The following is a 69,287-nucleotide window of genomic DNA, read 5'->3' as shown; positions in this document are numbered from 1 at the left end:
ACCGCATTGCAGGGACACGTCTCGCTTCTTGACTTCGTGCTTAGCGCACTCCGAATTCGCCGCTAGCTCCACGGCCCTTCTCAGCTGCAAGTAGCAGCGCTCGCAGTACATAGAGCTTCGCAAGGACCGAAGACCCGGAGGGAAGTATCGCACACGAAAATGTGCCAGGACAGAGACGTGTTCTACATTGTCCCTTCTCGACATCCAGTTTGTGCCTCTGCTGCTTCTGCTGTTAGGAATCGCTCCTTGAAAGACGAGCGAGAGCGTCTTTCTGGGTGCATTGCACTGAGTCGAGTGCTCGCTCGGGACTTTGCACTCGGAGGCAAGGCAAGAGGGCGTGCTTGCCCGCAGAACTGAGAACACGCTGTTGGGCAGAGCTGAAACGGACCGCTGGAGTTCAGCTCTCTCCGAACGGCAGAAGGCGAAGAACGAAGCCGCTTGCGAGCGGCGCAGTGCAGGCAAGAGCACACGAGCAGCCAAAGACCTCCTTCACAATCGCTTTCACTTCTCAGTGCTCTTGCTGCTTGGAAAAGCAGCACACAGCCGTTGCACGCCAGGGCAAAAGCTGGGGCAGTGCCCGTCCTCACTCCTTCGCTGTGCTGTACTCCATGCAGCTAGAGCGAAGCGAGAAGGACGCGAGGAAGAAAAAAGCGTTCTTAAAGTAGCCCCCTGGCAGCAGCCCTGAAAGGGCGCATAACACACGGCGTCTCGCTGCCCTCCGTTCTACATACTCGCGGCTCCCTTTGCCGACTTGCAAAAGTTGCTACCAGAGCAGAGGCGGCCAGATTGAAGAGGCAGTGCCTAGGTTCACCTTCTCCTTACTGCACGTAAGCCACGTCCAGCTCCTCGCTGCACTCTGGATTTCCCTTCTCCGAGGCACTTACCGTGGTGCTGTGTGCAACTCGGCGCCTAGAAGCGACCGCCAATGCTTGCACAGCGGGCTGCAAGGGAACCAAGGAGCAGCACAAGCAGCAGTGCTTCAGCTTGCTCCTTCCGACTGCTAAGGGCACTTGGGAAGGCAAGCGAGAGTCAACCACCTTCCTCTCCTAGTAGCCTGTAACGTGGTGCACACAAGCACGGGACTAGTGCCGCTTCGTTCACCGCCCTCGACCAAGCGTGGAGCCGCTTTCACTTGCCGGCGGCCACAAGCCGCTGCAAGAGCGCCACACAACCACAAGTGCGCCGGCAGCCAAGAGCAAGAGAACGCTGCTTCTGCCCAAGCCCGCCTAGGGCGTGCACCTTTGTTCTCACAGCTCCGTGCAACAGTCTGCCTCTCTCGCAGTTCGAATGGAAAACGAAAGCTTTTCGCCTACGCCCTTCACAGAGATCCGTTGCCAGGACGAGAATGTCTTGTGGCCGGAGCTCGCCCCCGCCGCGAGGAAGCTGCTATTAGCACCGCATTGCAGGGACACGTCTCGCTTCTTGACTTCGTGCTTAGCGCACTCCGAATTCGCCGCTAGCTCCAGGGCCCTTCTCAGCTGCAAGTAACAGCGCTCGCAGTACATAGAGCTTCGCAAGGACCGAAGACCCGGAGGGAAGTATCGCACACGAAAATGTGCCAGGACAGAGACGTGTTCTACATTGTCCCTTCTCGTCATCCAGTTTGTGCCTCTGCTGCTTCTGCTGGTAGGAATCGCTCCTTGAAAGACGAGCGAGAGCGTCTTTCTGGGTGCATTGCACTGAGTCGAGTGCTCGCTCGGGACTTTGCACTCGGAGGCAAGGCAAGAGGGCGCGCTTGCCCGCCGAACTGAGAACACGCTGTTGGGCAGAGCTGAAACGGACCGCTGGAGTTCAGCTCTCTCCGGACGGCAGAAGGCGAAGAACGAAGCCGCTTGCGAGCGGCGCAGTGCAGCGAAGAGCTCTCCGAATTCGCCGCTAGCTCCACGGTCCTTCTCAGCTGCAAGTAACAGCGCTCGCAGTACATAGAGCTTCGCAAGGACCGAAGAGCCGGAGGGAAGTATCGCACACGAAAATGTGCCAGGACAGAGACGTGTTCTACATTGTCCCTTCTCGTCATCCAGTTTGTGCCTCTGCTGCTTCTGCTGTTAGGAATCGCTCCTTGAAAGACGAGCGAGAGCGTCTTTCTGGGTGCATTGCACTGAGTCGAGTGCTCGCTCGGGACTTTGCACTCGGAGGCAAGGCAAGAGGGCGTGCTTGCCCGCAGAACTGAGAACACGCTGTTGGGCAGAGCTGAAACGGACCGCTGGAGTTCAGCTCTCTCCGGACGGCAGAAGGCGAAGAACGAAGCCGCTTGCGAGCGGCGCAGTGCAGGCAAGAGCACACGAGCAGCCAAAGACCTCCTTCACAATCGCTTTCACTTCTCAGTGCTCTTGCTGCTTGGAAAAGCAGCACACAGCCGTTGCACGCCAGGGCAAAAGCTGGGGCAGTGCCCGTCCTCACTCCTTCGCTGTGCTGTACTCCATGCAGCTAGAGCGAAGCGAGAAGGACGCGAGGAAGAAAAAAGCGTTCTTAAAGTAGCCCCCTGGCAGCAGCCCTGAAAGGGCGCATAACACACGGCGTCTCGCTGCCCTCCGTTCTACATACTCGCGGCTCCCTTTGCCGACTTGCAAAAGTTGCTACCAGAGCAGAGGCGGCCAGATTGAAGAGGCAGTGCCTAGGTTCACCTTCTCCTTACTGCACGTAAGCCACGTCCAGCTCCTCGCTGCACTCTGGATTTCCCTTCTCCGAGGCACTTACCGTGGTGCTGTGTGCAACTCGGCGCCTAGAAGCGACCGCCAATGCTTGCACAGCGGGCTGCAAGGGAACCAAGGAGCAGCACAAGCAGCAGTGCTTCAGCTTGCTCCTTCCGACTGCTAAGGGCACTTGGGAAGGCAAGCGAGAGTCAACCACCTTCCTCTCCTAGTAGCCTGTAACGTGGTGCACACAAGCACGGGACTAGTGCCGCTTCGTTCACCGCCCTCGCCCAAGCGTGGAGCCGCTTTCACTTGCCGGCGGCCACAAGCCGCTGCAAGAGCGCCACACAACCACAAGTGCGCCGGCAGCCAAGAGCAAGAGAACGCTGCTTCTGCCCAAGCCCGCCTAGGGCGTGCACCTTTGTTCTCACAGCTCCGTGCAACAGTCTGCCTCTCTCGCAGTTCGAATGGAAAACGAAAGCTTTTCGCCTACGCCCTTCACAGAGATCCGTTGCCAGGACGAGAATGTCTTGTGGCCGGAGCTCGCCCCCGCCGCGAGGAAGCTGCTATTAGCACCGCATTGCAGGGACACGTCTCGCTTCTTGACTTCGTGCTTAGCGCACTCCGAATTCGCCGCTAGCTCCACGGCCCTTCTCAGCTGCAAGTAGCAGCGCTCGCAGTACATAGAGCTTCGCAAGGACCGAAGACCCGGAGGGAAGTATCGCACACGAAAATGTGCCAGGACAGAGACGTGTTCTACATTGTCCCTTCTCGTCATCCAGTTTGTGCCTCTGCTGCTTCTGCTGTTAGGAATCGCTCCTTGAAAGACGAGCGAGAGCGTCTTTCTGGGTGCATTGCACTGAGTCGAGTGCTCGCTCGGGACTTTGCACTCGGAGGCAAGGCAAGAGGGCGTGCTTGCCCGCCGAACTGAGAACACGCTGTTGGGCAGAGCTGAAACGGACCGCTGGAGTTCAGCTCTCTCCGGACGGCAGAAGGCGAAGAACGAAGCCGCTTGCGAGCGGCGCAGTGCAGCGAAGAGCTCTCCGAATTCGCCGCTAGCTCCACGGTCCTTCTCAGCTGCAAGTAACAGCGCTCGCAGTACATAGAGCTTCGCAAGGACCGAAGAGCCGGAGGGAAGTATCGCACACGAAAATGTGCCAGGACAGAGACGTGTTCTACATTGTCCCTTCTCGTCATCCAGTTTGTGCCTCTGCTGCTTCTGCTGTTAGGAATCGCTCCTTGAAAGACGAGCGAGAGCGTCTTTCTGGGTGCATTGCACTGAGTCGAGTGCTCGCTCGGGACTTTGCACTCGGAGGCAAGGCAAGAGGGCGTGCTTGCCCGCAGAACTGAGAACACGCTGTTGGGCAGAGCTGAAACGGACCGCTGGAGTTCAGCTCTCTCCGGACGGCAGAAGGCGAAGAACGAAGCCGCTTGCGAGCGGCGCAGTGCAGGCAAGAGCACACGAGCAGCCAAAGACCTCCTTCACAATCGCTTTCACTTCTCAGTGCTCTTGCTGCTTGGAAAAGCAGCACACAGCCGTTGCACGCCAGGGCAAAAGCTGGGGCAGTGCCCGTCCTCACTCCTTCGCTGTGCTGTACTCCATGCAGCTAGAGCGAAGCGAGAAGGACGCGAGGAAGAAAAAAGCGTTCTTAAAGTAGCCCCCTGGCAGCAGCCCTGAAAGGGCGCATAACACACGGCGTCTCGCTGCCCTCCGTTCTACATACTCGCGGCTCCCTTTGCCGACTTGCAAAAGTTGCTACCAGAGCAGAGGCGGCCAGATTGAAGAGGCAGTGCCTAGGTTCACCTTCTCCTTACTGCACGTAAGCCACGTCCAGCTCCTCGCTGCACTCTGGATTTCCCTTCTCCGAGGCACTTACCGTGGTGCTGTGTGCAACTCGGCGCCTAGAAGCGACCGCCAATGCTTGCACAGCGGGCTGCAAGGGAACCAAGGAGCAGCACAAGCAGCAGTGCTTCAGCTTGCTCCTTCCGACTGCTAAGGGCACTTGGGAAGGCAAGCGAGAGTCAACCACCTTCCTCTCCTAGTAGCCTGTAACGTGGTGCACACAAGCACGGGACTAGTGCCGCTTCGTTCACCGCCCTCGCCCAAGCGTGGAGCCGCTTTCACTTGCCGGCGGCCACAAGCCGCTGCAAGAGCGCCACACAACCACAAGTGCGCCGGCAGCCAAGAGCAAGAGAACGCTGCTTCTGCCCAAGCCCGCCTAGGGCGTGCACCTTTGTTCTCACAGCTCCGTGCAACAGTCTGCCTCTCTCGCAGTTCGAATGGAAAACGAAAGCTTTTCGCCTACGCCCTTCACAGAGATCCGTTGCCAGGACGAGAATGTCTTGTGGCCGGAGCTCGCCCCCGCCGCGAGGAAGCTGCTATTAGCACCGCATTGCAGGGACACGTCTCGCTTCTTGACTTCGTGCTTAGCGCACTCCGAATTCGCCGCTAGCTCCAGGGCCCTTCTCAGCTGCAAGTAGCAGCGCTCGCAGTACATAGAGCTTCGCAAGGACCGAAGACCCGGAGGGAAGTATCGCACACGAAAATGTGCCAGGACAGAGACGTGTTCTACATTGTCCCTTCTCGACATCCAGTTTGTGCCTCTGCTGCTTCTGCTGTTAGGAATCGCTCCTTGAAAGACGAGCGAGAGCGTCTTTCTGGGTGCATTGCACTGAGTCGAGTGCTCGCTCGGGACTTTGCACTCGGAGGCAAGGCAAGAGGGTGTGCTTGCCCGCAGAACTGAGAACACGCTGTTGGGCAGAGCTGAAACGGACCGCTGGAGTTCAGCTCTCTCCGGACGGCAGAAGGCGAAGAACGAAGCCGCTTGTGAGCGGCGCAGTGCAGCGAAGAGCTCTCCGAATTCGCCGCTAGCTCCACGGTGCTTCACAGCTGCAAGTAACAGCGCTCGCAGTACATAAAGCTTCGCAAGGACCGAAGACCTGGAGGGAAGTATCGCACACGAAAATGTGCCAGGACAGAGACGTGTTCTACATTGTCCCTTCTCGACATCCAGTTTGTGCCTCTGCTGCTTCTGCTGTTAGGAATCGCTCCTTGAAAGACGAGCGAGAGCGTCTTTCTGGGTGCATTGCACTGAGTCGAGTGCTCGCTCGGGACTTTGCACTCGGAGGCAAGGCAAGAGGGCGCGCTTGCCCGCCGAACTGAGAACACGCTGTTGGGCAGAGCTGAAACGGACCGCTGGAGTTCAGCTCTCTCCGGACGGCAGAAGGCGAAGAACGAAGCCGCTTGCGAGCGGCGCAGTGCAGCGAAGAGCTCTCCGAATTCGCCGCTAGCTCCACGGTCCTTCTCAGCTGCAAGTAACAGCGCTCGCAGTACATAGAGCTTCGCAAGGACCAAAGACCCGGAGAGAAGTATCTCACACGAAAATGTGCCAGGACAGAGACGTGTTCTACATTGTCCCTTCTCGTCATCCAGTTTGTGCCTCTGCTGCTTCTGCTGTTAGGAATCGCTCCTTGAAAGATGAGCGAGAGCGTCTTTCTGGGTGCATTGCACTGAGTCGAGTGCTCGCTCGGGACTTTGCACTCGGAGGCAAGGCAAGAGGGCGTGCTTGCCCGCAGAACTGAGAACACGCTGTTGGGCAGAGCTGAAACGGACCGCTGGAGTTCAGCTCTCTCCGGACGGCAGAAGGCGAAGAACGAAGCCGCTTGCGAGCGGCGCAGTGCAGGCAAGAGCACACGAGCAGCCAAAGACCTCCTTCACAATCGCTTTCACTTCTCAGTGCTCTTGCTGCTTGGAAAAGCAGCACACAGCCGTTGCACGCCAGGGCAAAAGCTGGGGCAGTGCCCGTCCTCACTCCTTCGCTGTGCTGTACTCCATGCAGCTAGAGCGAAGCGAGAAGGACGCGAGGAAGAAAAAAGCGTTCTTAAAGTAGCCCCCTGGCAGCAGCCCTGAAAGGGCGCATAACACACGGCGTCTCGCTGCCCTCCGTTCTACATACTCGCGGCTCCCTTTGCCGACTTGCAAAAGTTGCTACCAGAGCAGAGGCGGCCAGATTGAAGAGGCAGTGCCTAGGTTCACCTTCTCCTTACTGCACGTAAGCCACGTCCAGCTCCTCGCTGCACTCTGGATTTCCCTTCTCCGAGGCACTTACCGTGGTGCTGTGTGCAACTCGGCGCCTAGAAGCGACCGCCAATGCTTGCACAGCGGGCTGCAAGGGAACCAAGGAGCAGCACAAGCAGCAGTGCTTCAGCTTGCTCCTTCCGACTGCTAAGGGCACTTGGGAAGGCAAGCGAGAGTCAACCACCTTCCTCTCCTAGTAGCCTGTAACGTGGTGCACACAAGCACGGGACTAGTGCCGCTTCGTTCACCGCCCTCGCCCAAGCGTGGAGCCGCTTTCACTTGCCGGCGGCCACAAGCCGCTGCAAGAGCGCCACACAACCACAAGTGCGCCGGCAGCCAAGAGCAAGAGAACGCTGCTTCTGCCCAAGCCCGCCTAGGGCGTGCACCTTTGTTCTCACAGCTCCGTGCAACAGTCTGCCTCTCTCGCAGTTCGAATGGAAAACGAAAGCTTTTCGCCTACGCCCTTCACAGAGATCCGTTGCCAGGACGAGAATGTCTTGTGGCCGGAGCTCGCCCCCGCCGCGAGGAAGCTGCTATTAGCACCGCATTGCAGGGACACGTCTCGCTTCTTGACTTCGTGCTTAGCGCACTCCGAATTCGCCGCTAGCTCCAGGGCCCTTCTCAGCTGCAAGTAGCAGCGCTCGCAGTACATAGAGCTTCGCAAGGACCGAAGACCCGGAGGGAAGTATCGCACACGAAAATGTGCCAGGACAGAGACGTGTTCTACATTGTCCCTTCTCGACATCCAGTTTGTGCCTCTGCTGCTTCTGCTGTTAGGAATCGCTCCTTGAAAGACGAGCGAGAGCGTCTTTCTGGGTGCATTGCACTGAGTCGAGTGCTCGCTCGGGACTTTGCACTCGGAGGCAAGGCAAGAGGGCGTGCTTGCCCGCCGAACTGAGAACACGCTGTTGGGCAGAGCTGAAACGGACCGCTGGAGTTCAGCTCTCTCCGGACGGCAGAAGGCGAAGAACGAAGCCGCTTGCGAGCGGCGCAGTGCAGCGAAGAGCTCTCCGAATTCGCCGCTAGCTCCACGGTCCTTCTCAGCTGCAAGTAACAGCGCTCGCAGTACATAGAGCTTCGCAAGGACCGAAGACCCGGAGGGAAGTATCGCACACGAAAATGTGCCAGGACAGAGACGTGTTCTACATTGTCCCTTCTCGTCATCCAGTTTGTGCCTCTGCTGCTTCTGCTGTTAGGAATCGCTCCTTGAAAGACGAGCGAGAGCGTCTTTCTGGGTGCATTGCACTGAGTCGAGTGCTCGCTCGGGACTTTGCACTCGGAGGCAAGGCAAGAGGGCGTGCTTGCCCGCAGAACTGAGAACACGCTGTTGGGCAGAGCTGAAACGGACCGCTGGAGTTCAGCTCTCTCCGGACGGCAGAAGGCGAAGAACGAAGCCGCTTGCGAGCGGCGCAGTGCAGGCAAGAGCACACGAGCAGCCAAAGACCTCCTTCACAATCGCTTTCACTTCTCAGTGCTCTTGCTGCTTGGAAAAGCAGCACACAGCCGTTGCACGCCAGGGCAAAAGCTGGGGCAGTGCCCGTCCTCACTCCTTCGCTGTGCTGTACTCCATGCAGCTAGAGCGAAGCGAGAAGGACGCGAGGAAGAAAAAAGCGTTCTTAAAGTAGCCCCCTGGCAGCAGCCCTGAAAGGGCGCATAACACACGGCGTCTCGCTGCCCTCCGTTCTACATACTCGCGGCTCCCTTTGCCGACTTGCAAAAGTTGCTACCAGAGCAGAGGCGGCCAGATTGAAGAGGCAGTGCCTAGGTTCACCTTCTCCTTACTGCACGTAAGCCACGTCCAGCTCCTCGCTGCACTCTGGATTTCCCTTCTCCGAGGCACTTACCGTGGTGCTGTGTGCAACTCGGCGCCTAGAAGCGACCGCCAATGCTTGCACAGCGGGCTGCAAGGGAACCAAGGAGCAGCACAAGCAGCAGTGCTTCAGCTTGCTCCTTCCGACTGCTAAGGGCACTTGGGAAGGCAAGCGAGAGTCAACCACCTTCCTCTCCTAGTAGCCTGTAACGTGGTGCACACAAGCACGGGACTAGTGCCGCTTCGTTCACCGCCCTCGCCCAAGCGTGGAGCCGCTTTCACTTGCCGGCGGCCACAAGCCGCTGCAAGAGCGCCACACAACCACAAGTGCGCCGGCAGCCAAGAGCAAGAGAACGCTGCTTCTGCCCAAGCCCGCCTAGGGCGTGCACCTTTGTTCTCACAGCTCCGTGCAACAGTCTGCCTCTCTCGCAGTTCGAATGGAAAACGAAAGCTTTTCGCCTACGCCCTTCACAGAGATCCGTTGCCAGGACGAGAATGTCTTGTGGCCGGAGCTCGCCCCCGCCGCGAGGAAGCTGCTATTAGCACCGCATTGCAGGGACACGTCTCGCTTCTTGACTTCGTGCTTAGCGCACTCCGAATTCGCCGCTAGCTCCAGGGCCCTTCTCAGCTGCAAGTAGCAGCGCTCGCAGTACATAGAGCTTCGCAAGGACCGAAGACCCGGAGGGAAGTATCGCACACGAAAATGTGCCAGGACAGAGACGTGTTCTACATTGTCCCTTCTCGACATCCAGTTTGTGCCTCTGCTGCTTCTGCTGTTAGGAATCGCTCCTTGAAAGACGAGCGAGAGCGTCTTTCTGGGTGCATTGCACTGAGTCGAGTGCTCGCTCGGGACTTTGCACTCGGAGGCAAGGCAAGAGGGTGTGCTTGCCCGCAGAACTGAGAACACGCTGTTGGGCAGAGCTGAAACGGACCGCTGGAGTTCAGCTCTCTCCGGACGGCAGAAGGCGAAGAACGAAGCCGCTTGTGAGCGGCGCAGTGCAGCGAAGAGCTCTCCGAATTCGCCGCTAGCTCCACGGTGCTTCACAGCTGCAAGTAACAGCGCTCGCAGTACATAAAGCTTCGCAAGGACCGAAGACCTGGAGGGAAGTATCGCACACGAAAATGTGCCAGGACAGAGACGTGTTCTACATTGTCCCTTCTCGACATCCAGTTTGTGCCTCTGCTGCTTCTGCTGTTAGGAATCGCTCCTTGAAAGACGAGCGAGAGCGTCTTTCTGGGTGCATTGCACTGAGTCGAGTGCTCGCTCGGGACTTTGCACTCGGAGGCAAGGCAAGAGGGCGCGCTTGCCCGCCGAACTGAGAACACGCTGTTGGGCAGAGCTGAAACGGACCGCTGGAGTTCAGCTCTCTCCGGACGGCAGAAGGCGAAGAACGAAGCCGCTTGCGAGCGGCGCAGTGCAGCGAAGAGCTCTCCGAATTCGCCGCTAGCTCCACGGTCCTTCTCAGCTGCAAGTAACAGCGCTCGCAGTACATAGAGCTTCGCAAGGACCAAAGACCCGGAGAGAAGTATCTCACACGAAAATGTGCCAGGACAGAGACGTGTTCTACATTGTCCCTTCTCGTCATCCAGTTTGTGCCTCTGCTGCTTCTGCTGTTAGGAATCGCTCCTTGAAAGATGAGCGAGAGCGTCTTTCTGGGTGCATTGCACTGAGTCGAGTGCTCGCTCGGGACTTTGCACTCGGAGGCAAGGCAAGAGGGCGTGCTTGCCCGCAGAACTGAGAACACGCTGTTGGGCAGAGCTGAAACGGACCGCTGGAGTTCAGCTCTCTCCGGACGGCAGAAGGCGAAGAACGAAGCCGCTTGCGAGCGGCGCAGTGCAGGCAAGAGCACACGAGCAGCCAAAGACCTCCTTCACAATCGCTTTCACTTCTCAGTGCTCTTGCTGCTTGGAAAAGCAGCACACAGCCGTTGCACGCCAGGGCAAAAGCTGGGGCAGTGCCCGTCCTCACTCCTTCGCTGTGCTGTACTCCATGCAGCTAGAGCGAAGCGAGAAGGACGCGAGGAAGAAAAAAGCGTTCTTAAAGTAGCCCCCTGGCAGCAGCCCTGAAAGGGCGCATAACACACGGCGTCTCGCTGCCCTCCGTTCTACATACTCGCGGCTCCCTTTGCCGACTTGCAAAAGTTGCTACCAGAGCAGAGGCGGCCAGATTGAAGAGGCAGTGCCTAGGTTCACCTTCTCCTTACTGCACGTAAGCCACGTCCAGCTCCTCGCTGCACTCTGGATTTCCCTTCTCCGAGGCACTTACCGTGGTGCTGTGTGCAACTCGGCGCCTAGAAGCGACCGCCAATGCTTGCACAGCGGGCTGCAAGGGAACCAAGGAGCAGCACAAGCAGCAGTGCTTCAGCTTGCTCCTTCCGACTGCTAAGGGCACTTGGGAAGGCAAGCGAGAGTCAACCACCTTCCTCTCCTAGTAGCCTGTAACGTGGTGCACACAAGCACGGGACTAGTGCCGCTTCGTTCACCGCCCTCGCCCAAGCGTGGAGCCGCTTTCACTTGCCGGCGGCCACAAGCCGCTGCAAGAGCGCCACACAACCACAAGTGCGCCGGCAGCCAAGAGCAAGAGAACGCTGCTTCTGCCCAAGCCCGCCTAGGGCGTGCACCTTTGTTCTCACAGCTCCGTGCAACAGTCTGCCTCTCTCGCAGTTCGAATGGAAAACGAAAGCTTTTCGCCTACGCCCTTCACAGAGATCCGTTGCCAGGACGAGAATGTCTTGTGGCCGGAGCTCGCCCCCGCCGCGAGGAAGCTGCTATTAGCACCGCATTGCAGGGACACGTCTCGCTTCTTGACTTCGTGCTTAGCGCACTCCGAATTCGCCGCTAGCTCCAGGGCCCTTCTCAGCTGCAAGTAGCAGCGCTCGCAGTACATAGAGCTTCGCAAGGACCGAAGACCCGGAGGGAAGTATCGCACACGAAAATGTGCCAGGACAGAGACGTGTTCTACATTGTCCCTTCTCGACATCCAGTTTGTGCCTCTGCTGCTTCTGCTGTTAGGAATCGCTCCTTGAAAGACGAGCGAGAGCGTCTTTCTGGGTGCATTGCACTGAGTCGAGTGCTCGCTCGGGACTTTGCACTCGGAGGCAAGGCAAGAGGGCGTGCTTGCCCGCAGAACTGAGAACACGCTGTTGGGCAGAGCTGAAACGGACCGCTGGAGTTCAGCTCTCTCCGGACGGCAGAAGGCGAAGAACGAAGCCGCTTGCGAGCGGCGCAGTGCAGGCAAGAGCACACGAGCAGCCAAAGACCTCCTTCACAATCGCTTTCACTTCTCAGTGCTCTTGCTGCTTGGAAAAGCAGCACACAGCCGTTGCACGCCAGGGCAAAAGCTGGGGCAGTGCCCGTCCTCACTCCTTCGCTGTGCTGTACTCCATGCAGCTAGAGCGAAGCGAGAAGGACGCGAGGAAGAAAAAAGCGTTCTTAAAGTAGCCCCCTGGCAGCAGCCCTGAAAGGGCGCATAACACACGGCGTCTCGCTGCCCTCCGTTCTACATACTCGCGGCTCCCTTTGCCGACTTGCAAAAGTTGCTACCAGAGCAGAGGCGGCCAGATTGAAGAGGCAGTGCCTAGGTTCACCTTCTCCTTACTGCACGTAAGCCACGTCCAGCTCCTCGCTGCACTCTGGATTTCCCTTCTCCGAGGCACTTACCGTGGTGCTGTGTGCAACTCGGCGCCTAGAAGCGACCGCCAATGCTTGCACAGCGGGCTGCAAGGGAACCAAGGAGCAGCACAAGCAGCAGTGCTTCAGCTTGCTCCTTCCGACTGCTAAGGGCACTTGGGAAGGCAAGCGAGAGTCAACCACCTTCCTCTCCTAGTAGCCTGTAACGTGGTGCACACAAGCACGGGACTAGTGCCGCTTCGTTCACCGCCCTCGCCCAAGCGTGGAGCCGCTTTCACTTGCCGGCGGCCACAAGCCGCTGCAAGAGCGCCACACAACCACAAGTGCGCCGGCAGCCAAGAGCAAGAGAACGCTGCTTCTGCCCAAGCCCGCCTAGGGCGTGCACCTTTGTTCTCACAGCTCCGTGCAACAGTCTGCCTCTCTCGCAGTTCGAATGGAAAACGAAAGCTTTTCGCCTACGCCCTTCACAGAGATCCGTTGCCAGGACGAGAATGTCTTGTGGCCGGAGCTCGCCCCCGCCGCGAGGAAGCTGCTATTAGCACCGCATTGCAGGGACACGTCTCGCTTCTTGACTTCGTGCTTAGCGCACTCCGAATTCGCCGCTAGCTCCACGGCCCTTCTCAGCTGCAAGTAGCAGCGCTCGCAGTACATAGAGCTTCGCAAGGACCGAAGACCCGGAGGGAAGTATCGCACACGAAAATGTGCCAGGACAGAGACGTGTTCTACATTGTCCCTTCTCGACATCCAGTTTGTGCCTCTGCTGCTTCTGCTGTTAGGAATCGCTCCTTGAAAGACGAGCGAGAGCGTCTTTCTGGGTGCATTGCACTGAGTCGAGTGCTCGCTCGGGACTTTGCACTCGGAGGCAAGGCAAGAGGGTGTGCTTGCCCGCAGAACTGAGAACACGCTGTTGGGCAGAGCTGAAACGGACCGCTGGAGTTCAGCTCTCTCCGGACGGCAGAAGGCGAAGAACGAAGCCGCTTGTGAGCGGCGCAGTGCAGCGAAGAGCTCTCCGAATTCGCCGCTAGCTCCACGGTGCTTCACAGCTGCAAGTAACAGCGCTCGCAGTACATAAAGCTTCGCAAGGACCGAAGACCTGGAGGGAAGTATCGCACACGAAAATGTGCCAGGACAGAGACGTGTTCTACATTGTCCCTTCTCGACATCCAGTTTGTGCCTCTGCTGCTTCTGCTGTTAGGAATCGCTCCTTGAAAGACGAGCGAGAGCGTCTTTCTGGGTGCATTGCACTGAGTCGAGTGCTCGCTCGGGACTTTGCACTCGGAGGCAAGGCAAGAGGGCGCGCTTGCCCGCCGAACTGAGAACACGCTGTTGGGCAGAGCTGAAACGGACCGCTGGAGTTCAGCTCTCTCCGGACGGCAGAAGGCGAAGAACGAAGCCGCTTGCGAGCGGCGCAGTGCAGCGAAGAGCTCTCCGAATTCGCCGCTAGCTCCACGGTCCTTCTCAGCTGCAAGTAACAGCGCTCGCAGTACATAGAGCTTCGCAAGGACCAAAGACCCGGAGAGAAGTATCTCACACGAAAATGTGCCAGGACAGAGACGTGTTCTACATTGTCCCTTCTCGTCATCCAGTTTGTGCCTCTGCTGCTTCTGCTGTTAGGAATCGCTCCTTGAAAGATGAGCGAGAGCGTCTTTCTGGGTGCATTGCACTGAGTCGAGTGCTCGCTCGGGACTTTGCACTCGGAGGCAAGGCAAGAGGGCGTGCTTGCCCGCAGAACTGAGAACACGCTGTTGGGCAGAGCTGAAACGGACCGCTGGAGTTCAGCTCTCTCCGGACGGCAGAAGGCGAAGAACGAAGCCGCTTGCGAGCGGCGCAGTGCAGGCAAGAGCACACGAGCAGCCAAAGACCTCCTTCACAATCGCTTTCACTTCTCAGTGCTCTTGCTGCTTGGAAAAGCAGCACACAGCCGTTGCACGCCAGGGCAAAAGCTGGGGCAGTGCCCGTCCTCACTCCTTCGCTGTGCTGTACTCCATGCAGCTAGAGCGAAGCGAGAAGGACGCGAGGAAGAAAAAAGCGTTCTTAAAGTAGCCCCCTGGCAGCAGCCCTGAAAGGGCGCATAACACACGGCGTCTCGCTGCCCTCCGTTCTACATACTCGCGGCTCCCTTTGCCGACTTGCAAAAGTTGCTACCAGAGCAGAGGCGGCCAGATTGAAGAGGCAGTGCCTAGGTTCACCTTCTCCTTACTGCACGTAAGCCACGTCCAGCTCCTCGCTGCACTCTGGATTTCCCTTCTCCGAGGCACTTACCGTGGTGCTGTGTGCAACTCGGCGCCTAGAAGCGACCGCCAATGCTTGCACAGCGGACTGCAAGGGAACCAAGGAGCAGCACAAGCAGCAGTGCTTCAGCTTGCTCCTTCCGACTGCTAAGGGCACTTGGGAAGGCAAGCGAGAGTCAACCACCTTCCTCTCCTAGTAGCCTGTAACGTGGTGCACACAAGCACGGGACTAGTGCCGCTTCGTTCACCGCCCTCGCCCAAGCGTGGAGCCGCTTTCACTTGCCGGCGGCCACAAGCCGCTGCAAGAGCGCCACACAACCACAAGTGCGCCGGCAGCCAAGAGCAAGAGAACGCTGCTTCTGCCCAAGCCCGCCTAGGGCGTGCACCTTTGTTCTCACAGCTCCGTGCAACAGTCTGCCTCTCTCGCAGTTCGAATGGAAAACGAAAGCTTTTCGCCTACGCCCTTCACAGAGATCCGTTGCCAGGACGAGAATGTCTTGTGGCCGGAGCTCGCCCCCGCCGCGAGGAAGCTGCTATTAGCACCGCATTGCAGGGACACGTCTCGCTTCTTGACTTCGTGCTTAGCGCACTCCGAATTCGCCGCTAGCTCCAGGGCCCTTCTCAGCTGCAAGTAGCAGCGCTCGCAGTACATAGAGCTTCGCAAGGACCGAAGACCCGGAGGGAAGTATCGCACACGAAAATGTGCCAGGACAGAGACGTGTTCTACATTGTCCCTTCTCGACATCCAGTTTGTGCCTCTGCTGCTTCTGCTGTTAGGAATCGCTCCTTGAAAGACGAGCGAGAGCGTCTTTCTGGGTGCATTGCACTGAGTCGAGTGCTCGCTCGGGACTTTGCACTCGGAGGCAAGGCAAGAGGGCGTGCTTGCCCGCAGAACTGAGAACACGCTGTTGGGCAGAGCTGAAACGGACCGCTGGAGTTCAGCTCTCTCCGAACGGCAGAAGGCGAAGAACGAAGCCGCTTGCGAGCGGCGCAGTGCAGGCAAGAGCACACGAGCAGCCAAAGACCTCCTTCACAATCGCTTTCACTTCTCAGTGCTCTTGCTGCTTGGAAAAGCAGCACACAGCCGTTGCACGCCAGGGCAAAAGCTGGGGCAGTGCCCGTCCTCACTCCTTCGCTGTGCTGTACTCCATGCAGCTAGAGCGAAGCGAGAAGGACGCGAGGAAGAAAAAAGCGTTCTTAAAGTAGCCCCCTGGCAGCAGCCCTGAAAGGGCGCATAACACACGGCGTCTCGCTGCCCTCCGTTCTACATACTCGCGGCTCCCTTTGCCGACTTGCAAAAGTTGCTACCAGAGCAGAGGCGGCCAGATTGAAGAGGCAGTGCCTAGGTTCACCTTCTCCTTACTGCACGTAAGCCACGTCCAGCTCCTCGCTGCACTCTGGATTTCCCTTCTCCGAGGCACTTACCGTGGTGCTGTGTGCAACTCGGCGCCTAGAAGCGACCGCCAATGCTTGCACAGCGGGCTGCAAGGGAACCAAGGAGCAGCACAAGCAGCAGTGCTTCAGCTTGCTCCTTCCGACTGCTAAGGGCACTTGGGAAGGCAAGCGAGAGTCAACCACCTTCCTCTCCTAGTAGCCTGTAACGTGGTGCACACAAGCACGGGACTAGTGCCGCTTCGTTCACCGCCCTCGCCCAAGCGTGGAGCCGCTTTCACTTGCCGGCGGCCACAAGCCGCTGCAAGAGCGCCACACAACCACAAGTGCGCCGGCAGCCAAGAGCAAGAGAACGCTGCTTCTGCCCAAGCCCGCCTAGGGCGTGCACCTTTGTTCTCACAGCTCCGTGCAACAGTCTGCCTCTCTCGCAGTTCGAATGGAAAACGAAAGCTTTTCGCCTACGCCCTTCACAGAGATCCGTTGCCAGGACGAGAATGTCTTGTGGCCGGAGCTCGCCCCCGCCGCGAGGAAGCTGCTATTAGCACCGCATTGCAGGGACACGTCTCGCTTCTTGACTTCGTGCTTAGCGCACTCCGAATTCGCCGCTAGCTCCAGGGCCCTTCTCAGCTGCAAGTAACAGCGCTCGCAGTACATAGAGCTTCGCAAGGACCGAAGACCCGGAGGGAAGTATCGCACACGAAAATGTGCCAGGACAGAGACGTGTTCTACATTGTCCCTTCTCGTCATCCAGTTTGTGCCTCTGCTGCTTCTGCTGGTAGGAATCGCTCCTTGAAAGACGAGCGAGAGCGTCTTTCTGGGTGCATTGCACTGAGTCGAGTGCTCGCTCGGGACTTTGCACTCGGAGGCAAGGCAAGAGGGCGCGCTTGCCCGCCGAACTGAGAACACGCTGTTGGGCAGAGCTGAAACGGACCGCTGGAGTTCAGCTCTCTCCGGACGGCAGAAGGCGAAGAACGAAGCCGCTTGCGAGCGGCGCAGTGCAGCGAAGAGCTCTCCGAATTCGCCGCTAGCTCCACGGTCCTTCTCAGCTGCAAGTAACAGCGCTCGCAGTACATAGAGCTTCGCAAGGACCGAAGAGCCGGAGGGAAGTATCGCACACGAAAATGTGCCAGGACAGAGACGTGTTCTACATTGTCCCTTCTCGTCATCCAGTTTGTGCCTCTGCTGCTTCTGCTGTTAGGAATCGCTCCTTGAAAGACGAGCGAGAGCGTCTTTCTGGGTGCATTGCACTGAGTCGAGTGCTCGCTCGGGACTTTGCACTCGGAGGCAAGGCAAGAGGGCGTGCTTGCCCGCAGAACTGAGAACACGCTGTTGGGCAGAGCTGAAACGGACCGCTGGAGTTCAGCTCTCTCCGGACGGCAGAAGGCGAAGAACGAAGCCGCTTGCGAGCGGCGCAGTGCAGGCAAGAGCACACGAGCAGCCAAAGACCTCCTTCACAATCGCTTTCACTTCTCAGTGCTCTTGCTGCTTGGAAAAGCAGCACACAGCCGTTGCACGCCAGGGCAAAAGCTGGGGCAGTGCCCGTCCTCACTCCTTCGCTGTGCTGTACTCCATGCAGCTAGAGCGAAGCGAGAAGGACGCGAGGAAGAAAAAAGCGTTCTTAAAGTAGCCCCCTGGCAGCAGCCCTGAAAGGGCGCATAACACACGGCGTCTCGCTGCCCTCCGTTCTACATACTCGCGGCTCCCTTTGCCGACTTGCAAAAGTTGCTACCAGAGCAGAGGCGGCCAGATTGAAGAGGCAGTGCCTAGGTTCACCTTCTCCTTACTGCACGTAAGCCACGTCCAGCTCCTCGCTGCACTCTGGATTTCCCTTCTCCGAGGCACTTACCGTGGTGCTGTGTGCAACTCGGCGCCTAGAAGCGACCGCCAATGCTTGCACAGCGGGCTGCAAGGGAACCAAGGAGCAGCACAAGCAGCAGTGCTTCAGCTTGCTCCTTCCGACTGCTAAGGGCACTTGGGAAGGCAAGCGAGAGTCAACCACCTTCCTCTCCTAGTAGCCTCTAACGTGGTGCACACAAGCACGGGACTAGTGCCGCTTCGTTCACCGCCCTCGCCCAAGCGTGGAGCCGCTTTCACTTGCCGGCGGCCACAAGCCGCTGCAAGAGCGCCACACAACCACAAGTGCGCCGGCAGCCAAGAGCAAGAGAACGCTGCTTCTGCCCAAGCCCGCCTAGGGCGTGCACCTTTGTTCTCACAGCTCCGTGCAACAGTCTGCCTCTCTCGCAGTTCGAATGGAAAACGAAAGCTTTTCGCCTACGCCCTTCACAGAGATCCGTTGCCAGGACGAGAATGTCTTGTGGCCGGAGCTCGCCCCCGCCGCGAGGAAGCTGCTATTAGCACCGCATTGCAGGGACACGTCTCGCTTCTTGACTTCGTGCTTAGCGCACTCCGAATTCGCCGCTAGCTCCAGGGCCCTTCTCAGCTGCAAGTAGCAGCGCTCGCAGTACATAGAGCTTCGCAAGGACCGAAGACCCGGAGGGAAGTATCGCACACGAAAATGTGCCAGGACAGAGACGTGTTCTACATTGTCCCTTCTCGTCATCCAGTTTGTGCCTCTGCTGCTTCTGCTGTTAGGAATCGCTCCTTGAAAGACGAGCGAGAGCGTCTTTCTGGGTGCATTGCACTGAGTCGAGTGCTCGCTCGGGACTTTGCACTCGGAGGCAAGGCAAGAGGGCGTGCTTGCCCGCCGAACTGAGAACACGCTGTTGGGCAGAGCTGAAACGGACCGCTGGAGTTCAGCTCTCGCCGGACGGCAGAAGGCGAAGAACGAAGCCGCTTGCGAGCGGCGCAGTGCAGCGAAGAGCTCTCCGAATTCGCCGCTAGCTCCACGGTCCTTCTCAGCTGCAAGTAACAGCGCTCGCAGTACATAGAGCTTCGCAAGGACCGAAGACCCGGAGGGAAGTATCGCACACGAAAATGTGCCAGGACAGAGACGTGTTCTACATTGTCCCTTCTCGTCATCCAGTTTGTGCCTCTGCTGCTTCTGCTGTTAGGAATCGCTCCTTGAAAGACGAGCGAGAGCGTCTTTCTGGGTGCATTGCACTGAGTCGAGTGCTCGCTCGGGACTTTGCACTCGGAGGCAAGGCAAGAGGGCGTGCTTGCCCGCAGAACTGAGAACACGCTGTTGGGCAGAGCTGAAACGGACCGCTGGAGTTCAGCTCTCTCCGGACGGCAGAAGGCGAAGAACGAAGCCGCTTGCGAGCGGCGCAGTGCAGGCAAGAGCACACGAGCAGCCAAAGACCTCCTTCACAATCGCTTTCACTTCTCAGTGCTCTTGCTGCTTGGAAAAGCAGCACACAGCCGTTGCACGCCAGGGCAAAAGCTGGGGCAGTGCCCGTCCTCACTCCTTCGCTGTGCTGTACTCCATGCAGCTAGAGCGAAGCGAGAAGGACGCGAGGAAGAAAAAAGCGTTCTTAAAGTAGCCCCCTGGCAGCAGCCCTGAAAGGGCGCATAACACACGGCGTCTCGCTGCCCTCCGTTCTACATACTCGCGGCTCCCTTTGCCGACTTGCAAAAGTTGCTACCAGAGCAGAGGCGGCCAGATTGAAGAGGCAGTGCCTAGGTTCACCTTCTCCTTACTGCACGTAAGCCACGTCCAGCTCCTCGCTGCACTCTGGATTTCCCTTCTCCGAGGCACTTACCGTGGTGCTGTGTGCAACTCGGCGCCTAGAAGCGACCGCCAATGCTTGCACAGCGGGCTGCAAGGGAACCAAGGAGCAGCACAAGCAGCAGTGCTTCAGCTTGCTCCTTCCGACTGCTAAGGGCACTTGGGAAGGCAAGCGAGAGTCAACCACCTTCCTCTCCTAGTAGCCTGTAACGTGGTGCACACAAGCACGGGACTAGTGCCGCTTCGTTCATCGCCCTCGCCCAAGCGTGGAGCCGCTTTCACTTGCCGGCGGCCACAAGCCGCTGCAAGAGCGCCACACAACCACAAGTGCGCCGGCAGCCAAGAGCAAGAGAACGCTGCTTCTGCCCAAGCCCGCCTAGGGCGTGCACCTTTGTTCTCACAGCTCCGTGCAACAGTCTGCCTCTCTCGCAGTTCGAATGGAAAACGAAAGCTTTTCGCCTACGCCCTTCACAGAGATCCGTTGCCAGGACGAGAATGTCTTGTGGCCGGAGCTCGCCCCCGCCGCGAGGAAGCTGCTATTAGCACCGCATTGCAGGGACACGTCTCGCTTCTTGACTTCGTGCTTAGCGCACTCCGAATTCGCCGCTAGCTCCAGGGCCCTTCTCAGCTGCAAGTAGCAGCGCTCGCAGTACATAGAGCTTCGCAAGGACCGAAGACCCGGAGGGAAGTATCGCACACGAAAATGTGCCAGGACAGAGACGTGTTCTACATTGTCCCTTCTCGACATCCAGTTTGTGCCTCTGCTGCTTCTGCTGTTAGGAATCGCTCCTTGAAAGACGAGCGAGAGCGTCTTTCTGGGTGCATTGCACTGAGTCGAGTGCTCGCTCGGGACTTTGCACTCGGAGGCAAGGCAAGAGGGCGTGCTTGCCCGCAGAACTGAGAACACGCTGTTGGGCAGAGCTGAAACGGACCGCTGGAGTTCAGCTCTCTCCGGACGGCAGAAGGCGAAGAACGAAGCCGCTTGCGAGCGGCGCAGTGCAGGCAAGAGCACACGAGCAGCCAAAGACCTCCTTCACAATCGCTTTCACTTCTCAGTGCTCTTGCTGCTTGGAAAAGCAGCACACAGCCGTTGCACGCCAGGGCAAAAGCTGGGGCAGTGCCCGTCCTCACTCCTTCGCTGTGCTGTACTCCATGCAGCTAGAGCGAAGCGAGAAGGACGCGAGGAAGAAAAAAGCGTTCTTAAAGTAGCCCCCTGGCAGCAGCCCTGAAAGGGCGCATAACACACGGCGTCTCGCTGCCCTCCGTTCTACATACTCGCGGCTCCCTTTGCCGACTTGCAAAAGTTGCTACCAGAGCAGAGGCGGCCAGATTGAAGAGGCAGTGCCTAGGTTCACCTTCTCCTTACTGCACGTAAGCCACGTCCAGCTCCTCGCTGCACTCTGGATTTCCCTTCTCCGAGGCACTTACCGTGGTGCTGTGTGCAACTCGGCGCCTAGAAGCGACCGCCAATGCTTGCACAGCGGGCTGCAAGGGAACCAAGGAGCAGCACAAGCAGCAGTGCTTCAGCTTGCTCCTTCCGACTGCTAAGGGCACTTGGGAAGGCAAGCGAGAGTCAACCACCTTCCTCTCCTAGTAGCCTCTAACGTGGTGCACACAAGCACGGGACTAGTGCCGCTTCGTTCACCGCCCTCGCCCAAGCGTGGAGCCGCTTTCACTTGCCGGCGGCCACAAGCCGCTGCAAGAGCGCCACACAACCACAAGTGCGCCGGCAGCCAAGAGCAAGAGAACGCTGCTTCTGCCCAAGCCCGCCTAGGGCGTGCACCTTTGTTCTCACAGCTCCGTGCAACAGTCTGCCTCTCTCGCAGTTCGAATGGAAAACGAAAGCTTTTCGCCTACGCCCTTCACAGAGATCCGTTGCCAGGACGAGAATGTCTTGTGGCCGGAGCTCGCCCCCGCCGCGAGGAAGCTGCTATTAGCACCGCATTGCAGGGACACGTCTCGCTTCTTGACTTCGTGCTTAGCGCACTCCGAATTCGCCGCTAGCTCCAGGGCCCTTCTCAGCTGCAAGTAGCAGCGCTCGCAGTACATAGAGCTTCGCAAGGACCGAAGACCCGGAGGGAAGTATCGCACACGAAAATGTGCCAGGACAGAGACGTGTTCTACATTGTCCCTTCTCGACATCCAGTTTGTGCCTCTGCTGCTTCTGCTGTTAGGAATCGCTCCTTGAAAGACGAGCGAGAGCGTCTTTCTGGGTGCATTGCACTGAGTCGAGTGCTCGCTCGGGACTTTGCACTCGGAGGCAAGGCAAGAGGGTGTGCTTGCCCGCAGAACTGAGAACACGCTGTTGGGCAGAGCTGAAACGGACCGCTGGAGTTCAGCTCTCTCCGGACGGCAGAAGGCGAAGAACGAAGCCGCTTGTGAGCGGCGCAGTACAGCGAAGAGCTCTCCGAATTCGCCGCTAGCTCCACGGTGCTTCACAGCTGCAAGTAACAGCGCTCGCAGTACATAAAGCTTCGCAAGGACCGAAGACCTGGAGGGAAGTATCGCACACGAAAATGTGCCAGGACAGAGACGTGTTCTACATTGTCCCTTCTCGACATCCAGTTTGTGCCTCTGCTGCTTCTGCTGTTAGGAATCGCTCCTTGAAAGACGAGCGAGAGCGTCTTTCTGGGTGCATTGCACTGAGTCGAGTGCTCGCTCGGGACTTTGCACTCGGAGGCAAGGCAAGAGGGCGCGCTTGCCCGCCGAACTGAGAACACGCTGTTGGGCAGAGCTGAAACGGACCGCTGGAGTTCAGCTCTCTCCGGACGGCAGAAGGCGAAGAACGAAGCCGCTTGCGAGCGGCGCAGTGCAGCGAAGAGCTCTCCGAATTCGCCGCTAGCTCCACGGTCCTTCTCAGCTGCAAGTAACAGCGCTCGCAGTACATAGAGCTTCGCAAGGACCAAAGACCCGGAGAGAAGTATCTCACACGAAAATGTGCCAGGACAGAGACGTGTTCTACATTGTCCCTTCTCGTCATCCAGTTTGTGCCTCTGCTGCTTCTGCTGTTAGGAATCGCTCCTTGAAAGATGAGCGAGAGCGTCTTTCTGGGTGCATTGCACTGAGTCGAGTGCTCGCTCGGGACTTTGCACTCGGAGGCAAGGCAAGAGGGCGTGCTTGCCCGCAGAACTGAGAACACGCTGTTGGGCAGAGCTGAAACGGACCGCTGGAGTTCAGCTCTCTCCGGACGGCAGAAGGCGAAGAACGAAGCCGCTTGCGAGCGGCGCAGTGCAGGCAAGAGCACACGAGCAGCCAAAGACCTCCTTCACAATCGCTTTCACTTCTCAGTGCTCTTGCTGCTTGGAAAAGCAGCACACAGCCGTTGCACGCCAGGGCAAAAGCTGGGGCAGTGCCCGTCCTCACTCCTTCGCTGTGCTGTACTCCATGCAGCTAGAGCGAAGCGAGAAGGACGCGAGGAAGAAAAAAGCGTTCTTAAAGTAGCCCCCTGGCAGCAGCCCTGAAAGGGCGCATAACACACGGCGTCTCGCTGCCCTCCGTTCTACATACTCGCGGCTCCCTTTGCCGACTTGCAAAAGTTGCTACCAGAGCAGAGGCGGCCAGATTGAAGAGGCAGTGCCTAGGTTCACCTTCTCCTTACTGCACGTAAGCCACGTCCAGCTCCTCGCTGCACTCTGGATTTCCCTTCTCCGAGGCACTTACCGTGGTGCTGTGTGCAACTCGGCGCCTAGAAGCGACCGCCAATGCTTGCACAGCGGACTGCAAGGGAACCAAGGAGCAGCACAAGCAGCAGTGCTTCAGCTTGCTCCTTCCGACTGCTAAGGGCACTTGGGAAGGCAAGCGAGAGTCAACCACCTTCCTCTCCTAGTAGCCTGTAACGTGGTGCACACAAGCACGGGACTAGTGCCGCTTCGTTCACCGCCCTCGCCCAAGCGTGGAGCCGCTTTCACTTGCCGGCGGCCACAAGCCGCTGCAAGAGCGCCACACAACCACAAGTGCGCCGGCAGCCAAGAGCAAGAGAACGCTGCTTCTGCCCAAGCCCGCCTAGGGCGTGCACCTTTGTTCTCACAGCTCCGTGCAACAGTCTGCCTCTCTCGCAGTTCGAATGGAAAACGAAAGCTTTTCGCCTACGCCCTTCACAGAGATCCGTTGCCAGGACGAGAATGTCTTGTGGCCGGAGCTCGCCCCCGCCGCGAGGAAGCTGCTATTAGCACCGCATTGCAGGGACACGTCTCGCTTCTTGACTTCGTGCTTAGCGCACTCCGAATTCGCCGCTAGCTCCAGGGCCCTTCTCAGCTGCAAGTAGCAGCGCTCGCAGTACATAGAGCTTCGCAAGGACCGAAGACCCGGAGGGAAGTATCGCACACGAAAATGTGCCAGGACAGAGACGTGTTCTACATTGTCCCTTCTCGACATCCAGTTTGTGCCTCTGCTGCTTCTGCTGTTAGGAATCGCTCCTTGAAAGACGAGCGAGAGCGTCTTTCTGGGTGCATTGCACTGAGTCGAGTGCTCGCTCGGGACTTTGCACTCGGAGGCAAGGCAAGAGGGCGTGCTTGCCCGCAGAACTGAGAACACGCTGTTGGGCAGAGCTGAAACGGACCGCTGGAGTTCAGCTCTCTCCGAACGGCAGAAGGCGAAGAACGAAGCCGCTTGCGAGCGGCGCAGTGCAGGCAAGAGCACACGAGCAGCCAAAGACCTCCTTCACAATCGCTTTCACTTCTCAGTGCTCTTGCTGCTTGGAAAAGCAGCACACAGCCGTTGCACGCCAGGGCAAAAGCTGGGGCAGTGCCCGTCCTCACTCCTTCGCTGTGCTGTACTCCATGCAGCTAGAGCGAAGCGAGAAGGACGCGAGGAAGAAAAAAGCGTTCTTAAAGTAGCCCCCTGGCAGCAGCCCTGAAAGGGCGCATAACACACGGCGTCTAGCTGCCCTCCGTTCTACATACTCGCGGCTCCCTTTGCCGACTTGCAAAAGTTGCTACCAGAGCAGAGGCGGCCAGATTGAAGAGGCAGTGCCTAGGTTCACCTTCTCCTTACTGCACGTAAGCCACGTCCAGCTCCTCGCTGCACTCTGGATTTCCCTTCTCCGAGGCACTTACCGTGGTGCTGTGTGCAACTCGGCGCCTAGAAGCGACCGCCAATGCTTGCACAGCGGGCTGCAAGGGAACCAAGGAGCAGCACAAGCAGCAGTGCTTCAGCTTGCTCCTTCCGACTGCTAAGGGCACTTGGGAAGGCAAGCGAGAGTCAACCACCTTCCTCTCCTAGTAGCCTCTAACGTGGTGCACACAAGCACGGGACTAGTGCCGCTTCGTTCACCGCCCTCGCCCAAGCGTGGAGCCGCTTTCACTTGCCGGCGGCCACAAGCCGCTGCAAGAGCGCCACACAACCACAAGTGCGCCGGCAGCCAAGAGCAAGAGAACGCTGCTTCTGCCCAAGCCCGCCTAGGGCGTGCACCTTTGTTCTCACAGCTCCGTGCAACAGTCTGCCTCTCTCGCAGTTCGAATGGAAAACGAAAGCTTTTCGCCTACGCCCTTCACAGAGATCCGTTGCCAGGACGAGAATGTCTTGTGGCCGGAGCTCGCCCCCGCCGCGAGGAAGCTGCTATTAGCACCGCATTGCAGGGACACGTCTCGCTTCTTGACTTCGTGCTTAGCGCACTCCGAATTCGCCGCTAGCTCCAGGGCCCTTCTCAGCTGCAAGTAACAGCGCTCGCAGTACATAGAGCTTCGCAAGGACCGAAGACCCGGAGGGAAGTATCGCACACGAAAATGTGCCAGGACAGAGACGTGTTCTACATTGTCCCTTCTCGTCATCCAGTTTGTGCCTCTGCTGCTTCTGCTGGTAGGAATCGCTCCTTGAAAGACGAGCGAGAGCGTCTTTCTGGGTGCATTGCACTGAGTCGAGTGCTCGCTCGGGACTTTGCACTCGGAGGCAAGGCAAGAGGGCGTGCTTGCCCGCCGAACTGAGAACACGCTGTTGGGCAGAGCTGAAACGGACCGCTGGAGTTCAGCTCTCGCCGGACGGCAGAAGGCGAAGAACGAAGCCGCTTGCGAGCGGCGCAGTGCAGCGAAGAGCTCTCCGAATTCGCCGCTAGCTCCACGGTCCTTCTCAGCTGCAAGTAACAGCGCTCGCAGTACATAGAGCTTCGCAAGGACCGAAGACCCGGAGGGAAGTATCGCACACGAAAATGTGCCAGGACAGAGACGTGTTCTACATTGTCCCTTCTCGTCATCCAGTTTGTGCCTCTGCTGCTTCTGCTGTTAGGAATCGCTCCTTGAAAGACGAGCGAGAGCGTCTTTCTGGGTGCATTGCACTGAGTCGAGTGCTCGCTCGGGACTTTGCACTCGGAGGCAAGGCAAGAGGGCGTGCTTGCCCGCAGAACTGAGAACACGCTGTTGGGCAGAGCTGAAACGGACCGCTGGAGTTCAGCTCTCTCCGGACGGCAGAAGGCGAAGAACGAAGCCGCTTGCGAGCGGCGCAGTGCAGGCAAGAGCACACGAGCAGCCAAAGACCTCCTTCACAATCGCTTTCACTTCTCAGTGCTCTTGCTGCTTGGAAAAGCAGCACACAGCCGTTGCACGCCAGGGCAAAAGCTGGGGCAGTGCCCGTCCTCACTCCTTCGCTGTGCTGTACTCCATGCAGCTAGAGCGAAGCGAGAAGGACGCGAGGAAGAAAAAAGCGTTCTTAAAGTAGCCCCCTGGCAGCAGCCCTGAAAGGGCGCATAACACACGGCGTCTCGCTGCCCTCCGTTCTACATACTCGCGGCTCCCTTTGCCGACTTGCAAAAGTTGCTACCAGAGCAGAGGCCGCCAGATTGAAGAGGCAGTGCCTAGGTTCACCTTCTCCTTACTGCACGTAAGCCACGTCCAGCTCCTCGCTGCACTCTGGATTTCCCTTCTCCGAGGCACTTACCGTGGTGCTGTGTGCAACTCGGCGCCTAGAAGCGACCGCCAATGCTTGCACAGCGGGCTGCAAGGGAACCAAGGAGCAGCACAAGCAGCAGTGCTTCAGCTTGCTCCTTCCGACTGCTAAGGGCACTTGGGAAGGCAAGCGAGAGTCAACCACCTTCCTCTCCTAGTAGCCTCTAACGTGGTGCACACAAGCACGGGACTAGTGCCGCTTCGTTCACCGCCCTCGCCCAAGCGTGGAGCCGCTTTCACTTGCCGGCGGCCACAAGCCGCTGCAAGAGCGCCACACAACCACAAGTGCGCCGGCAGCCAAGAGCAAGAGAACGCTGCTTCTGCCCAAGCCCGCCTAGGGCGTGCACCTTTGTTCTCAGAGCTCCGTGCAACAGTCTGCCTCTCTCGCAGTTCGAATGGAAAACGAAAGCTTTTCGCCTACGCCCTTCACAGAGATCCGTTGCCAGGACGAGAATGTCTTGTGGCCGGAGCTCGCCCCCGCCGCGAGGAAGCTGCTATTAGCACCGCATTGCAGGGACACGTCTCGCTTCTTGACTTCGTGCTTAGCGCACTCCGAATTCGCCGCTAGCTCCACGGCCCTTCTCAGCTGCAAGTAGCAGCGCTCGCAGTACATAGAGCTTCGCAAGGACCGAAGACCCGGAGGGAAGTATCGCACACGAAAATGTGCCAGGACAGAGACGTGTTCTACATTGTCCATTCTCGACATCCAGTTTGTGCCTCTGCTGCTTCTGCTGTTAGGAATCGCTCCTTGAAAGACGAGCGAGAGCGTCTTTCTGGGTGCATTGCACTGAGTCGAGTGCTCGCTCGGGACTTTGCACTCGGAGGCAAGGCAAGAGGGCGTGCTTGCCCGCAGAACTGAGAACACGCTGTTGGGCAGAGCTGAAACTGACCGCTGGAGTTCAGCTCTCTCCGGACGGCAGAAGGCGAAGAACGAAGCCGCTTGCGAGCGGCACAGTGCAGCGAAGAGCTCTCCGAATTCGCCGCTAGCTCCACGGTCCTTCTCAGCTGCAAGTAACAGCGCTCGCAGTACATAGAGCTTCGCAAGGACCGAAGACCCGGAGGGAAGTATCGCACACGAAAATGTGCCAGGACAGAGACGTGTTCTACATTGTCCCTTCTCGACATCCAGTTTGTGCCTCTGCTGCTTCTGCTGTTAGGAATCGCTCCTTGAAAGACGAGCGAGAGCGTCTTTCTGGGTGCATTGCACTGAGTCGAGTGCTCGCTCGGGACTTTGCACTCGGAGGCAAGGCAAGAGGGCGTGCTTGCCCGCAGAACTGAGAACACGCTGTTGGGCAGAGCTGAAACGGACCGCTGGAGTTCAGCTCTCTCCGAACGGCAGAAGGCGAAGAACGAAGCCGCTTGCGAGCGGCGCAGTGCAGGCAAGAGCACACGAGCAGCCAAAGACCTCCTTCACAATCGCTTTCACTTCTCAGTGCTCTTGCTGCTTGGAAAAGCAGCACACAGCCGTTGCACGCCAGGGCAAAAGCTGGGGCAGTGCCCGTCCTCACTCCTTCGCTGTGCTGTACTCCATGCAGCTAGAGCGAAGCGAGAAGGACGCGAGGAAGAAAAAAGCGTTCTTAAAGTAGCCCCCTGGCAGCAGCCCTGAAAGGGCGCATAACACACGGCGTCTCGCTGCCCTCCGTTCTACATACTCGCGGCTCCCTTTGCCGACTTGCAAAAGTTGCTACCAGAGCAGAGGCGGCCAGATTGAAGAGGCAGTGCCTAGGTTCACCTTCTCCTTACTGCACGTAAGCCACGTCCAGCTCCTCACTGCACTCTGGATTTCCCTTCTCCGAGGCACTTACCGTGGTGCTGTGTGCAACTCGGCGCCTAGAAGCGACCGCCAATGCTTGCACAGCGGGCTGCAAGGGAACCAAGGAGCAGCACAAGCAGCAGTGCTTCAGCTTGCTCCTTCCGACTGCTAAGGGCACTTGGGAAGGCAAGCGAGAGTCAACCACCTTCCTCTCCTAGTAGCCTCTAACGTGGTGCACACAAGCACGGGACTAGTGCCGCTTCGTTCACCGCCCTCGCCCAAGCGTGGAGCCGCTTTCACTTGCCGGCGGCCACAAGCCGCTGCAAGAGCGCCACACAACCACAAGTGCGCCGGCAGCCAAGAGCAAGAGAACGCTGCTTCTGCCCAAGCCCGCCTAGGGCGTGCACCTTTGTTCTCACAGCTCCGTGCAACAGTCTGCCTCTCTCGCAGTTCGAATGGAAAACGAAAGCTTTTCGCCTACGCCCTTCACAGAGATCCGTTGCCAGGACGAGAATGTCTTGTGGCCGGAGCTCGCCCCCGCCGCGAGGAAGCTGCTATTAGCACCGCATTGCAGGGACACGTCTCGCTTCTTGACTTCGTGCTTAGCGCACTCCGAATTCGCCGCTAGCTCCAGGGCCCTTCTCAGCTGCAAGTAGCAGCGCTCGCAGTACATAGAGCTTCGCAAGGACCGAAGAGCCGGAGGGAAGTATCGCACACGAAAATGTGCCAGGACAGAGACGTGTTCTACATTGTCCCTTCTCGTCATCCAGTTTGTGCCTCTGCTGCTTCTGCTGTTAGGAATCGCTCCTTGAAAGACGAGCGAGAGCGTCTTTCTGGGTGCATTGCACTGAGTCGAGTGCTCGCTCGGGACTTTGCACTCGGAGGCAAGGCAAGAGGGCGTGCTTGCCCGCCGAACTGAGAACACGCTGTTGGGCAGAGCTGAAACTGACCGCTGGAGTTCAGCTCTCTCCGGACGGCAGAAGGCGAAGAACGAAGCCGCTTGCGAGCGGCGCAGTGCAGCGAAGAGCTCTCCGAATTCGCCGCTAGCTCCACGGTCCTTCTCAGCTGCAAGTAACAGCGCTCGCAGTACATAGAGCTTCGCAAGGACCGAAGACCCGGAGGGAAGTATCGCACACGAAAATGTGCCAGGACAGAGACGTGTTCTACATTGTCCCTTCTCGACATCCAGTTTGTGCCTCTGCTGCTTCTGCTGTTAGGAATCGCTCCTTGAAAGACGAGCGAGAGCGTCTTTCTGGGTGCATTGCACTGAGTCGAGTGCTCGCTCGGGACTTTGCACTCGGAGGCAAGGCAAGAGGGCGTGCTTGCCCGCAGAACTGAGAACACGCTGTTGGGCAGAGCTGAAACGGACCGCTGGAGTTCAGCTCTCTCCGGACGGCAGAAGGCGAAGAACGAAGCCGCTTGCGAGCGGCGCAGTGCAGGCAAGAGCACACGAGCAGCCAAAAACCTCCTTCACAATCGCTTTCACTTCTCAGTGCTCTTGCTGCTTGGAAAAGCAGCACACAGCCGTTGCACGCCAGGGCAAAAGCTGGGGCAGTGCCCGTCCTCACTCCTTCGCTGTGCTGTACTCCATGCAGCTAGAGCGAAGCGAGAAGGACGCGAGGAAGAAAAAAGCGTTCTTAAAGTAGCCCCCTGGCAGCAGCCCTGAAAGGGCGCATAACACACGGCGTCTCGCTGCCCTCCGTTCTACATACTCGCGGCTCCCTTTGCCGACTTGCAAAAGTTGCTACCAGAGCAGAGGCGGCCAGATTGAAGAGGCAGTGCCTAGGTTCACCTTCTCCTTACTGCACGTAAGCCACGTCCAGCTCCTCGCTGCACTCTGGATTTCCCTTCTCCGAGGCACTTACCGTGGTGCTGTGTGCAACTCGGCGCCTAGAAGCGACCGCCAATGCTTGCACAGCGGGCTGCAAGGGAACCAAGGAGCAGCACAAGCAGCAGTGCTTCAGCTTGCTCCTTCCGACTGCTAAGGGCACTTGGGAAGGCAAGCGAGAGTCAACCACCTTCCTCTCCTAGTAGCCTGTAACGTGGTGCACACAAGCACGGGACTAGTGCCGCTTCGTTCACCGCCCTCGCCCAAGCGTGGAGCCGCTTTCACTTGCCGGCGGCCACAAGCCGCTGCAAGAGCGCCACACAACCACAAGTGCGCCGGCAGCCAAGAGCAAGAGAACGCTGCTTCTGCCCAAGCCCGCCTAGGGCGTGCACCTTTGTTCTCACAGCTCCGTGCAACAGTCTGCCTCTCTCGCAGTTCGAATGGAAAACGAAAGCTTTTCGCCTACGCCCTTCACAGAGATCCGTTGCCAGGACGAGAATGTCTTGTGGCCGGAGCTCGCCCCCGCCGCGAGGAAGCTGCTATTAGCACCGCATTGCAGGGACACGTCTCGCTTCTTGACTTCGTGCTTAGCGCACTCCGAATTCGCCGCTAGCTCCAGGGCCCTTCTCAGCTGCAAGTAGCAGCGCTCGCAGTACATAGAGCTTCGCAAGGACCGAAGACCCGGAGGGAAGTATCGCACACGAAAATGTGCCAGGACAGAGACGTGTTCTACATTGTCCCTTCTCGACATCCAGTTTGTGCCTCTGCTGCTTCTGCTGTTAGGAATCGCTCCTTGAAAGACGAGCGAGAGCGTCTTTCTGGGTGCATTGCACTGAGTCGAGTGCTCGCTCGGGACTTTGCACTCGGAGGCAAGGCAAGAGGGCGTGCTTGCCCGCAGAACTGAGAACACGCTGTTGGGCAGAGCTGAAACGGACCGCTGGAGTTCAGCTCTCTCCGGACGGCAGAAGGCGAAGAACGAAGCCGCTTGCGAGCGGCGCAGTGCAGGCAAGAGCACACGAGCAGCCAAAGACCTCCTTCACAATCGCTTTCACTTCTCAGTGCTCTTGCTGCTTGGAAAAGCAGCACACAGCCGTTGCACGCCAGGGCAAAAGCTGGGGCAGTGCCCGTCCTCACTCCTTCGCTGTGCTGTACTCCATGCAGCTAGAGCGAAGCGAGAAGGACGCGAGGAAGAAAAAAGCGTTCTTAAAGTAGCCCCCTGGCAGCAGCCCTGAAAGGGCGCATAACACACGGCGTCTCGCTGCCCTCCGTTCTACATACTCGCGGCTCCCTTTGCCGACTTGCAAAAGTTGCTACCAGAGCAGAGGCGGCCAGATTGAAGAGGCAGTGCCTAGGTTCACCTTCTCCTTACTGCACGTAAGCCACGTCCAGCTCCTCGCTGCACTCTGGATTTCCCTTCTCCGAGGCACTTACCGTGGTGCTGTGTGCAACTCGGCGCCTAGAAGCGACCGCCAATGCTTGCACAGCGGGCTGCAAGGGAACCAAGGAGCAGCACAAGCAGCAGTGCTTCAGCTTGCTCCTTCCGACTGCTAAGGGCACTTGGGAAGGCAAGCGAGAGTCAACCACCTTCCTCTCCTAGTAGCCTGTAACGTGGTGCACACAAGCACGGGACTAGTGCCGCTTCGTTCACCGCCCTCGCCCAAGCGTGGAGCCGCTTTCACTTGCCGGCGGCCACAAGCCGCTGCAAGAGCGCCACACAACCACAAGTGCGCCGGCAGCCAAGAGCAAGAGAACGCTGCTTCTGCCCAAGCCCGCCTAGGGCGTGCACCTTTGTTCTCACAGCTCCGTGCAACAGTCTGCCTCTCTCGCAGTTCGAATGGAAAACGAAAGCTTTTCGCCTACGCCCTTCACAGAGATCCGTTGCCAGGACGAGAATGTCTTGTGGCCGGAGCTCGCCCCCGCCGCGAGGAAGCTGCTATTAGCACCGCATTGCAGGGACACGTCTCGCTTCTTGACTTCGTGCTTAGCGCACTCCGAATTCGCCGCTAGCTCCAGGGCCCTTCTCAGCTGCAAGTAGCAGCGCTCGCAGTACATAGAGCTTCGCAAGGACCGAAGACCCGGAGGGAAGTATCGCACACGAAAATGTGCCAGGACAGAGACGTGTTCTACATTGTCCCTTCTCGACATCCAGTTTGTGCCTCTGCTGCTTCTGCTGTTAGGAATCGCTCCTTGAAAGACGAGCGAGAGCGTCTTTCTGGGTGCATTGCACTGAGTCGAGTGCTCGCTCGGGACTTTGCACTCGGAGGCAAGGCAAGAGGGCGTGCTTGCCCGCCGAACTGAGAACACGCTGTTGGGCAGAGCTGAAACGGACCGCTGGAGTTCAGCTCTCTCCGGACGGCAGAAGGCGAAGAACGAAGCCGCTTGCGAGCGGCGCAGTGCAGCGAAGAGCTCTCCGAATTCGCCGCTAGCTCCACGGTCCTTCTCAGCTGCAAGTAACAGCGCTCGCAGTACATAAAGCTTCGCAAGGACCGAAGACCTGGAGGGAAGTATCGCACACGAAAATGTGCCAGGACAGAGACGTGTTCTACATTGTCCCTTCTCGACATCCAGTTTGTGCCTCTGCTGCTTCTGCTGTTAGGAATCGCTCCTTGAAAGACGAGCGAGAGCGTCTTTCTGGGTGCATTGCACTGAGTCGAGTGCTCGCTCGGGACTTTGCACTCGGAGGCAAGGCAAGAGGGCGCGCTTGCCCGCCGAACTGAGAACACGCTGTTGGGCAGAGCTGAAACGGACCGCTGGAGTTCAGCTCTCTCCGGACGGCAGAAGGCGAAGAACGAAGCCGCTTGCGAGCGGCGCAGTGCAGCGAAGAGCTCTCCGAATTCGCCGCTAGCTCCACGGTCCTTCTCAGCTGCAAGTAGCAGCGCTCGCAGTACATAGAGCTTCGCAAGGACCGAAGACCCGGAGGGAAGTATCGCACACGAAAATGTGCCAGGACAGAGACGTGTTCTACATTGTCCCTTCTCGTCATCCAGTTTGTGCCTCTGCTGCTTCTGCTGTTAGGAATCGCTCCTTGAAAGACGAGCGAGAGCGTCTTTCTGGGTGCATTGCACTGAGTCGAGTGCTCGCTCGGGACTTTGCACTCGGAGGCAAGGCAAGAGGGCGTGCTTGCCCGCAGAACTGAGAACACGCTGTTGGGCAGAGCTGAAACGGACCGCTGGAGTTCAGCTCTCTCCGGACGGCAGAAGGCGAAGAACGAAGCCGCTTGCGAGCGGCGCAGTGCAGGCAAGAGCACACGAGCAGCCAAAGACCTCCTTCACAATCGCTTTCACTTCTCAGTGCTCTTGCTGCTTGGAAAAGCAGCACACAGCCGTTGCACGCCAGGGCAAAAGCTGGGGCAGTGCCCGTCCTCACTCCTTCGCTGTGCTGTACTCCATGCAGCTAGAGCGAAGCGAGAAGGACGCGAGGAAGAAAAAAGCGTTCTTAAAGTAGCCCCCTGGCAGCAGCCCTGAAAGGGCGCATAACACACGGCGTCTCGCTGCCCTCCGTTCTACATACTCGCGGCTCCCTTTGCCGACTTGCAAAAGTTGCTACCAGAGCAGAGGCGGCCAGATTGAAGAGGCAGTGCCTAGGTTCACCTTCTCCTTACTGCACGTAAGCCACGTCCAGCTCCTCGCTGCACTCTGGATTTCCCTTCTCCGAGGCACTTACCGTGGTGCTGTGTGCAACTCGGCGCCTAGAAGCGACCGCCAATGCTTGCACAGCGGGCTGCAAGGGAACCAAGGAGCAGCACAAGCAGCAGTGCTTCAGCTTGCTCCTTCCGACTGCTAAGGGCACTTGGGAAGGCAAGCGAGAGTCAACCACCTTCCTCTCCTAGTAGCCTGTAACGTGGTGCACACAAGCACGGGACTAGTGCCGCTTCGTTCACCGCCCTCGCCCAAGCGTGGAGCCGCTTTCACTTGCCGGCGGCCACAAGCCGCTGCAAGAGCGCCACACAACCACAAGTGCGCCGGCAGCCAAGAGCAAGAGAACGCTGCTTCTGCCCAAGCCCGCCTAGGGCGTGCACCTTTGTTCTCACAGCTCCGTGCAACAGTCTGCCTCTCTCGCAGTTCGAATGGAAAACGAAAGCTTTTCGCCTACGCCCTTCACAGAGATCCGTTGCCAGGACGAGAATGTCTTGTGGCCGGAGCTCGCCCCCGCCGCGAGGAAGCTGCTATTAGCACCGCATTGCAGGGACACGTCTCGCTTCTTGACTTCGTGCTTAGCGCACTCCGAATTCGCCGCTAGCTCCAGGGCCCTTCTCAGCTGCAAGTAGCAGCGCTCGCAGTACATAGAGCTTCGCAAGGACCGAAGACCCGGAGGGAAGTATCGCACACGAAAATGTGCCAGGACAGAGACGTGTTCTACATTGTCCCTTCTCGACATCCAGTTTGTGCCTCTGCTGCTTCTGCTGTTAGGAATCGCTCCTTGAAAGACGAGCGAGAGCGTCTTTCTGGGTGCATTGCACTGAGTCGAGTGCTCGCTCGGGACTTTGCACTCGGAGGCAAGGCAAGAGGGCGTGCTTGCCCGCAGAACTGAGAACACGCTGTTGGGCAGAGCTGAAACGGACCGCTGGAGTTCAGCTCTCTCCGGACGGCAGAAGGCGAAGAACGAAGCCGCTTGCGAGCGGCGCAGTGCAGGCAAGAGCACACGAGCAGCCAAAGACCTCCTTCACAATCGCTTTCACTTCTCAGTGCTCTTGCTGCTTGGAAAAGCAGCACACAGCCGTTGCACGCCAGGGCAAAAGCTGGGGCAGTGCCCGTCCTCACTCCTTCGCTGTGCTGTACTCCATGCAGCTAGAGCGAAGCGAGAAGGACGCGAGGAAGAAAAAAGCGTTCTTAAAGTAGCCCCCTGGCAGCAGCCCTGAAAGGGCGCATAACACACGGCGTCTCGCTGCCCTCCGTTCTACATACTCGCGGCTCCCTTTGCCGACTTGCAAAAGTTGCTACCAGAGCAGAGGCGGCCAGATTGAAGAGGCAGTGCCTAGGTTCACCTTCTCCTTACTGCACGTAAGCCACGTCCAGCTCCTCGCTGCACTCTGGATTTCCCTTCTCCGAGGCACTTACCGTGGTGCTGTGTGCAACTCGGCGCCTAGAAGCGACCGCCAATGCTTGCACAGCGGGCTGCAAGGGAACCAAGGAGCAGCACAAGCAGCAGTGCTTCAGCTTGCTCCTTCCGACTGCTAAGGGCACTTGGGAAGGCAAGCGAGAGTCAACCACCTTCCTCTCCTAGTAGCCTGTAACGTGGTGCACACAAGCACGGGACTAGTGCCGCTTCGTTCACCGCCCTCGCCCAAGCGTGGAGCCGCTTTCACTTGCCGGCGGCCACAAGCCGCTGCAAGAGCGCCACACAACCACAAGTGCGCCGGCAGCCAAGAGCAAGAGAACGCTGCTTCTGCCCAAGCCCGCCTAGGGCGTGCACCTTTGTTCTCAGAGCTCCGTGCAACAGTCTGCCTCTCTCGCAGTTCGAATGGAAAACGAAAGCTTTTCGCCTACGCCCTTCACAGAGATCCGTTGCCAGGACGAGAATGTCTTGTGGCCGGAGCTCGCCCCCGCCGCGAGGAAGCTGCTATTAGCACCGCATTGCAGGGACACGTCTCGCTTCTTGACTTCGTGCTTAGCGCACTCCGAATTCGCCGCTAGCTCCAGGGCCCTTCTCAGCTGCAAGTAGCAGCGCTCGCAGTACATAGAGCTTCGCAAGGACCGAAGACCCGGAGGGAAGTATCGCACACGAAAATGTGCCAGGACAGAGACGTGTTCTACATTGTCCCTTCTCGTCATCCAGTTTGTGCCTCTGCTGCTTCTGCTGTTAGGAATCGCTCCTTGAAAGACGAGCGAGAGCGTCTTTCTGGGTGCATTGCACTGAGTCGAGTGCTCGCTCGGGACTTTGCACTCGGAGGCAAGGCAAGAGGGCGTGCTTGCCCGCCGAACTGAGAACACGCTGTTGGGCAGAGCTGAAACGGACCGCTGGAGTTCAGCTCTCTCCGGACGGCAGAAGGCGAAGAACGAAGCCGCTTGCGAGCGGCGCAGTGCAGCGAAGAGCTCTCCGAATTCGCCGCTAGCTCCACGGTCCTTCTCAGCTGCAAGTAACAGCGCTCGCAGTACATAGAGCTTCGCAAGGACCGAAGACCCGGAGGGAAGTATCGCACACGAAAATGTGCCAGGACAGAGACGTGTTCTACATTGTCCCTTCTCGACATCCAGTTTGTGCCTCTGCTGCTTCTGCTGTTAGGAATCGCTCCTTGAAAGATGAGCGAGAGCGTCTTTCTGGGTGCATTGCACTGAGTCGAGTGCTCGCTCGGGACTTTGCACTCGGAGGCAAGGCAAGAGGGCGTGCTTGCCCGCAGAACTGAGAACACGCTGTTGGGCAGAGCTGAAACGGACCGCTGGAGTTCAGCTCTCTCCGGACGGCAGAAGGCGAAGAACGAAGCCGCTTGCGAGCGGCGCAGTGCAGGCAAGAGCACACGAGCAGCCAAAAACCTCCTTCACAATCGCTTTCACTTCTCAGTGCTCTTGCTGCTTGGAAAAGCAGCACACAGCCGTTGCACGCCAGGGCAAAAGCTGGGGCAGTGCCCGTCCTCACTCCTTCGCTGTGCTGTACTCCATGCAGCTAGAGCGAAGCGAGAAGGACGCGAGGAAGAAAAAAGCGTTCTTAAAGTAGCCCCCTGGCAGCAGCCCTGAAAGGGCGCATAACACACGGCGTCTCGCTGCCCTCCGTTCTACATACTCGCGGCTCCCTTTGCCGACTTGCAAAAGTTGCTACCAGAGCAGAGGCGGCCAGATTGAAGAGGCAGTGCCTAGGTTCACCTTCTCCTTACTGCACGTAAGCCACGTCCAGCTCCTCGCTGCACTCTGGATTTCCCTTCTCCGAGGCACTTACCGTGGTGCTGTGTGCAACTCGGCGCCTAGAAGCGACCGCCAATGCTTGCACAGCGGGCTGCAAGGGAACCAAGGAGCAGCACAAGCAGCAGTGCTTCAGCTTGCTCCTTCCGACTGCTAAGGGCACTTGGGAAGGCAAGCGAGAGTCAACCACCTTCCTCTCCTAGTAGCCTGTAACGTGGTGCACACAAGCACGGGACTAGTGCCGCTTCGTTCACCGCCCTCGCCCAAGCGTGGAGCCGCTTTCACTTGCCGGCGGCCACAAGCCGCTGCAAGAGCGCCACACAACCACAAGTGCGCCGGCAGCCAAGAGCAAGAGAACGCTGCTTCTGCCCAAGCCCGCCTAGGGCGTGCACCTTTGTTCTCAGAGCTCCGTGCAACAGTCTGCCTCTCTCGCAGTTCGAATGGAAAACGAAAGCTTTTCGCCTACGCCCTTCACAGAGATCCGTTGCCAGGACGAGAATGTCTTGTGGCCGGAGCTCGCCCCCGCCGCGAGGAAGCTGCTATTAGCACCGCATTGCAGGGACACGTCTCGCTTCTTGACTTCGTGCTTAGCGCACTCCGAATTCGCCGCTAGCTCCAGGGCCCTTCTCAGCTGCAAGTAGCAGCGCTCGCAGTACATAGAGCTTCGCAAGGACCGAAGACCCGGAGGGAAGTATCGCACACGAAAATGTGCCAGGACAGAGACGTGTTCTACATTGTCCCTTCTCGACATCCAGTTTGTGCCTCTGCTGCTTCTGCTGTTAGGAATCGCTCCTTGAAAGACGAGCGAGAGCGTCTTTCTGGGTGCATTGCACTGAGTCGAGTGCTCGCTCGGGACTTTGCACTCGGAGGCAAGGCAAGAGGGCGTGCTTGCCCGCAGAACTGAGAACACGCTGTTGGGCAGAGCTGAAACGGACCGCTGGAGTTCAGCTCTCTCCGGACGGCAGAAGGCGAAGAACGAAGCCGCTTGCGAGCGGCGCAGTGCAGGCAAGAGCACACGAGCAGCCAAAGACCTCCTTCACAATCGCTTTCACTTCTCAGTGCTCTTGCTGCTTGGAAAAGCAGCACACAGCCGTTGCACGCCAGGGCAAAAGCTGGGGCAGTGCCCGTCCTCACTCCTTCGCTGTGCTGTACTCCATGCAGCTAGAGCGAAGCGAGAAGGACGCGAGGAAGAAAAAAGCGTTCTTAAAGTAGCCCCCTGGCAGCAGCCCTGAAAGGGCGCATAACACACGGCGTCTCGCTGCCCTCCGTTCTACATACTCGCGGCTCCCTTTGCCGACTTGCAAAAGTTGCTACCAGAGCAGAGGCGGCCAGATTGAAGAGGCAGTGCCTAGGTTCACCTTCTCCTTACTGCACGTAAGCCACGTCCAGCTCCTCGCTGCACTCTGGATTTCCCTTCTCCGAGGCACTTACCGTGGTGCTGTGTGCAACTCGGCGCCTAGAAGCGACCGCCAATGCTTGCACAGCGGGCTGCAAGGGAACCAAGGAGCAGCACAAGCAGCAGTGCTTCAGCTTGCTCCTTCCGACTGCTAAGGGCACTTGGGAAGGCAAGCGAGAGTCAACCACCTTCCTCTCCTAGTAGCCTGTAACGTGGTGCACACAAGCACGGGACTAGTGCCGCTTCGTTCACCGCCCTCGCCCAAGCGTGGAGCCGCTTTCACTTGCCGGCGGCCACAAGCCGCTGCAAGAGCGCCACACAACCACAAGTGCGCCGGCAGCCAAGAGCAAGAGAACGCTGCTTCTGCCCAAGCCCGCCTAGGGCGTGCACCTTTGTTCTCAGAGCTCCGTGCAACAGTCTGCCTCTCTCGCAGTTCGAATGGAAAACGAAAGCTTTTCGCCTACGCCCTTCACAGAGATCCGTTGCCAGGACGAGAATGTCTTGTGGCCGGAGCTCGCCCCCGCCGCGAGGAAGCTGCTATTAGCACCGCATTGCAGGGACACGTCTCGCTTCTTGACTTCGTGCTTAGCGCACTCCGAATTCGCCGCTAGCTCCAGGGCCCCTCTCAGCTGCAAGTAGCAGCGCTCGCAGTACATAGAGCTTCGCAAGGACCGAAGACCCGGAGGGAAGTATCGCACACGAAAATGTGCCAGGACAGAGACGTGTTCTACATTGTCCCTTCTCGACATCCAGTTTGTGCCTCTGCTGCTTCTGCTGTTAGGAATCGCTCCTTGAAAGACGAGCGAGAGCGTCTTTCTGGGTGCATTGCACTGAGTCGAGTGCTCGCTCGGGACTTTGCACTCGGAGGCAAGGCAAGAGGGCGTGCTTGCCCGCCGAACTGAGAACACGCTGTTGGGCAGAGCTGAAACGGACCGCTGGAGTTCAGCTCTCTCCGGACGGCAGAAGGCGAAGAACGAAGCCGCTTGTGAGCGGCGCAGTGCAGCGAAGAGCTCTCCGAATTCGCCGCTAGCTCCACGGTCCTTCTCAGCTGCAAGTAACAGCGCTCGCAGTACATAAAGCTTCGCAAGGACCGAAGACCTGGAGGGAAGTATCGCACACGAAAATGTGCCAGGACAGAGACGTGTTCTACATTGTCCCTTCTCGACATCCAGTTTGTGCCTCTGCTGCTTCTGCTGTTAGGAATCGCTCCTTGAAAGACGAGCGAGAGCGTCTTTCTGGGTGCATTGCACTGAGTCGAGTGCTCGCTCGGGACTTTGCACTCGGAGGCAAGGCAAGAGGGCGCGCTTGCCCGCCGAACTGAGAACACGCTGTTGGGCAGAGCTGAAACGGACCGCTGGAGTTCAGCTCTCTCCGGACGGCAGAAGGCGAAGAACGAAGCCGCTTGCGAGCGGCGCAGTGCAGGCAAGAGCACACGAGCAGCCAAAGACCTCCTTCACAATCGCTTTCACTTCTCAGTGCTCTTGCTGCTTGGAAAAGCAGCACACAGCCGTTGCACGCCAGGGCAAAAGCTGGGGCAGTGCCCGTCCTCACTCCTTCGCTGTGCTGTACTCCATGCAGCTAGAGCGAAGCGAGAAGGACGCGAGGAAGAAAAAAGCGTTCTTAAAGTAGCCCCCTGGCAGCAGCCCTGAAAGGGCGCATAACACACGGCGTCTCGCTGCCCTCCGTTCTACATACTCGCGGCTCCCTTTGCCGACTTGCAAAAGTTGCTACCAGAGCAGAGGCGGCCAGATTGAAGAGGCAGTGCCTAGGTTCACCTTCTCCTTACTGCACGTAAGCCACGTCCAGCTCCTCGCTGCACTCTGGATTTCCCTTCTCCGAGGCACTTACCGTGGTGCTGTGTGCAACTCGGCGCCTAGAAGCGACCGCCAATGCTTGCACAGCGGGCTGCAAGGGAACCAAGGAGCAGCACAAGCAGCAGTGCTTCAGCTTGCTCCTTCCGACTGCTAAGGGCACTTGGGAAGGCAAGCGAGAGTCAACCACCTTCCTCTCCTAGTAGCCTGTAACGTGGTGCACACAAGCACGGGACTAGTGCCGCTTCGTTCACCGCCCTCGCCCAAGCGTGGAGCCGCTTTCACTTGCCGGCGGCCACAAGCCGCTGCAAGAGCGCCACACAACCACAAGTGCGCCGGCAGCCAAGAGCAAGAGAACGCTGCTTCTGCCCAAGCCCGCCTAGGGCGTGCACCTTTGTTCTCAGAGCTCCGTGCAACAGTCTGCCTCTCTCGCAGTTCGAATGGAAAACGAAAGCTTTTCGCCTACGCCCTTCACAGAGATCCGTTGCCAGGACGAGAATGTCTTGTGGCCGGAGCTCGCCCCCGCCGCGAGGAAGCTGCTATTAGCACCGCATTGCAGGGACACGTCTCGCTTCTTGACTTCGTGCTTAGCGCACTCCGAATTCGCCGCTAGCTCCAGGGCCCTTCTCAGCTGCAAGTAGCAGCGCTCGCAGTACATAGAGCTTCGCAAGGACCGAAGACCCGGAGGGAAGTATCGCACACGAAAATGTGCCAGGACAGAGACGTGTTCTACATTGTCCCTTCTCGACATCCAGTTTGTGCCTCTGCTGCTTCTGCTGTTAGGAATCGCTCCTTGAAAGACGAGCGAGAGCGTCTTTCTGGGTGCATTGCACTGAGTCGAGTGCTCGCTCGGGACTTTGCACTCGGAGGCAAGGCAAGAGGGCGTGCTTGCCCGCAGAACTGAGAACACGCTGTTGGGCAGAGCTGAAACTGACCGCTGGAGTTCAGCTCTCTCCGGACGGCAGAAGGCGAAGAACGAAGCCGCTTGCGAGCGGCGCAGTGCAGCGAAGAGCTCTCCGAATTCGCCGCTAGCTCCACGGTCCTTCTCAGCTGCAAGTAACAGCGCTCGCAGTACATAGAGCTTCGCAAGGACCGAAGACCCGGAGGGAAGTATCGCACACGAAAATGTGCCAGGACAGAGACGTGTTCTACATTGTCCCTTCTCGACATCCAGTTTGTGCCTCTGCTGCTTCTGCTGTTAGGAATCGCTCCTTGAAAGACGAGCGAGAGCGTCTTTCTGGGTGCATTGCACTGAGTCGAGTGCTCGCTCGGGACTTTGCACTCGGAGGCAAGGCAAGAGGGCGTGCTTGCCCGCAGAACTGAGAACACGCTGTTGGGCAGAGCTGAAACGGACCGCTGGAGTTCAGCTCTCTCCGAACGGCAGAAGGCGAAGAACGAAGCCGCTTGCGAGCGGCGCAGTGCAGGCAAGAGCACACGAGCAGCCAAAGACCTCCTTCACAATCGCTTTCACTTCTCAGTGCTCTTGCTGCTTGGAAAAGCAGCACACAGCCGTTGCACGCCAGGGCAAAAGCTGGGGCAGTGCCCGTCCTCACTCCTTCGCTGTGCTGTACTCCATGCAGCTAGAGCGAAGCGAGAAGGACGCGAGGAAGAAAAAAGCGTTCTTAAAGTAGCCCCCTGGCAGCAGCCCTGAAAGGGCGCATAACACACGGCGTCTCGCTGCCCTCCGTTCTACATACTCGCGGCTCCCTTTGCCGACTTGCAAAAGTTGCTACCAGAGCAGAGGCGGCCAGATTGAAGAGGCAGTGCCTAGGTTCACCTTCTCCTTACTGCACGTAAGCCACGTCCAGCTCCTCACTGCACTCTGGATTTCCCTTCTCCGAGGCACTTACCGTGGTGCTGTGTGCAACTCGGCGCCTAGAAGCGACCGCCAATGCTTGCACAGCGGGCTGCAAGGGAACCAAGGAGCAGCACAAGCAGCAGTGCTTCAGCTTGCTCCTTCCGACTGCTAAGGGCACTTGGGAAGGCAAGCGAGAGTCAACCACCTTCCTCTCCTAGTAGCCTGTAACGTGGTGCACACAAGCACGGGACTAGTGCCGCTTCGTTCACCGCCCTCGCCCAAGCGTGGAGCCGCTTTCACTTGCCGGCGGCCACAAGCCGCTGCAAGAGCGCCACACAACCACAAGTGCGCCGGCAGCCAAGAGCAAGAGAACGCTGCTTCTGCCCAAGCCCGCCTAGGGCGTGCACCTTTGTTCTCAGAGCTCCGTGCAACAGTCTGCCTCTCTCGCAGTTCGAATGGAAAACGAAAGCTTTTCGCCTACGCCCTTCACAGAGATCCGTTGCCAGGACGAGAATGTCTTGTGGCCGGAGCTCGCCCCCGCCGCGAGGAAGCTGCTATTAGCACCGCATTGCAGGGACACGTCTCGCTTCTTGACTTCGTGCTTAGCGCACTCCGAATTCGCCGCTAGCTCCAGGGCCCTTCTCAGCTGCAAGTAGCAGCGCTCGCAGTACATAGAGCTTCGCAAGGACCGAAGACCCGGAGGGAAGTATCGCACACGAAAATGTGCCAGGACAGAGACGTGTTCTACATTGTCCCTTCTCGTCATCCAGTTTGTGCCTCTGCTGCTTCTGCTGTTAGGAATCGCTCCTTGAAAGACGAGCGAGAGCGTCTTTCTGGGTGCATTGCACTGAGTCGAGTGCTCGCTCGGGACTTTGCACTCGGAGGCAAGGCAAGAGGGCGTGCTTGCCCGCAGAACTGAGAACACGCTGTTGGGCAGAGCTGAAACGGACCGCTGGAGTTCAGCTCTCTCCGGACGGCAGAAGGCGAAGAACGAAGCCGCTTGCGAGCGGCGCAGTGCAGGCAAGAGCACACGAGCAGCCAAAGACCTCCTTCACAATCGCTTTCACTTCTCAGTGCTCTTGCTGCTTGGAAAAGCAGCACACAGCCGTTGCACGCCAGGGCAAAAGCTGGGGCAGTGCCCGTCCTCACTCCTTCGCTGTGCTGTACTCCATGCAGCTAGAGCGAAGCGAGAAGGACGCGAGGAAGAAAAAAGCGTTCTTAAAGTAGCCCCCTGGCAGCAGCCCTGAAAGGGCGCATAACACACGGCGTCTCGCTGCCCTCCGTTCTACATACTCGCGGCTCCCTTTGCCGACTTGCAAAAGTTGCTACCAGAGCAGAGGCCGCCAGATTGAAGAGGCAGTGCCTAGGTTCACCTTCTCCTTACTGCACGTAAGCCACGTCCAGCTCCTCGCTGCACTCTGGATTTCCCTTCTCCGAGGCACTTACCGTGGTGCTGTGTGCAACTCGGCGCCTAGAAGCGACCGCCAATGCTTGCACAGCGGGCTGCAAGGGAACCAAGGAGCAGCACAAGCAGCAGTGCTTCAGCTTGCTCCTTCCGACTGCTAAGGGCACTTGGGAAGGCAAGCGAGAGTCAACCACCTTCCTCTCCTAGTAGCCTGTAACGTGGTGCACACAAGCACGGGACTAGTGCCGCTTCGTTCACCGCCCTCGCCCAAGCGTGGAGCCGCTTTCACTTGCCGGCGGCCACAAGCCGCTGCAAGAGCGCCACACAACCACAAGTGCGCCGGCAGCCAAGAGCAAGAGAACGCTGCTTCTGCCCAAGCCCGCCTAGGGCGTGCACCTTTGTTCTCAGAGCTCCGTGCAACAGTCTGCCTCTCTCGCAGTTCGAATGGAAAACAAAAGCTTTTCGCCTACGCCCTTCACAGAGATCCGTTGCCAGGACGAGAATGTCTTGTGGCCGGAGCTCGCCCCCGCCGCGAGGAAGCTGCTATTAGCACCGCATTGCAGGGACACGTCTCGCTTCTTGACTTCGTGCTTAGCGCACTCCGAATTCGCCGCTAGCTCCAGGGCCCTTCTCAGCTGCAAGTAGCAGCGCTCGCAGTACATAGAGCTTCGCAAGGACCGAAGACCCGGAGGGAAGTATCGCACACGAAAATGTGCCAGGACAGAGACGTGTTCTACATTGTCCCTTCTCGTCATCCAGTTTGTGCCTCTGCTGCTTCTGCTGTTAGGAATCGCTCCTTGAAAGACGAGCGAGAGCGTCTTTCTGGGTGCATTGCACTGAGTCGAGTGCTCGCTCGGGACTTTGCACTCGGAGGCAAGGCAAGAGGGCGTGCTTGCCCGCCGAACTGAGAACACGCTGTTGGGCAGAGCTGAAACGGACCGCTGGAGTTCAGCTCTCTCCGGACGGCAGAAGGCGAAGAACGAAGCCGCTTGCGAGCGGCGCAGTGCAGCGAAGAGCTCTCCGAATTCGCCGCTAGCTCCACGGTCCTTCTCAGCTGCAAGTAACAGCGCTCGCAGTACATAGAGCTTCGCAAGGACCGAAGACCCGGAGGGAAGTATCGCACACGAAAATGTGCCAGGACAGAGACGTGTTCTACATTGTCCCTTCTCGACATCCAGTTTGTGCCTCTGCTGCTTCTGCTGTTAGGAATCGCTCCTTGAAAGACGAGCGAGAGCGTCTTTCTGGGTGCATTGCACTGAGTCGAGTGCTCGCTCGGGACTTTGCACTCGGAGGCAAGGCAAGAGGGCGTGCTTGCCCGCAGAACTGAGAACACGCTGTTGGGCAGAGCTGAAACGGACCGCTGGAGTTCAGCTCTCTCCGGACGGCAGAAGGCGAAGAACGAAGCCGCTTGCGAGCGGCGCAGTGCAGGCAAGAGCACACGAGCAGCCAAAAACCTCCTTCACAATCGCTTTCACTTCTCAGTGCTCTTGCTGCTTGGAAAAGCAGCACACAGCCGTTGCACGCCAGGGCAAAAGCTGGGGCAGTGCCCGTCCTCACTCCTTCGCTGTGCTGTACTCCATGCAGCTAGAGCGAAGCGAGAAGGACGCGAGGAAGAAAAAAGCGTTCTTAAAGTAGCCCCCTGGCAGCAGCCCTGAAAGGGCGCATAACACACGGCGTCTCGCTGCCCTCCGTTCTACATACTCGCGGCTCCCTTTGCCGACTTGCAAAAGTTGCTACCAGAGCAGAGGCGGCCAGATTGAAGAGGCAGTGCCTAGGTTCACCTTCTCCTTACTGCACGTAAGCCACGTCCAGCTCCTCGCTGCACTCTGGATTTCCCTTCTCCGAGGCACTTACCGTGGTGCTGTGTGCAACTCGGCGCCTAGAAGCGACCGCCAATGCTTGCACAGCGGGCTGCAAGGGAACCAAGGAGCAGCACAAGCAGCAGTGCTTCAGCTTGCTCCTTCCGACTGCTAAGGGCACTTGGGAAGGCAAGCGAGAGTCAACCACCTTCCTCTCCTAGTAGCCTGTAACGTGGTGCACACAAGCACGGGACTAGTGCCGCTTCGTTCACCGCCCTCGCCCAAGCGTGGAGCCGCTTTCACTTGCCGGCGGCCACAAGCCGCTGCAAGAGCGCCACACAACCACAAGTGCGCCGGCAGCCAAGAGCAAGAGAACGCTGCTTCTGCCCAAGCCCGCCTAGGGCGTGCACCTTTGTTCTCAGAGCTCCGTGCAACAGTCTGCCTCTCTCGCAGTTCGAATGGAAAACGAAAGCTTTTCGCCTACGCCCTTCACAGAGATCCGTTGCCAGGACGAGAATGTCTTGTGGCCGGAGCTCGCCCCCGCCGCGAGGAAGCTGCTATTAGCACCGCATTGCAGGGACACGTCTCGCTTCTTGACTTCGTGCTTAGCGCACTCCGAATTCGCCGCTAGCTCCACGGCCCTTCTCAGCTGCAAGTAGCAGCGCTCGCAGTACATAGAGCTTCGCAAGGACCGAAGACCCGGAGGGAAGTATCGCACACGAAAATGTGCCAGGACAGAGACGTGTTCTACATTGTCCCTTCTCGACATCCAGTTTGTGCCTCTGCTGCTTCTGCTGTTAGGAATCGCTCCTTGAAAGACGAGCGAGAGCGTCTTTCTGGGTGCATTGCACTGAGTCGAGTGCTCGCTCGGGACTTTGCACTCGGAGGCAAGGCAAGAGGGCGTGCTTGCCCGCAGAACTGAGAACACGCTGTTGGGCAGAGCTGAAACGGACCGCTGGAGTTCAGCTCTCTCCGGACGGCAGAAGGCGAAGAACGAAGCCGCTTGCGAGCGGCGCAGTGCAGGCAAGAGCACACGAGCAGCCAAAGACCTCCTTCACAATCGCTTTCACTTCTCAGTGCTCTTGCTGCTTGGAAAAGCAGCACACAGCCGTTGCACGCCAGGGCAAAAGCTGGGGCAGTGCCCGTCCTCACTCCTTCGCTGTGCTGTACTCCATGCAGCTAGAGCGAAGCGAGAAGGACGCGAGGAAGAAAAAAGCGTTCTTAAAGTAGCCCCCTGGCAGCAGCCCTGAAAGGGCGCATAACACACGGCGTCTCGCTGCCCTCCGTTCTACATACTCGCGGCTCCCTTTGCCGACTTGCAAAAGTTGCTACCAGAGCAGAGGCGGCCAGATTGAAGAGGCAGTGCCTAGGTTCACCTTCTCCTTACTGCACGTAAGCCACGTCCAGCTCCTCACTGCACTCTGGATTTCCCTTCTCCGAGGCACTTACCGTGGTGCTGTGTGCAACTCGGCGCCTAGAAGCGACCGCCAATGCTTGCACAGCGGGCTGCAAGGGAACCAAGGAGCAGCACAAGCAGCAGTGCTTCAGCTTGCTCCTTCCGACTGCTAAGGGCACTTGGGAAGGCAAGCGAGAGTCAACCACCTTCCTCTCCTAGTAGCCTCTAACGTGGTGCACACAAGCACGGGACTAGTGCCGCTTCGTTCACCGCCCTCGCCCAAGCGTGGAGCCGCTTTCACTTGCCGGCGGCCACAAGCCGCTGCAAGAGCGCCACACAACCACAAGTGCGCCGGCAGCCAAGAGCAAGAGAACGCTGCTTCTGCCCAAGCCCGCCTAGGGCGTGCACCTTTGTTCTCACAGCTCCGTGCAACAGTCTGCCTCTCTCGCAGTTCGAATGGAAAACGAAAGCTTTTCGCCTACGCCCTTCACAGAGATCCGTTGCCAGGACGAGAATGTCTTGTGGCCGGAGCTCGCCCCCGCCGCGAGGAAGCTGCTATTAGCACCGCATTGCAGGGACACGTCTCGCTTCTTGACTTCGTGCTTAGCGCACTCCGAATTCGCCGCTAGCTCCAGGGCCCTTCTCAGCTGCAAGTAGCAGCGCTCGCAGTACATAGAGCTTCGCAAGGACCGAAGACCCGGAGGGAAGTATCGCACACGAAAATGTGCCAGGACAGAGACGTGTTCTACATTGTCCCTTCTCGACATCCAGTTTGTGCCTCTGCTGCTTCTGCTGTTAGGAATCGCTCCTTGAAAGACGAGCGAGAGCGTCTTTCTGGGTGCATTGCACTGAGTCGAGTGCTCGCTCGGGACTTTGCACTCGGAGGCAAGGCAAGAGGGCGTGCTTGCCCGCAGAACTGAGAACACGCTGTTGGGCAGAGCTGAAACGGACCGCTGGAGTTCAGCTCTCTCCGGACGGCAGAAGGCGAAGAACGAAGCCGCTTGCGAGCGGCGCAGTGCAGGCAAGAGCACACGAGCAGCCAAAGACCTCCTTCACAATCGCTTTCACTTCTCAGTGCTCTTGCTGCTTGGAAAAGCAGCACACAGCCGTTGCACGCCAGGGCAAAAGCTGGGGCAGTGCCCGTCCTCACTCCTTCGCTGTGCTGTACTCCATGCAGCTAGAGCGAAGCGAGAAGGACGCGAGGAAGAAAAAAGCGTTCTTAAAGTAGCCCCCTGGCAGCAGCCCTGAAAGGGCGCATAACACACGGCGTCTCGCTGCCCTCCGTTCTACATACTCGCGGCTCCCTTTGCCGACTTGCAAAAGTTGCTACCAGAGCAGAGGCGGCCAGATTGAAGAGGCAGTGCCTAGGTTCACCTTCTCCTTACTGCACGTAAGCCACGTCCAGCTCCTCGCTGCACTCTGGATTTCCCTTCTCCGAGGCACTTACCGTGGTGCTGTGTGCAACTCGGCGCCTAGAAGCGACCGCCAATGCTTGCACAGCGGGCTGCAAGGGAACCAAGGAGCAGCACAAGCAGCAGTGCTTCAGCTTGCTCCTTCCGACTGCTAAGGGCACTTGGGAAGGCAAGCGAGAGTCAACCACCTTCCTCTCCTAGTAGCCTGTAACGTGGTGCACACAAGCACGGGACTAGTGCCGCTTCGTTCACCGCCCTCGCCCAAGCGTGGAGCCGCTTTCACTTGCCGGCGGCCACAAGCCGCTGCAAGAGCGCCACACAACCACAAGTGCGCCGGCAGCCAAGAGCAAGAGAACGCTGCTTCTGCCCAAGCCCGCCTAGGGCGTGCACCTTTGTTCTCAGAGCTCCGTGCAACAGTCTGCCTCTCTCGCAGTTCGAATGGAAAACGAAAGCTTTTCGCCTACGCCCTTCACAGAGATCCGTTGCCAGGACGAGAATGTCTTGTGGCCGGAGCTCGCCCCCGCCGCGAGGAAGCTGCTATTAGCACCGCATTGCAGGGACACGTCTCGCTTCTTGACTTCGTGCTTAGCGCACTCCGAATTCGCCGCTAGCTCCAGGGCCCTTCTCAGCTGCAAGTAGCAGCGCTCGCAGTACATAGAGCTTCGCAAGGACCGAAGACCCGGAGGGAAGTATCGCACACGAAAATGTGCCAGGACAGAGACGTGTTCTACATTGTCCCTTCTCGACATCCAGTTTGTGCCTCTGCTGCTTCTGCTGTTAGGAATCGCTCCTTGAAAGACGAGCGAGAGCGTCTTTCTGGGTGCATTGCACTGAGTCGAGTGCTCGCTCGGGACTTTGCACTCGGAGGCAAGGCAAGAGGGCGTGCTTGCCCGCAGAACTGAGAACACGCTGTTGGGCAGAGCTGAAACGGACCGCTGGAGTTCAGCTCTCTCCGGACGGCAGAAGGCGAAGAACGAAGCCGCTTGCGAGCAGCGCAGTGCAGCGAAGAGCTCTCCGAATTCGCCGCTAGCTCCACGGTCCTTCTCAGCTGCAAGTAACAGCGCTCGCAGTACATAAAGCTTCGCAAGGACCGAAGACCTGGAGGGAAGTATCGCACACGAAAATGTGCCAGGACAGAGACGTGTTCTACATTGTCCCTTCTCGACATCCAGTTTGTGCCTCTGCTGCTTCTGCTGTTAGGAATCGCTCCTTGAAAGACGAGCGAGAGCGTCTTTCTGGGTGCATTGCACTGAGTCGAGTGCTCGCTCGGGACTTTGCACTCGGAGGCAAGGCAAGAGGGCGCGCTTGCCCGCCGAACTGAGAACACGCTGTTGGGCAGAGCTGAAACGGACCGCTGGAGTTCAGCTCTCTCCGGACGGCAGAAGGCGAAGAACGAAGCCGCTTGCGAGCGGCGCAGTGCAGCGAAGAGCTCTCCGAATTCGCCGCTAGCTCCACGGTCCTTCTCAGCTGCAAGTAGCAGCGCTCGCAGTACATAGAGCTTCGCAAGGACCAAAGACCCGGAGAGAAGTATCTCACACGAAAATGTGCCAGGACAGAGACGTGTTCTACATTGTCCCTTCTCGTCATCCAGTTTGTGCCTCTGCTGCTTCTGCTGTTAGGAATCGCTCCTTGAAAGACGAGCGAGAGCGTCTTTCTGGGTGCATTGCACTGAGTCGAGTGCTCGCTCGGGACTTTGCACTCGGAGGCAAGGCAAGAGGGCGTGCTTGCCCGCAGAACTGAGAACACGCTGTTGGGCAGAGCTGAAACGGACCGCTGGAGTTCAGCTCTCTCCGGACGGCAGAAGGCGAAGAACGAAGCCGCTTGCGAGCGGCGCAGTGCAGGCAAGAGCACACGAGCAGCCAAAGACCTCCTTCACAATCGCTTTCACTTCTCAGTGCTCTTGCTGCTTGGAAAAGCAGCACACAGCCGTTGCACGCCAGGGCAAAAGCTGGGGCAGTGCCCGTCCTCACTCCTTCGCTGTGCTGTACTCCATGCAGCTAGAGCGAAGCGAGAAGGACGCGAGGAAGAAAAAAGCGTTCTTAAAGTAGCCCCCTGGCAGCAGCCCTGAAAGGGCGCATAACACACGGCGTCTCGCTGCCCTCCGTTCTACATACTCGCGGCTCCCTTTGCCAACTTGCAAAAGTTGCTACCAGAGCAGAGGCGGCCAGATTGAAGAGGCAGTGCCTAGGTTCACCTTCTCCTTACTGCACGTAAGCCACGTCCAGCTCCTCGCTGCACTCTGGATTTCCCTTCTCCGAGGCACTTACCGTGGTGCTGTGTGCAACTCGGCGCCTAGAAGCGACCGCCAATGCTTGCACAGCGGGCTGCAAGGGAACCAAGGAGCAGCACAAGCAGCAGTGCTTCAGCTTGCTCCTTCCGACTGCTAAGGGCACTTGGGAAGGCAAGCGAGAGTCAACCACCTTCCTCTCCTAGTAGCCTGTAACGTGGTGCACACAAGCACGGGACTAGTGCCGCTTCGTTCACCGCCCTCGCCCAAGCGTGGAGCCGCTTTCACTTGCCGGCGGCCACAAGCCGCTGCAAGAGCGCCACACAACCACAAGTGCGCCGGCAGCCAAGAGCAAGAGAACGCTGCTTCTGCCCAAGCCCGCCTAGGGCATGCACCTTTGTTCTCAGAGCTCCGTGCAACAGTCTGCCTCTCTCGCAGTTCGAATGGAAAACGAAAGCTTTTCGCCTACGCCCTTCACAGAGATCCGTTGCCAGGACGAGAATGTCTTGTGGCCGGAGCTCGCCCCCGCCGCGAGGAAGCTGCTATTAGCACCGCATTGCAGGGACATGTCTCGCTTCTTGACTTCGTGCTTAGCGCACTCCGAATTCGCCGCTAGCTCCAGGGCCCTTCTCAGCTGCAAGTAGCAGCGCTCGCAGTACATAGAGCTTCGCAAGGACCGAAGACCCGGAGGGAAGTATCGCACACGAAAATGTGCCAGGACAGAGACGTGTTCTACATTGTCCCTTCTCGTCATCCAGTTTGTGCCTCTGCTGCTTCTGCTGTTAGGAATCGCTCCTTGAAAGACGAGCGAGAGCGTCTTTCTGGGTGCATTGCACTGAGTCGAGTGCTCGCTCGGGACTTTGCACTCGGAGGCAAGGCAAGAGGGCGTGCTTGCCCGCCGAACTGAGAACACGCTGTTGGGCAGAGCTGAAACGGACCGCTGGAGTTCAGCTCTCGCCGGACGGCAGAAGGCGAAGAACGAAGCCGCTTGCGAGCGGCGCAGTGCAGCGAAGAGCTCTCCGAATTCGCCGCTAGCTCCACGGTCCTTCTCAGCTGCAAGTAACAGCGCTCGCAGTACATAGAGCTTCGCAAGGACCGAAGACCCGGAGGGAAGTATCGCACACGAAAATGTGCCAGGACAGAGACGTGTTCTACATTGTCCCTTCTCGTCATCCAGTTTGTGCCTCTGCTGCTTCTGCTGTTAGGAATCGCTCCTTGAAAGACGAGCGAGAGCGTCTTTCTGGGTGCATTGCACTGAGTCGAGTGCTCGCTCGGGACTTTGCACTCGGAGGCAAGGCAAGAGGGCGTGCTTGCCCGCAGAACTGAGAACACGCTGTTGGGCAGAGCTGAAACGGACCGCTGGAGTTCAGCTCTCTCCGGACGGCAGAAGGCGAAGAACGAAGCCGCTTGCGAGCGGCGCAGTGCAGGCAAGAGCACACGAGCAGCCAAAGACCTCCTTCACAATCGCTTTCACTTCTCAGTGCTCTTGCTGCTTGGAAAAGCAGCACACAGCCGTTGCACGCCAGGGCAAAAGCTGGGGCAGTGCCCGTCCTCACTCCTTCGCTGTGCTGTACTCCATGCAGCTAGAGCGAAGCGAGAAGGACGCGAGGAAGAAAAAAGCGTTCTTAAAGTAGCCCCCTGGCAGCAGCCCTGAAAGGGCGCATAACACACGGCGTCTCGCTGCCCTCCGTTCTACATACTCGCGGCTCCCTTTGCCGACTTGCAAAAGTTGCTACCAGAGCAGAGGCGGCCAGATTGAAGAGGCAGTGCCTAGGTTCACCTTCTCCTTACTGCACGTAAGCCACGTCCAGCTCCTCGCTGCACTCTGGATTTCCCTTCTCCGAGGCACTTACCGTGGTGCTGTGTGCAACTCGGCGCCTAGAAGCGACCGCCAATGCTTGCACAGCGGGCTGCAAGGGAACCAAGGAGCAGCACAAGCAGCAGTGCTTCAGCTTGCTCCTTCCGACTGCTAAGGGCACTTGGGAAGGCAAGCGAGAGTCAACCACCTTCCTCTCCTAGTAGCCTGTAACGTGGTGCACACAAGCACGGGACTAGTGCCGCTTCGTTCACCGCCCTCGCCCAAGCGTGGAGCCGCTTTCACTTGCCGGCGGCCACAAGCCGCTGCAAGAGCGCCACACAACCACAAGTGCGCCGGCAGCCAAGAGCAAGAGAACGCTGCTTCTGCCCAAGCCCGCCTAGGGCGTGCACCTTTGTTCTCACAGCTCCGTGCAACAGTCTGCCTCTCTCGCAGTTCGAATGGAAAACGAAAGCTTTTCGCCTACGCCCTTCACAGAGATCCGTTGCCAGGACGAGAATGTCTTGTGGCCGGAGCTCGCCCCCGCCGCGAGGAAGCTGCTATTAGCACCGCATTGCAGGGACACGTCTCGCTTCTTGACTTCGTGCTTAGCGCACTCCGAATTCGCCGCTAGCTCCAGGGCCCTTCTCAGCTGCAAGTAGCAGCGCTCGCAGTACATAGAGCTTCGCAAGGACCGAAGACCCGGAGGGAAGTATCGCACACGAAAATGTGCCAGGACAGAGACGTGTTCTACATTGTCCCTTCTCGACATCCAGTTTGTGCCTCTGCTGCTTCTGCTGTTAGGAATCGCTCCTTGAAAGACGAGCGAGAGCGTCTTTCTGGGTGCATTGCACTGAGTCGAGTGCTCGCTCGGGACTTTGCACTCGGAGGCAAGGCAAGAGGGCGTGCTTGCCCGCAGAACTGAGAACACGCTGTTGGGCAGAGCTGAAACGGACCGCTGGAGTTCAGCTCTCTCCGGACGGCAGAAGGCGAAGAACGAAGCCGCTTGCGAGCGGCGCAGTGCAGGCAAGAGCACACGAGCAGCCAAAGACCTCCTTCACAATCGCTTTCACTTCTCAGTGCTCTTGCTGCTTGGAAAAGCAGCACACAGCCGTTGCACGCCAGGGCAAAAGCTGGGGCAGTGCCCGTCCTCACTCCTTCGCTGTGCTGTACTCCATGCAGCTAGAGCGAAGCGAGAAGGACGCGAGGAAGAAAAAAGCGTTCTTAAAGTAGCCCCCTGGCAGCAGCCCTGAAAGGGCGCATAACACACGGCGTCTCGCTGCCCTCCGTTCTACATACTCGCGGCTCCCTTTGCCGACTTGCAAAAGTTGCTACCAGAGCAGAGGCGGCCAGATTGAAGAGGCAGTGCCTAGGTTCACCTTCTCCTTACTGCACGTAAGCCACGTCCAGCTCCTCGCTGCACTCTGGATTTCCCTTCTCCGAGGCACTTACCGTGGTGCTGTGTGCAACTCGGCGCCTAGAAGCGACCGCCAATGCTTGCACAGCGGGCTGCAAGGGAACCAAGGAGCAGCACAAGCAGCAGTGCTTCAGCTTGCTCCTTCCGACTGCTAAGGGCACTTGGGAAGGCAAGCGAGAGTCAACCACCTTCCTCTCCTAGTAGCCTGTAACGTGGTGCACACAAGCACGGGACTAGTGCCGCTTCGTTCACCGCCCTCGCCCAAGCGTGGAGCCGCTTTCACTTGCCGGCGGCCACAAGCCGCTGCAAGAGCGCCACACAACCACAAGTGCGCCGGCAGCCAAGAGCAAGAGAACGCTGCTTCTGCCCAAGCCCGCCTAGGGCGTGCACCTTTGTTCTCACAGCTCCGTGCAACAGTCTGCCTCTCTCGCAGTTCGAATGGAAAACGAAAGCTTTTCGCCTACGCCCTTCACAGAGATCCGTTGCCAGGACGAGAATGTCTTGTGGCCGGAGCTCGCCCCCGCCGCGAGGAAGCTGCTATTAGCACCGCATTGCAGGGACACGTCTCGCTTCTTGACTTCGTGCTTAGCGCACTCCGAATTCGCCGCTAGCTCCAGGGCCCTTCTCAGCTGCAAGTAGCAGCGCTCGCAGTACATAGAGCTTCGCAAGGACCGAAGACCCGGAGGGAAGTATCGCACACGAAAATGTGCCAGGACAGAGACGTGTTCTACATTGTCCCTTCTCGACATCCAGTTTGTGCCTCTGCTGCTTCTGCTGTTAGGAATCGCTCCTTGAAAGACGAGCGAGAGCGTCTTTCTGGGTGCATTGCACTGAGTCGAGTGCTCGCTCGGGACTTTGCACTCGGAGGCAAGGCAAGAGGGTGTGCTTGCCCGCAGAACTGAGAACACGCTGTTGGGCAGAGCTGAAACGGACCGCTGGAGTTCAGCTCTCTCCGGACGGCAGAAGGCGAAGAACGAAGCCGCTTGTGAGCGGCGCAGTGCAGCGAAGAGCTCTCCGAATTCGCCGCTAGCTCCACGGTGCTTCACAGCTGCAAGTAACAGCGCTCGCAGTACATAAAGCTTCGCAAGGACCGAAGACCTGGAGGGAAGTATCGCACACGAAAATGTGCCAGGACAGAGACGTGTTCTACATTGTCCCTTCTCGACATCCAGTTTGTGCCTCTGCTGCTTCTGCTGTTAGGAATCGCTCCTTGAAAGACGAGCGAGAGCGTCTTTCTGGGTGCATTGCACTGAGTCGAGTGCTCGCTCGGGACTTTGCACTCGGAGGCAAGGCAAGAGGGCGCGCTTGCCCGCCGAACTGAGAACACGCTGTTGGGCAGAGCTGAAACGGACCGCTGGAGTTCAGCTCTCTCCGGACGGCAGAAGGCGAAGAACGAAGCCGCTTGCGAGCGGCGCAGTGCAGCGAAGAGCTCTCCGAATTCGCCGCTAGCTCCACGGTCCTTCTCAGCTGCAAGTAGCAGCGCTCGCAGTACATAGAGCTTCGCAAGGACCAAAGACCCGGAGAGAAGTATCTCACACGAAAATGTGCCAGGACAGAGACGTGTTCTACATTGTCCCTTCTCGTCATCCAGTTTGTGCCTCTGCTGCTTCTGCTGTTAGGAATCGCTCCTTGAAAGATGAGCGAGAGCGTCTTTCTGGGTGCATTGCACTGAGTCGAGTGCTCGCTCGGGACTTTGCACTCGGAGGCAAGGCAAGAGGGCGTGCTTGCCCGCAGAACTGAGAACACGCTGTTGGGCAGAGCTGAAACGGACCGCTGGAGTTCAGCTCTCTCCGGACGGCAGAAGGCGAAGAACGAAGCCGCTTGCGAGCGGCGCAGTGCAGGCAAGAGCACACGAGCAGCCAAAGACCTCCTTCACAATCGCTTTCACTTCTCAGTGCTCTTGCTGCTTGGAAAAGCAGCACACAGCCGTTGCACGCCAGGGCAAAAGCTGGGGCAGTGCCCGTCCTCACTCCTTCGCTGTGCTGTACTCCATGCAGCTAGAGCGAAGCGAGAAGGACGCGAGGAAGAAAAAAGCGTTCTTAAAGTAGCCCCCTGGCAGCAGCCCTGAAAGGGCGCATAACACACGGCGTCTCGCTGCCCTCCGTTCTACATACTCGCGGCTCCCTTTGCCGACTTGCAAAAGTTGCTACCAGAGCAGAGGCGGCCAGATTGAAGAGGCAGTGCCTAGGTTCACCTTCTCCTTACTGCACGTAAGCCACGTCCAGCTCCTCGCTGCACTCTGGATTTCCCTTCTCCGAGGCACTTACCGTGGTGCTGTGTGCAACTCGGCGCCTAGAAGCGACCGCCAATGCTTGCACAGCGGACTGCAAGGGAACCAAGGAGCAGCACAAGCAGCAGTGCTTCAGCTTGCTCCTTCCGACTGCTAAGGGCACTTGGGAAGGCAAGCGAGAGTCAACCACCTTCCTCTCCTAGTAGCCTGTAACGTGGTGCACACAAGCACGGGACTAGTGCCGCTTCGTTCACCGCCCTCGCCCAAGCGTGGAGCCGCTTTCACTTGCCGGCGGCCACAAGCCGCTGCAAGAGCGCCACACAACCACAAGTGCGCCGGCAGCCAAGAGCAAGAGAACGCTGCTTCTGCCCAAGCCCGCCTAGGGCGTGCACCTTTGTTCTCACAGCTCCGTGCAACAGTCTGCCTCTCTCGCAGTTCGAATGGAAAACGAAAGCTTTTCGCCTACGCCCTTCACAGAGATCCGTTGCCAGGACGAGAATGTCTTGTGGCCGGAGCTCGCCCCCGCCGCGAGGAAGCTGCTATTAGCACCGCATTGCAGGGACACGTCTCGCTTCTTGACTTCGTGCTTAGCGCACTCCGAATTCGCCGCTAGCTCCAGGGCCCTTCTCAGCTGCAAGTAGCAGCGCTCGCAGTACATAGAGCTTCGCAAGGACCGAAGACCCGGAGGGAAGTATCGCACACGAAAATGTGCCAGGACAGAGACGTGTTCTCCATTGTCCCTTCTCGACATCCAGTTTGTGCCTCTGCTGCTTCTGCTGTTAGGAATCGCTCCTTGAAAGACGAGCGAGAGCGTCTTTCTGGGTGCATTGCACTGAGTCGAGTGCTCGCTCGGGACTTTGCACTCGGAGGCAAGGCAAGAGGGCGTGCTTGCCCGCAGAACTGAGAACACGCTGTTGGGCAGAGCTGAAACGGACCGCTGGAGTTCAGCTCTCTCCGGACGGCAGAAGGCGAAGAACGAAGCCGCTTGCGAGCGGCGCAGTGCAGGCAAGAGCACACGAGCAGCCAAAGACCTCCTTCACAATCGCTTTCACTTCTCAGTGCTCTTGCTGCTTGGAAAAGCAGCACACAGCCGTTGCACGCCAGGGCAAAAGCTGGGGCAGTGCCCGTCCTCACTCCTTCGCTGTGCTGTACTCCATGCAGCTAGAGCGAAGCGAGAAGGACGCGAGGAAGAAAAAAGCGTTCTTAAAGTAGCCCCCTGGCAGCAGCCCTGAAAGGGCGCATAACACACGGCGTCTCGCTGCCCTCCGTTCTACATACTCGCGGCTCCCTTTGCCGACTTGCAAAAGTTGCTACCAGAGCAGAGGCGGCCAGATTGAAGAGGCAGTGCCTAGGTTCACCTTCTCCTTACTGCACGTAAGCCACGTCCAGCTCCTCGCTGCACTCTGGATTTCCCTTCTCCGAGGCACTTACCGTGGTGCTGTGTGCAACTCGGCGCCTAGAAGCGACCGCCAATGCTTGCACAGCGGGCTGCAAGGGAACCAAGGAGCAGCACAAGCAGCAGTGCTTCAGCTTGCTCCTTCCGACTGCTAAGGGCACTTGGGAAGGCAAGCGAGAGTCAACCACCTTCCTCTCCTAGTAGCCTGTAACGTGGTGCACACAAGCACGGGACTAGTGCCGCTTCGTTCACCGCCCTCGCCCAAGCGTGGAGCCGCTTTCACTTGCCGGCGGCCACAAGCCGCTGCAAGAGCGCCACACAACCACAAGTGCGCCGGCAGCCAAGAGCAAGAGAACGCTGCTTCTGCCCAAGCCCGCCTAGGGCGTGCACCTTTGTTCTCACAGCTCCGTGCAACAGTCTGCCTCTCTCGCAGTTCGAATGGAAAACGAAAGCTTTTCGCCTACGCCCTTCACAGAGATCCGTTGCCAGGACGAGAATGTCTTGTGGCCGGAGCTCGCCCCCGCCGCGAGGAAGCTGCTATTAGCACCGCATTGCAGGGACACGTCTCGCTTCTTGACTTCGTGCTTAGCGCACTCCGAATTCGCCGCTAGCTCCACGGCCCTTCTCAGCTGCAAGTAGCAGCGCTCGCAGTACATAGAGCTTCGCAAGGACCGAAGACCCGGAGGGAAGTATCGCACACGAAAATGTGCCAGGACAGAGACGTGTTCTACATTGTCCCTTCTCGACATCCAGTTTGTGCCTCTGCTGCTTCTGCTGTTAGGAATCGCTCCTTGAAAGACGAGCGAGAGCGTCTTTCTGGGTGCATTGCACTGAGTCGAGTGCTCGCTCGGGACTTTGCACTCGGAGGCAAGGCAAGAGGGCGTGCTTGCCCGCAGAACTGAGAACACGCTGTTGGGCAGAGCTGAAACGGACCGCTGGAGTTCAGCTCTCTCCGGACGGCAGAAGGCGAAGAACGAAGCCGCTTGCGAGCGGCGCAGTGCAGCGAAGAGCTCTCCGAATTCGCCGCTAGCTCCACGGTCCTTCTCAGCTGCAAGTAACAGCGCTCGCAGTACATAGAGCTTCGCAAGGACCGAAGAGCCGGAGGGAAGTATCGCACACGAAAATGTGCCAGGACAGAGACGTGTTCTACATTGTCCCTTCTCGTCATCCAGTTTGTGCCTCTGCTGCTTCTGCTGTTAGGAATCGCTCCTTGAAAGACGAGCGAGAGCGTCTTTCTGGGTGCATTGCACTGAGTCGAGTGCTCGCTCGGGACTTTGCACTCGGAGGCAAGGCAAGAGGGCGTGCTTGCCCGCAGAACTGAGAACACGCTGTTGGGCAGAGCTGAAACGGACCGCTGGAGTTCAGCTCTCTCCGGACGGCAGAAGGCGAAGAACGAAGCCGCTTGCGAGCGGCGCAGTGCAGGCAAGAGCACACGAGCAGCCAAAGACCTCCTTCACAATCGCTTTCACTTCTCAGTGCTCTTGCTGCTTGGAAAAGCAGCACACAGCCGTTGCACGCCAGGGCAAAAGCTGGGGCAGTGCCCGTCCTCACTCCTTCGCTGTGCTGTACTCCATGCAGCTAGAGCGAAGCGAGAAGGACGCGAGGAAGAAAAAAGCGTTCTTAAAGTAGCCCCCTGGCAGCAGCCCTGAAAGGGCGCATAACACACGGCGTCTCGCTGCCCTCCGTTCTACATACTCGCGGCTCCCTTTGCCGACTTGCAAAAGTTGCTACCAGAGCAGAGGCGGCCAGATTGAAGAGGCAGTGCCTAGGTTCACCTTCTCCTTACTGCACGTAAGCCACGTCCAGCTCCTCGCTGCACTCTGGATTTCCCTTCTCCGAGGCACTTACCGTGGTGCTGTGTGCAACTCGGCGCCTAGAAGCGACCGCCAATGCTTGCACAGCGGGCTGCAAGGGAACCAAGGAGCAGCACAAGCAGCAGTGCTTCAGCTTGCTCCTTCCGACTGCTAAGGGCACTTGGGAAGGCAAGCGAGAGTCAACCACCTTCCTCTCCTAGTAGCCTGTAACGTGGTGCACACAAGCACGGGACTAGTGCCGCTTCGTTCACCGCCCTCGCCCAAGCGTGGAGCCGCTTTCACTTGCCGGCGGCCACAAGCCGCTGCAAGAGCGCCACACAACCACAAGTGCGCCGGCAGCCAAGAGCAAGAGAACGCTGCTTCTGCCCAAGCCCGCCTAGGGCGTGCACCTTTGTTCTCACAGCTCCGTGCAACAGTCTGCCTCTCTCGCAGTTCGAATGGAAAACGAAAGCTTTTCGCCTACGCCCTTCACAGAGATCCGTTGCCAGGACGAGAATGTCTTGTGGCCGGAGCTCGCCCCCGCCGCGAGGAAGCTGCTATTAGCACCGCATTGCAGGGACACGTCTCGCTTCTTGACTTCGTGCTTAGCGCACTCCGAATTCGCCGCTAGCTCCACGGCCCTTCTCAGCTGCAAGTAGCAGCGCTCGCAGTACATAGAGCTTCGCAAGGACCGAAGACCCGGAGGGAAGTATCGCACACGAAAATGTGCCAGGACAGAGACGTGTTCTACATTGTCCCTTCTCGACATCCAGTTTGTGCCTCTGCTGCTTCTGCTGTTAGGAATCGCTCCTTGAAAGACGAGCGAGAGCGTCTTTCTGGGTGCATTGCACTGAGTCGAGTGCTCGCTCGGGACTTTGCACTCGGAGGCAAGGCAAGAGGGTGTGCTTGCCCGCAGAACTGAGAACACGCTGTTGGGCAGAGCTGAAACGGACCGCTGGAGTTCAGCTCTCTCCGGACGGCAGAAGGCGAAGAACGAAGCCGCTTGTGAGCGGCGCAGTGCAGCGAAGAGCTCTCCGAATTCGCCGCTAGCTCCACGGTGCTTCACAGCTGCAAGTAACAGCGCTCGCAGTACATAAAGCTTCGCAAGGACCGAAGACCTGGAGGGAAGTATCGCACACGAAAATGTGCCAGGACAGAGACGTGTTCTACATTGTCCCTTCTCGACATCCAGTTTGTGCCTCTGCTGCTTCTGGTGTTAGGAATCGCTCCTTGAAAGACGAGCGAGAGCGTCTTTCTGGGTGCATTGCACTGAGTCGAGTGCTCGCTCGGGACTTTGCACTCGGAGGCAAGGCAAGAGGGCGCGCTTGCCCGCCGAACTGAGAACACGCTGTTGGGCAGAGCTGAAACGGACCGCTGGAGTTCAGCTCTCTCCGGACGGCAGAAGGCGAAGAACGAAGCCGCTTGCGAGCGGCGCAGTGCAGCGAAGAGCTCTCCGAATTCGCCGCTAGCTCCACGGTCCTTCTCAGCTGCAAGTAGCAGCGCTCGCAGTACATAGAGCTTCGCAAGGACCAAAGACCCGGAGAGAAGTATCTCACACGAAAATGTGCCAGGACAGAGACGTGTTCTACATTGTCCCTTCTCGTCATCCAGTTTGTGCCTCTGCTGCTTCTGCTGTTAGGAATCGCTCCTTGAAAGATGAGCGAGAGCGTCTTTCTGGGTGCATTGCACTGAGTCGAGTGCTCGCTCGGGACTTTGCACTCGGAGGCAAGGCAAGAGGGCGTGCTTGCCCGCAGAACTGAGAACACGCTGTTGGGCAGAGCTGAAACGGACCGCTGGAGTTCAGCTCTCTCCGGACGGCAGAAGGCGAAGAACGAAGCCGCTTGCGAGCGGCGCAGTGCAGGCAAGAGCACACGAGCAGCCAAAGACCTCCTTCACAATCGCTTTCACTTCTCAGTGCTCTTGCTGCTTGGAAAAGCAGCACACAGCCGTTGCACGCCAGGGCAAAAGCTGGGGCAGTGCCCGTCCTCACTCCTTCGCTGTGCTGTACTCCATGCAGCTAGAGCGAAGCGAGAAGGACGCGAGGAAGAAAAAAGCGTTCTTAAAGTAGCCCCCTGGCAGCAGCCCTGAAAGGGCGCATAACACACGGCGTCTCGCTGCCCTCCGTTCTACATACTCGCGGCTCCCTTTGCCGACTTGCAAAAGTTGCTACCAGAGCAGAGGCGGCCAGATTGAAGAGGCAGTGCCTAGGTTCACCTTCTCCTTACTGCACGTAAGCCACGTCCAGCTCCTCGCTGCACTCTGGATTTCCCTTCTCCGAGGCACTTACCGTGGTGCTGTGTGCAACTCGGCGCCTAGAAGCGACCGCCAATGCTTGCACAGCGGACTGCAAGGGAACCAAGGAGCAGCACAAGCAGCAGTGCTTCAGCTTGCTCCTTCCGACTGCTAAGGGCACTTGGGAAGGCAAGCGAGAGTCAACCACCTTCCTCTCCTAGTAGCCTGTAACGTGGTGCACACAAGCACGGGACTAGTGCCGCTTCGTTCACCGCCCTCGCCCAAGCGTGGAGCCGCTTTCACTTGCCGGCGGCCACAAGCCGCTGCAAGAGCGCCACACAACCACAAGTGCGCCGGCAGCCAAGAGCAAGAGAACGCTGCTTCTGCCCAAGCCCGCCTAGGGCGTGCACCTTTGTTCTCACAGCTCCGTGCAACAGTCTGCCTCTCTCGCAGTTCGAATGGAAAACGAAAGCTTTTCGCCTACGCCCTTCACAGAGATCCGTTGCCAGGACGAGAATGTCTTGTGGCCGGAGCTCGCCCCCGCCGCGAGGAAGCTGCTATTAGCACCGCATTGCAGGGACACGTCTCGCTTCTTGACTTCGTGCTTAGCGCACTCCGAATTCGCCGCTAGCTCCACGGCCCTTCTCAGCTGCAAGTAGCAGCGCTCGCAGTACATAGAGCTTCGCAAGGACCGAAGACCCGGAGGGAAGTATCGCACACGAAAATGTGCCAGGACAGAGACGTGTTCTACATTGTCCCTTCTCGACATCCAGTTTGTGCCTCTGCTGCTTCTGCTGTTAGGAATCGCTCCTTGAAAGACGAGCGAGAGCGTCTTTCTGGGTGCATTGCACTGAGTCGAGTGCTCGCTCGGGACTTTGCACTCGGAGGCAAGGCAAGAGGGCGTGCTTGCCCGCAGAACTGAGAACACGCTGTTGGGCAGAGCTGAAACGGACCGCTGGAGTTCAGCTCTCTCCGGACGGCAGAAGGCGAAGAACGAAGCCGCTTGCGAGCGGCGCAGTGCAGGCAAGAGCACACGAGCAGTCAAAGACCTCCTTCACAATCGCTTTCACTTCTCAGTGCTCTTGCTGCTTGGAAAAGCAGCACACAGCCGTTGCACGCCAGGGCAAAAGCTGGGGCAGTGCCCGTCCTCACTCCTTCGCTGTGCTGTACTCCATGCAGCTAGAGCGAAGCGAGAAGGACGCGAGGAAGAAAAAAGCGTTCTTAAAGTAGCCCCCTGGCAGCAGCCCTGAAAGGGCGCATAACACACGGCGTCTCGCTGCCCTCCGTTCTACATACTCGCGGCTCCCTTTGCCAACTTGCAAAAGTTGCTACCAGAGCAGAGGCGGCCAGATTGAAGAGGCAGTGCCTAGGTTCACCTTCTCCTTACTGCACGTAAGCCACGTCCAGCTCCTCGCTGCACTCTGGATTTCCCTTCTCCGAGGCACTTACCGTGGTGCTGTGTGCAACTCGGCGCCTAGAAGCGACCGCCAATGCTTGCACAGCGGGCTGCAAGGGAACCAAGGAGCAGCACAAGCAGCAGTGCTTCAGCTTGCTCCTTCCGACTGCTAAGGGCACTTGGGAAGGCAAGCGAGAGTCAACCACCTTCCTCTCCTAGTAGCCTGTAACGTGGTGCACACAAGCACGGGACTAGTGCCGCTTCGTTCACCGCCCTCGCCCAAGCGTGGAGCCGCTTTCACTTGCCGGCGGCCACAAGCCGCTGCAAGAGCGCCACACAACCACAAGTGCGCCGGCAGCCAAGAGCAAGAGAACGCTGCTTCTGCCCAAGCCCGCCTAGGGCGTGCACCTTTGTTCTCACAGCTCCGTGCAACAGTCTGCCTCTCTCGCAGTTCGAATGGAAAACGAAAGCTTTTCGCCTACGCCCTTCACAGAGATCCGTTGCCAGGACGAGAATGTCTTGTGGCCGGAGCTCGCCCCCGCCGCGAGGAAGCTGCTATTAGCACCGCATTGCAGGGACACGTCTCGCTTCTTGACTTCGTGCTTAGCGCACTCCGAATTCGCCGCTAGCTCCACGGCCCTTCTCAGCTGCAAGTAGCAGCGCTCGCAGTACATAGAGCTTCGCAAGGACCGAAGACCCGGAGGGAAGTATCGCACACGAAAATGTGCCAGGACAGAGACGTGTTCTACATTGTCCCTTCTCGACATCCAGTTTGTGCCTCTGCTGCTTCTGCTGTTAGGAATCGCTCCTTGAAAGACGAGCGAGAGCGTCTTTCTGGGTGCATTGCACTGAGTCGAGTGCTCGCTCGGGACTTTGCACTCGGAGGCAAGGCAAGAGGGCGTGCTTGCCCGCAGAACTGAGAACACGCTGTTGGGCAGAGCTGAAACGGACCGCTGGAGTTCAGCTCTCTCCGGACGGCAGAAGGCGAAGAACGAAGCCGCTTGCGAGCGGCGCAGTGCAGGCAAGAGCACACGAGCAGTCAAAGACCTCCTTCACAATCGCTTTCACTTCTCAGTGCTCTTGCTGCTTGGAAAAGCAGCACACAGCCGTTGCACGCCAGGGCAAAAGCTGGGGCAGTGCCCGTCCTCACTCCTTCGCTGTGCTGTACTCCATGCACTAGAGCGAAGCGAGAAGGACGCGAGGAAGAAAAAAGCGTTCTTAAAGTAGCCCCCTGGCAGCAGCCCTGAAAGGGCGCATAACACATGGCGTCTCGCTGCCCTCCGTTCTACATACTCGCGGCTCCCTTTGCCAACTTGCAAAAGTTGCTACCAGAGCAGAGGCGGCCAGATTGAAGAGGCAGTGCCTAGGTTCACCTTCTCCTTACTGCACGTAAGCCACGTCCAGCTCCTCGCTGCACTCTGGATTTCCCTTCTCCGAGGCACTTACCGTGGTGCTGTGTGCAACTCGGCGCCTAGAAGCGACCGCCAATGCTTGCACAGCGGGCTGCAAGGGAACCAAGGAGCAGCACAAGCAGCAGTGCTTCAGCTTGCTCCTTCCGACTGCTAAGGGCACTTGGGAAGGCAAGCGAGAGTCAACCACCTTCCTCTCCTAGTAGCCTGTAACGTGGTGCACACAAGCACGGGACTAGTGCCGCTTCGTTCACCGCCCTCGCCCAAGCGTGGAGCCGCTTTCACTTGCCGGCGGCCACAAGCCGCTGCAAGAGCGCCACACAACCACAAGTGCGCCGGCAGCCAAGAGCAAGAGAACGCTGCTTCTGCCCAAGCCCGCCTAGGGCGTGCACCTTTGTTCTCACAGCTCCGTGCAACAGTCTGCCTCTCTCGCAGTTCGAATGGAAAACGAAAGCTTTTCGCCTACGCCCTTCACAGAGATCCGTTGCCAGGACGAGAATGTCTTGTGGCCGGAGCTCGCCCCCGCCGCGAGGAAGCTGCTATTAGCACCGCATTGCAGGGACACGTCTCGCTTCTTGACTTCGTGCTTAGCGCACTCCGAATTCGCCGCTAGCTCCACGGCCCTTCTCAGCTGCAAGTAGCAGCGCTCGCAGTACATAGAGCTTCGCAAGGACCGAAGACCCGGAGGGAAGTATCGCACACGAAAATGTGCCAGGACAGAGACGTGTTCTACATTGTCCCTTCTCGTCATCCAGTTTGTGCCTCTGCTGCTTCTGCTGTTAGGAATCGCTCCTTGAAAGACGAGCGAGAGCGTCTTTCTGGGTGCATTGCACTGAGTCGAGTGCTCGCTCGGGACTTTGCACTCGGAGGCAAGGCAAGAGGGCGTGCTTGCCCGCCGAACTGAGAACACGCTGTTGGGCAGAGCTGAAACGGACCGCTGGAGTTCAGCTCTCGCCGGACGGCAGAAGGCGAAGAACGAAGCCGCTTGCGAGCGGCGCAGTGCAGCGAAGAGCTCTCCGAATTCGCCGCTAGCTCCACGGTCCTTCTCAGCTGCAAGTAACAGCGCTCGCAGTACATAGAGCTTCGCAAGGACCGAAGACCCGGAGGGAAGTATCGCACACGAAAATGTGCCAGGACAGAGACGTGTTCTACATTGTCCCTTCTCGTCATCCAGTTTGTGCCTCTGCTGCTTCTGCTGTTAGGAATCGCTCCTTGAAAGACGAGCGAGAGCGTCTTTCTGGGTGCATTGCACTGAGTCGAGTGCTCGCTCGGGACTTTGCACTCGGAGGCAAGGCAAGAGGGCGTGCTTGCCCGCAGAACTGAGAACACGCTGTTGGGCAGAGCTGAAACTGACCGCTGGAGTTCAGCTCTCTCCGGACGGCAGAAGGCGAAGAACGAAGCCGCTTGCGAGCGGCGCAGTGCAGGCAAGAGCACACGAGCAGCCAAAGACCTCCTTCACAATCGCTTTCACTTCTCAGTGCTCTTGCTGCTTGGAAAAGCAGCACACAGCCGTTGCACGCCAGGGCAAAAGCTGGGGCAGTGCCCGTCCTCACTCCTTCGCTGTGCTGTACTCCATGCAGCTAGAGCGAAGCGAGAAGGACGCGAGGAAGAAAAAAGCATTCTTAAAGTAGCCCCCTGGCAGCAGCCCTGAAAGGGCGCATAACACACGGCGTCTCGCTGCCCTCCGTTCTACATACTCGCGGCTCCCTTTGCCGACTTGCAAAAGTTGCTACCAGAGCAGAGGCCGCCAGATTGAAGAGGCAGTGCCTAGGTTCACCTTCTCCTTACTGCACGTAAGCCACGTCCAGCTCCTCGCTGCACTCTGGATTTCCCTTCTCCGAGGCACTTACCGTGGTGCTGTGTGCAACTCGGCGCCTAGAAGCGACCGCCAATGCTTGCACAGCGGACTGCAAGGGAACCAAGGAGCAGCACAAGCAGCAGTGCTTCAGCTTGCTCCTTCCGACTGCTAAGGGCACTTGGGAAGGCAAGCGAGAGTCAACCACCTTCCTCTCCTAGTAGCCTGTAACGTGGTGCACACAAGCACGGGACTAGTGCCGCTTCGTTCACCGCCCTCGCCCAAGCGTGGAGCCGCTTTCACTTGCCGGCGGCCACAAGCCGCTGCAAGAGCGCCACACAACCACAAGTGCACCGGCAGCCAAGAGCAAGAGAACGCTGCTTCTGCCCAAGCCCGCCTAGGGCGTGCACCTTTGTTCTCAGAGCTCCGTGCAACAGTCTGCCTCTCTCGCAGTTCGAATGGAAAACGAAAGCTTTTCGCCTACGCCCTTCACAGAGATCCGTTGCCAGGACGAGAATGTCTTGTGGCTGGAGCTCGCCCCCGCCGCGAGGAAGCTGCTATTAGCACCGCATTGCAGGGACATGTCTCGCTTCTTGACTTCGTGCTTAGCGCACTCCGAATTCGCCGCTAGCTCCAGGGCCCTTCTCAGCTGCAAGTAGCAGCGCTCGCAGTACATAGAGCTTCGCAAGGACCGAAGACCCGGAGGGAAGTATCGCACACGAAAATGTGCCAGGACAGAGACGTGTTCTACATTGTCCCTTCTCGACATCCAGTTTGTGCCTCTGCTGCTTCTGCTGTTAGGAATCGCTCCTTGAAAGACGAGCGAGAGCGTCTTTCTGGGTGCATTGCACTGAGTCGAGTGCTCGCTCGGGACTTTGCACTCGGAGGCAAGGCAAGAGGGCGTGCTTGCCCGCAGAACTGAGAACACGCTGTTGGGCAGAGCTGAAACTGACCGCTGGAGTTCAGCTCTCTCCGGACGGCAGAAGGCGAAGAACGAAGCCGCTTGCGAGCGGCGCAGTGCAGGCAAGAGCACACGAGCAGCCAAAGACCTCCTTCACAATCGCTTTCACTTCTCAGTGCTCTTGCTGCTTGGAAAAGCAGCACACAGCCGTTGCACGCCAGGGCAAAAGCTGGGGCAGTGCCCGTCCTCACTCCTTCGCTGTGCTGTACTCCATGCAGCTAGAGCGAAGCGAGAAGGACGCGAGGAAGAAAAAAGCGTTCTTAAAGTAGCCCCCTGGCAGCAGCCCTGAAAGGGCGCATAACACACGGCGTCTCGCTGCCCTCCGTTCTACATACTCGCGGCTCCCTTTGCCGACTTGCAAAAGTTGCTACCAGAGCAGAGGCCGCCAGATTGAAGAGGCAGTGCCTAGGTTCACCTTCTCCTTACTGCACGTAAGCCACGTCCAGCTCCTCGCTGCACTCTGGATTTCCCTTCTCCGAGGCACTTACCGTGGTGCTGTGTGCAACTCGGCGCCTAGAAGCGACCGCCAATGCTTGCACAGCGGGCTGCAAGGGAACCAAGGAGCAGCACAAGCAGCAGTGCTTCAGCTTGCTCCTTCCGACTGCTAAGGGCACTTGGGAAGGCAAGCGAGAGTCAACCACCTTCCTCTCCTAGTAGCCTGTAACGTGGTGCACACAAGCACGGGACTAGTGCCGCTTCGTTCACCGCCCTCGCCCAAGCGTGGAGCCGCTTTCACTTGCCGGCGGCCACAAGCCGCTGCAAGAGCGCCACACAACCACAAGTGCGCCGGCAGCCAAGAGCAAGAGAACGCTGCTTCTGCCCAAGCCCGCCTAGGGCGTGCACCTTTGTTCTCACAGCTCCGTGCAACAGTCTGCCTCTCTCGCAGTTCGAATGGAAAACGAAAGCTTTTCGCCTACGCCCTTCACAGAGATCCGTTGCCAGGACGAGAATGTCTTGTGGCCGGAGCTCGCCCCCGCCGCGAGGAAGCTGCTATTAGCACCGCATTGCAGGGACACGTCTCGCTTCTTGACTTCGTGCTTAGCGCACTCCGAATTCGCCGCTAGCTCCACGGCCCTTCTCAGCTGCAAGTAGCAGCGCTCGCAGTACATAGAGCTTCGCAAGGACCGAAGACCCGGAGGGAAGTATCGCACACGAAAATGTGCCAGGACAGAGACGTGTTCTACATTGTCCCTTCTCGACATCCAGTTTGTGCCTCTGCTGCTTCTGCTGTTAGGAATCGCTCCTTGAAAGACGAGCGAGAGCGTCTTTCTGGGTGCATTGCACTGAGTCGAGTGCTCGCTCGGGACTTTGCACTCGGAGGCAAGGCAAGAGGGCGTGCTTGCCCGCAGAACTGAGAACACGCTGTTGGGCAGAGCTGAAACGGACCGCTGGAGTTCAGCTCTCTCCGGACGGCAGAAGGCGAAGAACGAAGCCGCTTGCGAGCGGCGCAGTGCAGGCAAGAGCACACGAGCAGTCAAAGACCTCCTTCACAATCGCTTTCACTTCTCAGTGCTCTTGCTGCTTGGAAAAGCAGCACACAGCCGTTGCACGCCAGGGCAAAAGCTGGGGCAGTGCCCGTCCTCACTCCTTCGCTGTGCTGTACTCCATGCAGCTAGAGCGAAGCGAGAAGGACGCGAGGAAGAAAAAAGCGTTCTTAAAGTAGCCCCCTGGCAGCAGCCCTGAAAGGGCGCATAACACACGGCGTCTCGCTGCCCTCCGTTCTACATACTCGCGGCTCCCTTTGCCAACTTGCAAAAGTTGCTACCAGAGCAGAGGCGGCCAGATTGAAGAGGCAGTGCCTAGGTTCACCTTCTCCTTACTGCACGTAAGCCACGTCCAGCTCCTCGCTGCACTCTGGATTTCCCTTCTCCGAGGCACTTACCGTGGTGCTGTGTGCAACTCGGCGCCTAGAAGCGACCGCCAATGCTTGCACAGCGGGCTGCAAGGGAACCAAGGAGCAGCACAAGCAGCAGTGCTTCAGCTTGCTCCTTCCGACTGCTAAGGGCACTTGGGAAGGCAAGCGAGAGTCAACCACCTTCCTCTCCTAGTAGCCTGTAACGTGGTGCACACAAGCACGGGACTAGTGCCGCTTCGTTCACCGCCCTCGCCCAAGCGTGGAGCCGCTTTCACTTGCCGGCGGCCACAAGCCGCTGCAAGAGCGCCACACAACCACAAGTGCGCCGGCAGCCAAGAGCAAGAGAACGCTGCTTCTGCCCAAGCCCGCCTAGGGCATGCACCTTTGTTCTCAGAGCTCCGTGCAACAGTCTGCCTCTCTCGCAGTTCGAATGGAAAACGAAAGCTTTTCGCCTACGCCCTTCACAGAGATCCGTTGCCAGGACGAGAATGTCTTGTGGCCGGAGCTCGCCCCCGCCGCGAGGAAGCTGCTATTAGCACCGCATTGCAGGGACATGTCTCGCTTCTTGACTTCGTGCTTAGCGCACTCCGAATTCGCCGCTAGCTCCAGGGCCCTTCTCAGCTGCAAGTAGCAGCGCTCGCAGTACATAGAGCTTCGCAAGGACCGAAGACCCGGAGGGAAGTATCGCACACGAAAATGTGCCAGGACAGAGACGTGTTCTACATTGTCCCTTCTCGTCATCCAGTTTGTGCCTCTGCTGCTTCTGCTGTTAGGAATCGCTCCTTGAAAGACGAGCGAGAGCGTCTTTCTGGGTGCATTGCACTGAGTCGAGTGCTCGCTCGGGACTTTGCACTCGGAGGCAAGGCAAGAGGGCGTGCTTGCCCGCCGAACTGAGAACACGCTGTTGGGCAGAGCTGAAACGGACCGCTGGAGTTCAGCTCTCGCCGGACGGCAGAAGGCGAAGAACGAAGCCGCTTGCGAGCGGCGCAGTGCAGCGAAGAGCTCTCCGAATTCGCCGCTAGCTCCACGGTCCTTCTCAGCTGCAAGTAACAGCGCTCGCAGTACATAGAGCTTCG

Source organism: Sturnus vulgaris, chromosome 8 (assembly GCF_052056855.1).
Source record: "Sturnus vulgaris isolate bStuVul1 chromosome 8, bStuVul1.hap1, whole genome shotgun sequence".
NCBI lineage: Eukaryota > Metazoa > Chordata > Aves > Passeriformes > Sturnidae > Sturnus > Sturnus vulgaris.
The sequence above is the reverse complement of the archived record's forward strand: the minus strand, read 5'-3'. Positions refer to the sequence as shown.